The 70,632-nt window shown below is 44.2% G+C and overlaps 4 protein-coding genes across 7 annotated transcripts; 2 read left to right on the top strand and 2 right to left on the bottom strand.

Moving 5' to 3' along the window:
- Positions 1-3,498: 3,498 nt before the first annotated feature.
- RAPSN (receptor associated protein of the synapse) lies at positions 3,499-13,380 on the top strand. The gene is made up of 8 exons (XM_030949190.1): positions 3,499-4,006; positions 6,634-6,972; positions 8,197-8,355; positions 8,704-8,802; positions 8,899-9,021; positions 11,583-11,636; positions 12,209-12,408; positions 13,175-13,380. Exons 1-8 carry the CDS (start codon positions 3,791-3,793, stop codon positions 13,245-13,247), a joined length of 1,263 nt encoding a protein of 420 aa, XP_030805050.1. The 5' UTR covers positions 3,499-3,790; the 3' UTR covers positions 13,248-13,380.
- A 185-nt stretch (positions 13,381-13,565) lies between these two features.
- On the top strand, positions 13,566-21,111 carry PSMC3 (proteasome 26S subunit, ATPase 3). Its single transcript, XM_030949189.1, has 12 exons — positions 13,566-13,787; positions 13,887-13,967; positions 16,655-16,780; positions 17,530-17,634; positions 17,729-17,791; positions 18,249-18,386; positions 18,514-18,657; positions 18,882-19,030; positions 19,529-19,625; positions 19,774-19,919; positions 20,087-20,168; positions 20,289-21,111. Exons 1-12 carry the CDS (start codon positions 13,761-13,763, stop codon positions 20,397-20,399), a joined length of 1,269 nt encoding a protein of 422 aa, XP_030805049.1. The 5' UTR covers positions 13,566-13,760; the 3' UTR covers positions 20,400-21,111.
- LOC115904093 (transmembrane protein 178B-like) lies at positions 20,951-32,468 on the bottom strand. Its single transcript, XM_030949191.1, is given in 5 exon segments — positions 20,951-22,602; positions 23,759-23,896; positions 25,179-25,292; positions 32,078-32,196; positions 32,198-32,468. Coding segments are annotated over 5 exon segments (879 nt in total). The 5' UTR covers positions 32,461-32,468; the 3' UTR covers positions 20,951-22,357.
- Positions 32,469-34,835: 2,367 nt separating this feature from the next.
- SLC39A13 (solute carrier family 39 member 13) lies at positions 34,836-55,266 on the bottom strand. 4 transcript variants are annotated; one of them, XM_030950166.1, is made up of 10 exons: positions 55,198-55,266; positions 49,047-49,346; positions 48,495-48,608; positions 46,757-46,875; positions 45,356-45,499; positions 40,147-40,236; positions 39,558-39,608; positions 39,190-39,322; positions 38,974-39,073; positions 34,836-37,511 (listed from the first exon to the last, which is right to left on the bottom strand). In XM_030950166.1, the coding sequence occupies exons 2-10, from the start codon at positions 49,312-49,314 to the stop codon at positions 37,436-37,438; spliced, it is 1,095 nt and encodes a 364-aa protein (XP_030806026.1). In that variant the 5' UTR covers positions 49,315-49,346; positions 55,198-55,266; the 3' UTR covers positions 34,836-37,435. The 4 variants fall into 4 exon arrangements, with proteins under 4 accessions (XP_030806026.1, XP_030806027.1, XP_030806028.1 ...); XM_030950167.1 differs by lacking the exon at positions 55,198-55,266 and adding an exon at positions 54,066-54,720; XM_030950168.1 differs by lacking the exon at positions 55,198-55,266 and adding an exon at positions 50,525-50,614.
- Between the last annotated feature and the right edge of the window lie 15,366 nt (positions 55,267-70,632).

The raw sequence follows: 70,632 nt of genomic DNA on the forward strand, positions 1-70,632 counted from the left end.
AGTATTTGGCATAGCCAAAGCATTTCGAAACCTGCCACAAGTTTGACATGATTATTGCCTCTCTCAGAAGGAAAGTACCACAATGGCCATGATTTTGCTGCATTTCTGAAAGCTCCTAAAATTCCCTGATGTTATTCCTTCCTTCTGTCTTGCATCTTGGAGACTTGCAATCGTTTTTAGAACAGCCATGTTTCTCCTTCATGTCCTTTTCCTGTGTAATCTGGCATACTCTGTTTCACCCCATCACTTCCTACATGATTGTAAATCTGAGAGCACTTGCAAAGCATCAGGATTCAGCGCTGCATTCCTTGCCCTGAGCACACCAATTGGGGCATGAGGCACAGAGCCACCTGTTGCAGACTGCCCTGGCATCCCTGCAGTTAATTTGCAGCTGTTGAGGAGAGAGGCTGCAGGGGTTTCAGTTTAGATAGAACTTGAGGCCAAGGATGGAGAGAAACAATTGAATCAGAAAAAGGGTTTGTTTAGGTTAAATGGAAGATTCCAGCTTGTGCAGAAAGTTCACTCACCTTGTCTTACACAATCAAAGCTTTGCCAGCTACATCTTACAGAACTGACATCAGATCTCTCTTGGGTCAGAGGGGCTTTTTATTTTTTTTAAGGTTTTTTCTTCCATTTAAAAGGCCACCACCAATCTGTACACAATCAAACTGCACCCAAGAGCCAGTATAATAATCTCTGAAAATAATCAGCATTTTCACATTGTTGTTACATTTATCAGCATTTGTAGGAAATACATGAAGTTGTAGATGAAATCCTGGTGCTGAATGTTCTAGGAGAAACCTTTTTCCTCTCACATCCACCTCCACCTTTCACTATTTGTTTTGACTCCAGTCTTCCTGATTTTACCTGCCACATTCTGCTCTCTTCATGCAGCCAGGAGTCACTGGGGGCATTATGGAGAGCAGAGGGGAGGAGGAGAAGCAGGTCAGTGTGGTCACTGAAGAAATGTGTGCATGAGCCACTGCATGTATGACAGGTAAGATTCCCTAACTGGATGTTACCAAGCACCATTCAGGCTCATTTATTTGCACTTCCTGAGGAGAAACTGTGGATCATTGACTGTAGAAGCTGTACCTGAATCTTCAATGAATTACAGCTATCTTGAGTCACAGACAGATGCCATTGCTTTTTTTGAAGTAGCACAGGCAGGCAATGCTGATCTTTTATCCCTCCTTATTTAGGCAGCTGCAGCTGGGCTCAGAGTGGTATGTTCCATATCAGAACATGTTCCTGGTTTTTTGAAAATGACCTGTTTGAACTTGATGGATTTAGCCCTTACTTTACTAGGGTATTGCAACAGGTGAGTTGCAAATTGATTCCTAAGAAACTAAGCACTGTTTCATAGTGCTCAAAAGCAAGGAGCTAAAGTGAGGTTAACAAAATGCAGGGCAGATCATCTCCCTGTTAGATGGGTTTTGTCAGGCTGCAAGGCACCCTCTTCATTTTGGCTGTGCTGTGTGGGGAAGGGAACAGTGCTTCGCTGACGTGGTCCAAAAGAATATCAGGATGAGTTTGTGTTACAGGGAGCTCACCTGTGGAAGGTTAATTTTGCAAAATAGTCTGATCTACCAAGAATGATAAAATTTTTGCTTTCCCCATTCCTGAGTCCTGGCTTGATTCGTAGCTTGTTACATAGCAGGCTTGTTACATAGCAGGCTCCAGTGGCTGCTTTCCTGGCCGCTTCTCCAAGTCTAGAAATCTGAATGGCCTCACCATTGTCATTTTCTTCCATGGGGACTGATCTTCTGCATCTTGTTTCCATTCCACCACCTACATCTAAGAGACAAAAGAATTACTGCAAGGAGGAGAGATTTTTTTAATATTCTGAATCGGACTTTTATGCAAGTCCTAAAATCTATAAAGTACCTAGCTAATAATTTCAACAGTGCTGCTGAAGTGATTTTTGCACATTAACCAGCAGTGCCTCACCATTAGTTTTCTTCAGGTTCTGTAGATTTTTCCATAATTTCTACTTCCAGAGTTTGAGACTACATATAATCTATGCTGAAATATCATCTAGCACATTACATCTCTGAAAAACAAAACTAAGTTAAATAATGCAAATATCATACTTTATATGAGCTCCCAAAAGAGAATCAGTCTTATTGTAGCAAAACCCTTCTACAATTTAAAACATTTTTCTTTTTGAAATATTTTTCTGAGGGAATTTTGGATAAAGGACAGATGTAACCCCTTAAGATCATGAGTGCTATGATGTAAAGCCTCTGGGTAGACTATTGTTCTTTATTTTGTGTCCTGCTTTCTTTAAGGATATTACCTCAGGAAGGCTCCCTTAGGTTTTTGTTGACAGACCAAGATAGTCTGATTGGTACCTTTGAGTTGATTCTGTGGGTATTTACCTTTGCTTGGGGAAGAATTGCAACAAAATTCACCAAGAATCAGGGAGGCAGCTGGAGACATGACTGGTTTTGCAGGCAGGTCTGTTAAAATTTCAAATTGCTTCTCTTTGCTCAGTAAAAGGATCACAAAACTGGTTCCTGGAACTTCTGCATCTGAAAAACATTCAATATCCCTGTAGCATTCTCCACCTGCCCCCCTCCTCCCAGGTTTGGTGTATCTTCTTAAGAAGGACTGAATAAATCTCTGGACCACCAAGGCTGCAGCACATTGGTGAGAGTATTAAATGTGACTCCTAGAGGAACCAGTCTGATTTTTTCAACAGAGTGTGGGAGACATAAAGCTATCTTTTAATGGGGCTAACACCTCTCCTGCAACCAAAAAGTGCAGACGCCTGTTCTTCTGTGTCTTTATTGTTATTCATCATAAAAGATCATCAAGTTCTGGATGCAGAACTTAAGCAGTGCTGTTGACAACTTCTGTTGGAAACTTTTGGAGGACTGCCACACTCATCTGATGACAGGGAGCAACATTCAGTCAAGAACAAAGGTTTTCAGCATGGTTAGCTCCTTGTCCCTAAAATTAGGAAGTCAGAGGTGTATTTGCAGCAAATCTGTGACAGAGCTGACCTATGTCCATAAAAACAGTCCATGATGCCAACTGAGGTCCTCAAAAGGGAGGCTAATTTCGTACCTAGCAAAGTATCAAGTCCATTGTTGCAAGTGTAACGCTGCAGCTGCACGTGTGTACACACTGAAGTTGCCTTGTTCACACTGACTTTTAAGACATATATTTTTCCTAAAGCTATTATTCTGACTCTGCTTCCTCCCAAGCTAGCCCACCACCACCAGTGCTTGTCTAAGGAGATGGCCAGAGAGGAAGGAGACAGCCGAGGCATCCCGAGGCTGTGACTGCAGCCAATTGTCTCTCCCTGGGGTATTTATAAGCTGCATACCGGCGGGCAGGGGTGGGCAGTTGGCACCGTGACCTTGGGAGCTGGGGAGCCTGACTAGAATTCCTGGGAGCCATGTGAGCTGGACTGGCAGGAGCAGCTGCAGCCAATGGGAAGGAGACCAGCACTGGCTGTTCAGATTGAGTTTCACTCCTGTGGCTTGAGATTTTTCTCTTTCTCTCCCTGTTGTGCTTTTGCTCTTTGTTTATGGGATTGGACAGACGAATGCACTGATGGAGCCCTAGCAAGCAAGATGTTTGCCTAGTGGATTTGGGATTCTGTCTTCAGTGCTGAGTAACCACTTCTTGCCATTGCCTACCACAGCTCCAGCCCCCTGACATGGCTGGGCTCTCACGGCTCTGGGGCCTCTGAGCACAAAACCCGCCCTCTTCTAGTGGGGCATTTTACGTTGTGCTCTCTTGTAAGCACATCCTTTTTGCTATCCTTAGAGGTTAGTGTATGAGGCTTTTTAATCCATGGGAGATGGGTCAGGACCAGACAAAGCAACAGATAGAGAAAGGACTCCATCTTTACCAGTCTAATCAGACCGAAAAGGCCCTGCGAGTCTGGATGAGGGTTTTGGAGAAGTCTGCGGATCCTGCTGGCAGGTTTCGGGTTTTGGGTTGCCTCATCACTGCTCATGCAGAGATGGGCAGATACAAAGACATGCTGAAGGTAAGGTGAACTGGAGATGAATGCATGCCATTGTGTCGCAGCCGCGATGGAACGTGGCTGGAGATCAGAACCTGAAGTGGGGGGTGTTCTGTGTGTAACAGAAAATACCAGCCATTGAGTGCATGTTCTGGGCTGCTGTGATCACTGTGCTCACCAAGAGCTCCAGACCACAAGATACACAGAATATGATTTTTCACTGGGTCTGGTTCATCAGGATTCCTGGGTCATTTAAGTTCTCTGGTTTTTCATGGGAAGCTGTCTTGATTACTTCCCACATACAGGCACACCATGTTATCAGGCTTCAGGAGCAGGTATGAGAACAGAGCCTTTGTCCACTACAAGCTGTTTACCTTCTGTATGTCAGCATAAAAGGAAAACTCTAAGTAGATTCTGTAGAATAAGTATCGCTCTTGTGGAGACATGTCTGTTATCTTGTTCAGCTTCTGGCTGATATCTAAAATAGATCTTATACTGGGGTTTTCTAATTGCAATTATTTGTTTGCCAGGGGGCTGAACAAGAGGGAAAAGAAGATGCTGCTTTGGTGAGGTAATTGAGACATCCCAGATGTCTCACAATTGAGGTCAGAGAGCAGCTTCCAGTTGTCAGGACAGTATAGAAGAAAGGATATGGGGCTTGATGGAAGAGTGGTAAAAAGCAGCTGAAGTTACATTGCAAGCACATGAGGATAAAGAGTTTAATTAAATGAACAAAAAGAAGCTGGTATGTGGATCTGAGAAGTAAGAGGATGTGTATAGGGAGCAGCAGGCAGCATTTGGGAGAGCAACTCAAGAATCTGTAAGACAAGGCAAGAGAGTGTTGTAATAGTCTTAAGAAGCTATCCCAGCCTGAAATAGGGTCTTACTAAAGGGCTTTGGTATCTTCATCCTGATGTTTTGGGTTGCCTCTTACTAGACTGGCCATTATTCAGCATTTAGAACAAAATGTGAAAGGGGTGTCTACATCTCATTGAAAAGTTTTTGGTAGCTCTGTTTGGAATTGGAGCGAGGAGAGGGGAACACCTCACTGATAAAGCCATGCGCATGTCAAAGCCCTATATTGAAACCAAATACTTAAGATGAAGAAGAAAGGAGAGATATTAATACACCTGGAAAACATTTGAAGACAAACAATTTTGTTAAGTGGTATGAAATTAGGTGCTGGCAAAAACAACAGACTGACTGGGGAAGAAAGAAGAAAAAAAGGGTAAGGTGTACCTACCTGAAGGAAATACTGAAGACTTCATGGGGAAAAAAAAAGGCAAAGGAGTGAGCTTTGTATACCCAAACATAATTCCTTGCCTAAGAAGAGAACAGAAAGTGGGATCAGAGTAGGTAAATTTTAGTTCTTCACAGTATTAGGAAGGAAAAATGGCTTCAGTCAAACTGAAGATTTTACAGAACTGGTCAAAGGATAGAGAAAGGAGAACTTTAGCAATAAGCCATTGAGAGAGGAAATATCAGGATGATGAGTCAAAATGAGTCAAAATTAAAGGCATGAAATAAAAAGTAATTTAAGAAGGGCTGTGATGCTCAACCTCTTCTGGAGAGGAAAAATTACTTTGCACCAAGAGAAGAGGCTGTGGCAATCAGGAAATACTGAAGAACTTGTGCAAAATTAAGGGAACGTGGAGAAGTATGAGCTAGTGTGCATCACTGAGTCCACATAGGAGCTTTCCTAAACTGTAATGGAAACTGAGAAGATGATTACAAACCCAACATACACAGTTTATGGTTGGTGATGTTTGGGGGTTTTGTTTGGGGTTTTTTGTGGTTTGGTTTTATTTTGTTGTTTGGGGGGGGGGGTGTTTTTTTGTTATTGTTGTTGGGGTTTTTTGGTTTGGTTTGGGGTTTTTTATTGTTGTTTTGTTTTTGTTTCCAAAGAATGTAAAATGTTCTAGTAGCCTAAATTATTATGTGTAGCCACGATATAAAAAAGAAGTAATTGATTTCTTTGGAATTTGCCATCCATAATCCTGATAATGTCTAAAGAAAATTGCTAACTATTTACCTTTGGTACTGATACTAATTCAAGCCAGCTTGAATGCTTGTGCTTGCTTCATCACAGAACATAAAGAGTTACTGCTTAGAAGAGTTTGCAGCCAGAAAGAGACTTCATTTAAGAGAACAGTATACAACAAATCCTCGAGGTTATAGAACCAAGACTGTCAAGATCAAGACTGCAATTTATTAGCAGAAAATTCCTTAAAGAAGTAGCTCACTTTTTTCTATTAATAGACTATTTTAATACCTTAGGAATTCCAGAGAAAGTGGGATACATTACAATGAGTGGAAGAAAACAGAATTGCATTGTGTCAGATGTTTCCTGCTTCACCAGCTTCCCTTTAGGGCCATTTAACAGCTGTTTTCCCCTTACAACCAGCCTAGCTCATCTTCCCTGCCCAGAGACTGTGTGAAGAAAGGGAGAGGTTTCTTCTGAGTCTTCATAGGCCTTTTAAACCACCAGATAACTGCTCAGTGCATACAATGCTTCTCCATATGCTGATGGCCTTGTCTGCCCTGCTCAGAGATGAGACTCTTTCTCCAGTACAGGGTGCTACTCTGTGGGTGCTTGAGCTGTATTTAAATAAACTACACACTTTTGTAAACACTATCTTCTCTACTTAAAGTTTGCAGTGGTCCAGATTGACACAGCACGGGAGCTGGAAGACCCAGATTTCCTTACAGAGAGCTACCTAAACCTGGCTCGCAGCAATGAGAAACTCTGTGAATTCCAGAAAACAATCTCTTACTGCAAGACATGCCTCAACATGCAGGGTACCACTGTGAGCATGCAGCTGAACGGCCAGGTGAGCCTCAGCATGGGCAATGCCTTCTTGGGCCTCAGCATTTTCCAGAAGGCTTTGGAGTGCTTTGAGAAAGCTTTACGCTACGCACACAACAACGATGACAAGATGCTGGAATGTCGAGTCTGCTGCAGCCTCGGGAACTTCTACACCCAGATAAAGGTACAGTAATCTAAGGGACAGGAGGGTGATTGCCCCACAGATTCAGGGAAGCACTGGAAATCACATGAATTTCAGCCTTTGTCTTTCCTATAGGAAGTGAAGTACTGAGAGAGCACTGTAAGCCAAAATCCCTTTGTAAAATCCAAATGGAGTACTCTCCTCCACAGTAAGGATGGGAGGATTAGTGTCATGTTTACACAGCACGGCAGAAGCAGCTGTGAATATGTGTGTTGAAAAGATCAAACTTAGCTTCAAAGAAGATCACATCAGAGACACAGGGCTGGCAGCCAAAAGTCATGGAGTCACTATTTCTACCACTATTGTAGGCAAATAGCTGCCAGCAAGCTGTAGGTAATACCAGGCAGGGACTGAGCACAGGGGTGATTTGCCAGTTCTAACTTCTAGTACAAACAGCAAAAAATAGGTTTTTCTCACAAAGTCCTAATTTCTTCATTCATAGAAGATCATCACATGAAGTGTGGTGACCAAAAATAAAGAAAATAACATTGTGCTGAACACTTTTCAGGTGTTAAATAAGAAGGGAGAAAGGAAATTTGAGAATCTGTGGTTTCCTTTCTGCATTGTGGAGAATAAAAAAAAAATGAGGACTTTTCCCACTTCTTCGGTCTTATATAACTTACTTGAAAATGGTTTTAGATATTAAGATAAGTTTTACATAATTATTGTAAAATAAGATTTATTTCTAACATGCTTTTAATGCAAAAAAATGTTTAAAATGTATTATTACTTTTTGTGAATTTGATGAGGCCAGGAGTCTTAGTTCCTCTTTCCTGCAATGATGGATAATGAGCTTCTTGGAGATCCAAACTCACCGTTTAGAGAAAATGAAGGCTACATGTGGATGTTACAAGTAGAGATGATGTAAGAGCAGAGAAAGTTTTCAGCCTTTGCTTATAGAGGAGGGTAAATGGTTCCTGCAGAATAAAGTTATGGCATACTACATAAAATTCATTTGCTGGGTCATTGCCCCAGTGTCTTGAACCCAGAGAATAATAAGGATTCAGTATATGGCAATTCCATCTTTCACAATTTGATATCCACCGAAATACTGCACGTGGAAGAGGAGCAGCATGACTTTAAAGATGTGCAGAATTCTGTTAACTGTTGCAGTGTTAGTAAATGAAAAATAGCTGGTCTTTTTCCTTTTCTCCTTTTTGCTTTATTTTTGCTGTGACTGCTGTCTGTGTTCTTGTTGCCTTACAGGACTATGAGAAAGCCCTCTTTTTCCCATGTAAAGCTGCTGAGCTGGTGAATGACTACGGGAAGGGCTGGAGCCTGAAGTACCGTGCCATGAGCCAGTACCACATGGCCGTGGCCTATCGGAAGCTGGGGCGCCTGGCAGACGCCATGGATTGCTGTGAGGTACGGGGCAGGGGCACAGCTGGGGGGCTCTGCCAGGGCATCCTGCCATGCCCCTGCAGTGAGAGATACCCTGCCATTCACACTTGGCTGTAGATCTTCCTGCTGCCTTCCAGTCTTCCTGCTGCCTTCCAGTCTTCCAGAGCTGTAGTTTCTGTAGCCCAGAGGGCTTCAAAATTTGGGTCTACAAATGGTCCTTGGTTAGGAACATGTGAAAAATATTTTCCTTGCCTTAAAAGATGGTGCCATTTCTTCAGAGCTGAGCTTTTAGTGGCTGGAGTCCAAAGTCCCAGCCTTGCTGTTTTGAACCAGGAACAGGCTGTTCTACTGACCAGAGGCAATTTCTTGCAGGAGTCCATGAAGATTGCCCTGCAGCATGGTGACCGGCCGCTGCAAGCACTGTGTCTGCTCTGCTTTGCAGATATCCATCGCAGTCGCAGGGACGTGCAGGTACAGCTCCTTCCTGCCAGGAAGGATGGGAGGAATAGCAAGAGGGCATGAAAAGAGTTCATAGCAAAACATGTGCTTTCCTCCCTGTGTCTGCAGACAGCCTTTCCTCGGTATGATTCTTCCATGAGCATCATGACAGAGATTGGGAACCGCTTGGGCCTGGTGCAGGTGCTGCTAGGAGTGACTAAGTGCTGGATGATCCAAAAGGAGCTGGACAAGGTCAGTTGCAAACTTGTTTCTACAGAGGTTTGTAGGACAAGACTAGAGCACAGTCTTGTACTGCACAGTTCAGAAGAGGGTGCAGTTCAGAAGAGACCTGTACCCCCTTGGTTCTACCAGCAGGGTCTGTTGCTTATAGAGTTATATTTCTTTGAATGGTCTCTCTCAGCCAGGGATTTGTTACTAATGGTAGGAACATGCATTCTGAGTCAGACTGCTAAGTTACAGAATTGCCTCATTAGTCAATCCTGATGACTTTTAAGCTCTATGCTGAGAAACCAGCAATGGAGGAAGGATGCCTTATGCTCTGAAATACATTCCCGGCCTACTTTTTAGTTCTGTGACTAAGCTCATTAATGTGCTAATGATGTTTAGACAGCTCTACAGCTCCACCATGTGCTTTGCAGGCAAATGTGACATAAAATTCTTGGAGAAACTGACAGTCTGTAAACTCTGATGTGAAACAGAAGAATGAGAGCAGGAATTTATTTGGGGATAGACAACCAGTCAAGATAGAACAAGGGCGTGAAGCTACTTATACTAAAAAGGCATAGACAGTGTGTATGTGTGTTAAAGTCCAGACTGCACTAGATGCAGCACATTACATGGCAGGAACATTACTCAGCCACAGAATTAAATGCTCAAAGGTTAGCCCTGGACTAGCTCTGAACAACTGTGCACAGTGCCACATCAAGATGCTGGTTGGGTCTAAATATGATGAAATTTCGCTCTTATCACTCATATTGAGACATCAAGAATTTTAGCTCAAATGAAGCAACCCAGACATCAGTATGTCCAGCTAGACAGGTTCAGGGTGCTGTCAGCATCAGAGTGCCTCCATCAGGGCATCAGTTGGGTGAGACACACGGTGCAATCTCAGTAAGTAAACACAGTGTTTGTTAGCAATGGGAGGACAAACTGTGGACTTGAAAAGCTAGCTCAGTATCAAAAGAACGGGACAGGACACAGCAGGTAGGCCTCTGCAGGAGACAATATTCAGAGCACTCATCAAACTCTTCCATTCACTGATTCTATCTCGAGCCACTGTCTGATATCAAGCAGCTCTCACTTGTGAGAACATGATGCGGGCTTTGCACAGAATTCTAATCTCACCAAATCCCACAGAAGAAGAAAGTGGAGGAATCTTGTATTCTGTTCCAGGCAATTGAGGGAAATCTGCCCTGAGGCAGGGACCTTATGTCTGTTGACCAAATGTGACTTCCTTAGATGTCACATCCCTGATTATTCACCCAAGCCTGGTCTTCAACATGGCAGGCCCAGTTTCCATTTCTCATGCTACTCATCCCTGTATCAGTTACTTAATAAAGCAACTTGCTAACTTTCCACTTGCAGATTACCTGGTTTTGCTCAATCTTCTTCCGTCTTCCCAGTCTCTTTGGCCTGTTAGTCCATTTCATTTGCATATAATGTAATCAGTGCTATTCCAGATCCTCCCAAGCTGCTCACAGCTTGCTTGCCCTCATTCTTGTACAGTCCAAGACAAACTGTCCCCTAGACTTTTCAACATCCTTTCCCTTGCTCCACACATTTCACTGTGATTCTTGTTCACAATCATTAATTTCAGGAGTTTTCAGTACACACTCAGTCTTCCTAAGCACAGTTCTCAGTTATGTTCTCCCTGCTGGCCTTTAGTTCCTGCTTCCCTCTCCTACATTTCCTTATCCTAGGCTGTTGCTGCCACCACAAGTCTAATGCCATCTCCTCTGCATTCACAGCACATTTTTGCATTTCATCTAGTCCTCTCCTGCTACAACAGCCGTAATGCCAAATTATAGGGTAGAAATTTTATAATGTTCCTCCTGAAAACTACTGCATCACAAGGGAGACCTCTTCTTCCCCTTGGACAAATAGGAAGCAGATCTCAATTGCTCTGGAAAAGAGAGACTAATTATCAGAACAGCAAGGAACACTGTGACATCTAGGTGAAAGTAGGGAGTCATTTGGTATGACAGCTGCTACATTAAACATTTCCTTCAGATTTTAAAAATGGATAGCAGAACACTCCTACATGACACCATGTGTAAGTAAGGCAAGGTGGATATATGAACAGCAAGGAAAAAATGGATAAGTGTGGTACATTGGTGCTGGTGATCCCTTTCCTCACCCCTGGTACAAGTGAAATTGAAGTTGCCCAACAATTATTAAGCCTGCAAGCTAGGATGGGGACAAGGCTTGCTTTGCCATCCCAGCCCCAAATGAGCATGTGCAACTGAGTTTAAATAAGTCTGTATTCTCTCTGCTTGGGGACCAGCCTCTGCCAACACTGACACAGTGTCTGTGACAGAAATGTAGCTCTTGTATTACTTGTGGTCCTTCAGAAACCAGCCTTTTCTTACAGATTAACTTTGGTAGGGGAGGGAAATCTGCCCTCCCAAGAAAAAGCTTTTTTGATTCTCCAGTGTTACAGGGATACTTGTTAATCCAAATTTTACTCTGTACTTCTTTACCTCTTTTTTTAAATAATTCTCATAGGACATTCATAAAAGCCTGGTTTTCATATATTTGGCTGAGAACTAACAACCAGTGCTCTCAATTCACAGGCTCTGGAAAGCATTGAAAAGGCACAGGAGCTGGCAGAAGGACTAGGGAACAAGGTAGGATCCTTTTCATCATTCTTCATAGTCTTGTGTCAGGCAATATAAGATGTCAAACATTGAAGGCTTGTCGTTGCTCATTAGCATTCCTATTAACCAGTGAGTGTTTGAGATTTGCTTTGTCAAAAAGTCTTTGGTTGTGGGCAGTTGCACAGATAATCATCAGTATGCAAGTCTGAAAAATGAGTGAGGAGTCACAATGGGATAGGCAAAGGAGAATGAGAAGCGGTGAAAATGGGGTGTGAAACAGACAGAGAACTAGAGGATTAGAAGTCTCTTCTTGAAAAACATTTTTGCCCTGAGCAGCAGCTGAACTGTGTGCTGGCTGGAGGCAAAGGAAAGTGATGTATGTCAGGGGTAGCTCAGGGAAACCATGAGTGGAAGAGCTGCTGAGTGTCTCAAACCTGGTGTTACCTTTTGTGACACAAAAAAGAAGGGTTAATGACAGGAATTGCTGAGGCCCACTGATGTTTCTCCAGCTGGCTGTTGGGGCTGTGGTGTTCCCACTCCTGTTTCTGGTCTGTGCTCACCCTGTTGTCCACTTGTCTTATGTTTCTGTCCTTCACCTGCAGCTCGGCCTGCTGAAGCTCCACTGCCTGTGTGAAAGGATCTATCGCACAAGGGAGCAGCAGCAAGAATTACGTGACCATGTAGTGAAGTTCCATGAATGTGTGGAGGAAATGGAGCTGTACTGTGGCATGTGTGGAGAGTCCATTGGGGAGAAAAACAACCAGCTCCAGGCACTACCTTGCTCCCATTTCTTCCATTTGAAGTAATCAGCTGGAAGCACTAAAATTATTATCATTACATTAGTCATAGAAAAGAGCTGCTTAAGCCCACAGCAGTCCTATGCACACTGTTCCCCAGGTCTTTGTCTTGATCCTGCCTTGCAGGATCCCATTGCAGCACTAAGAGTCTCACAGCCTTGGAGGCTGAGATTTAGCCATCATATCCATCACACTCCCACTTGTCCTCTAAATAATTATTTACTGATGTCCTCACTTTGTAGGTGGTCAGCCCAGTTCACAAATTCTTATTTGACTCCTCCTGGGTAATCAGTTCTTCACTCCCAGGGGCAGTTTGGCTTTTTCCCACATCCCCTCACTTTCTCCCTTGGCTAGTGGCAAACAGAGGTGAAGTTGCTCAGACTCTTATCATGCTACTGCCATGAAAGAGTTAGCTGCACCATCATTTTATTGTAGAAAAAAACATGAGTGTTACAAAACACTCTGAAAACTAATCGGGAAACTAAGAATTTAATAACAAAGTTTCACATTGACCCCATGATTAGCATCAAACTACTGGGCAGTGAGAGATGTCCGATGAGCTCTGTGGACATGTCTCCAGCAGTACAGAACAGACTTTTGTACAGGAATTTGCCCAAGTGCCTCCCTGGAAGGGATGGGAAGGAGATGCAGTCCCTGCCGGTGGCGGGAGGGCCACGGGGAACAGCTCTGAGGTGTACGATAGCCATGGAGCCGCCCTGGGGGAGCCTCCGGCCGCGGAGACCCCCCCGACCCGACCTCCTCCCGTTGCAGGTGCCTCCAGACCAACGGGACTCGCGGCTGCCCCAACTGCCGCCGCTTGTCGGTGAAGCCCGGCTACGTCTGACCGCCCGGTCCGGCCGGGACTGGCGGAGCCGCTCCCGGGCCCCCTCGGGCTGTGCCTGGCGGGGCCCTCCTCGGCCTCCCTTGCCCGGGGCCGCCTCGCAGCTCGGCCCCACTCCCCCTCCCTTCCCCTCGCTGCCGTGTAAGGGCACTGGCTGTAATAAAGGCTTTCTCCGGGACACCGCCCCGTCTGCCTCCAGCTCCGGGCCCCGCCCGCGCCCCGCCCCGCCCCGTGATGGCGCCGCCGCCATCACTCAGCAGGTTTGGGAGCGGCACGTGACCCGCCGGCCGCTCCCCGCCCCGCCAGCAGATTCGGCACGGCCGCTGGCGGCGGGGGCCGCGATCGGGGCGGCGGCGGCGGCCGCGCTGGGGGAGGGGAGGGGAGGGTGCGCGGAACCCCTGGGCCGCACGTCCCGCCCGTGGCGCTGCCCCCGCCCCGCGCCGCCGGGAACCGCAGTGCGGAATCTGCCGCGCCGAACCCGCCGCGCCGTGCGCGCTCCCGCGGGCCGGCGGAAAGATGGCGTCGGTGTGGGATGAGTCGGAGGTGAGGGGCCAGGGCCAGGGCCAGGGCCGGGCCGGGGGCGGCGGGGCCGGGGCGAGCCGCGGGCCGGGCTGACGGTAACGCTGCCTTGTGCCCCCGCAGGACGGTGTCGGCGAGGAGGTGCTGAAGATGTCCACGGAGGAGATCGTGCAGCGCACCCGCCTCCTCGACAGCGAGATCAAGGTAGCGGCGGGGGCCGCGCCGGGCCGGGGAGCGGAGCCGGGCCGGGCCGCCCTCCCGGGAGCTCTGTGCTGCTTTTGTTCGGGGCGGGCGGGTTAGCACAGCCACGGGGACAGCAAAAAATTAAACACGGTTAATTGAATCGAGAACGGCAGATTGAGGAATACTGAACCGCGAAGGTAGGGAAGAATCACTGGAAGAGCATCGACCCGAGGAAGCTGAGGGGGCGGCTGTTCGACGCAGCCATGGATGCTTTCGCTAAAGTTACACAGGCCCTCCCTGCCTTGTAGGCAGAGGGGAAGGGGAAGTCTGTTCTGTGGCTTGAGTCGGGTAGGATCTTTGAGTAATTTAAGTTGGAAGGGACTTGAGCAGACCTCCAGGCCAAACTCCTAATCAAAGCAGGGTCAGCCATAACTCAGGCTACTCAGGGCTTGATCCGGTTGGATCTTGAAAGCCTTTAAAGACACATATTGCACTGCTTCGCAGGGTGTTCATTGCTGCTGCTTGACAGACCTCGTGAGGATAAAGATTTGCTTTGCTACAGTCTGAGCCGCACCTGTTTCAGCCTTTGTTATTTCATCTGTCCATTGTGTATTCCTGTGAAGTGTCTGGTTCAGTCTCTGATACCTCCTTCCCCAGCTGTTCTGTTCTCCAGCTGAACAAACCCACCTCCCTCAGGGGGGCCCATGCTCCAGCCCCCAGCCATCTTGGTGGCCCTATGCTGAATTCAGTCCAGTTTATCAATGTCTTTGCTGTATGGGGGGGACACCAAAACTGGACTGAGTGCTCTAGGTAGGATCTAAAAGTATGGAATAGAGGGGACTCAACACTTCTCTCCATCTACTGCCTGCAGTCCTGATAGTACAGCCCAGGATGCCGTTTGCCACCCTTGCTGTCAGGGCACATTGCTGGCTCCTGTTCAGTTTGTTGTCTTATGGAGACCCCCAGGTCCATTCCTCAGCCAGACAGTCACCAGCATGTGTCACTGCAAGGGTCACTTCCCTTCCTGCTGCGAGGCTTTACATATGTCCTCGTTTTTTGTAAGGTTTCTGTGTGGCAGCTCTGCCTTTGAACACCAAGACTATGCCCCCCCAATTTGGTGTCATCTGCAAACACGAGGAGAAAACATTCCATCCTCTTGCTTGTTCATTCATGGAGATGTTAAGCAGATAGACCTGTCTTGTGATAGACATGTTTTGCATAAAAGAGCACTTACAAATTTAGAATGTTTGCTGCCCAGTGTTAGCAGTATTGAAATAAAATATTTCATAAGTTCTATAAAGTAACTTCATCCTATACTGCTTCAGGCTCCACAAGTAATTCTAACTTACTAATGTACTTTATTATTCTTTAAAGACAGTAAAGGTAAATCTGTGTCTTATTTTTAAACTGCAGAATACAGTAAGGAGTAGAAGTAGCCTTCTTCATTTCATAGTAAGAGCATTATAATTGCAAAATGTTTGTAAGAACCCTTCCTTCAGGCAGTTCTCCTTTAATGTTTTCTTGGCTGTTTTATTAAATCAAATTTATTAAGTTTTTTGCATTTTTATTTAACAGATTCTGTATTGGCTCCTGTTACAGTTCTGGCCTGTGAATGTGTTACAGCACAGTATTATGCTTAGGCATAAAGACTTTTAAAAAGATGGTTTCTTAGTGAAGAGTGGATTTCCCCATTGAACAGAATCACACATACCAGTTCAGGTGTGAGCAGTTCTCCTGAGATCTCTTGGTGCTCCAGTCACTTCACTGGGGATCACAAATTGTGTGTTGGCACACTGTGTGACTAACCAGGAAAAGGAGGAAAAGGCCTGCCAGTGTCAGCCAGACAGCACTGCAGACATCTGTGCTGGGAGTAAATGTACTCACTGTTGGATGGGGAGTACAGAACATTTTTTGTTAGAGTTTTTTTTTTCCCTTACAGTTAATACAATCATAGAATAGTTTGGGTTGGAAGGGATTTTTAAAGGCCAACTCCTGCTGTGAGCAGGGACATCTTTAACTAGACCAGGTTACTCAGAGCCCTGTCCAACCTGGTCTTGAATGTTTCCAGGGATGGGGCAACCACCATATTTCTAGGCAACCTGTTGCAGTGTTTTACTATCCTTACTGTAAAAAAATCTTATATCTAGTGTAAATTTACCCTCTTGTCTTGTTGTAACAGGTCTTACTAAAAAGTCTGTGCCTATCTTTCTTACAAGACAGCTTTAAATGCAGAAAGGCCACCATGAGGTCTTCCTGGAGCCCTCTCTTCTCCAGGCTGAATCATAGAATGCTTTGTGTTGCAAAGGACCTTAAAGATCATCTAGTTCCAACCACCTTCCAAAACACAACTGAAATAGGTGTGTGTATGTAGTTACTTTTGTATCTGTATTTATTAAAAGATCACATCCAAACCAAACCACAGTTGCCATATCTGGGCCATATTGATTAGGCTGAGGCTACCAGGTAACACTGGGAAGAAATTCTTTGGGGTTATTGATTAGTTAGAGACCAGAATGGACTGTATAGCCTTTATTCCTAACAAATTTTGGCTAATTTGCTGGCCTTGCTTTTTTTTATATATTACATTTCCCTTTATTCTTCAGGCTTAGATTTCTGTAATGGTTTGCTTTTGGAACAATCTATTAATTTTATCTTGCCTCAGTTTTCTGACACTATTCCTTTTTCTTTCTTCTGTGTACCAACTGCAGATCATGAAGAGTGAGGTACTGAGAGTGACCCACGAGCTCCAGGCCATGAAAGACAAGATCAAAGAAAACAGTGAAAAGATCAAAGTGAACAAAACCCTGCCATACCTTGTCTCCAATGTTATTGAGGTGAGGGTGGTGGGCTTTTACATAGTGATATGAGAAGTGTGTGCAATTTATAGTGTCAGGGAGAAAGGCAGGGAGCTCATCAGGGATTCAAGACCTGGAGTATTCTCAGACTACCAATGCTGCCAGAGCCAGGACTTTCAGGGTTTTCTGTTGGTTTTATTTGTGACCTGGAAGTGCATGTCTATTGCCCACTTGTTCTCTGGGTCATTCTTTTGGCTTTGGGTACTGTTCATCGGTACTTAACAACCATCAGAGGGTGGCACAGCCCTTCTGAGTGTAAACTTGAGCATCTGAAATTGGACACATGCCCTCTGTAACTTGTGAAACAGCAAATGAAAGGCCATGGCTCTGTTACTTTATCACATTCCTTTTGTAGTTCAGTAATTCTGATGATAGGAAAAAGAATGCTCATAGTTTGCTATTAAAAATGAGATTGCTTTGTACTACTGTTTAAAAACTTAATGAGCTTAAGCCTTAATGTGAGCTGCTGTATGGGAGAAGGAATCGGTGCCATTAGCTACTACTTTGTTCTGAATTTTGTAACATCTTTCTATGCACTATTTCGTGCTGCTTCATAAGGAAAGGAAGAAATCAATTTTTACAGGAGGGCTTTAATGCTTTCAGGATTCTACTGCTGATGAATGATGGAGTTTTATTTCTTCTAATGCATGTATGTTAGAAGCATTAATCCTGGGATCATCCTGCTAGCCTGGTTACATTGTTTTGAACTCTTTCACCCTGGTTTTCAGCTGCTGGATGTTGACCCAAATGACCAGGAGGAGGATGGAGCAAACATTGACCTGGATTCCCAGAGAAAGGGCAAGTGTGCTGTGATCAAGACCTCTACACGTCAGGTAAGATCCATGTCCCCAGCCAGGTGCGAGGAGTGATACAGAGGATCTTCTCCTGGTACATCTGGTTTTGCTCACTTTGATTTCTTTTTTACAGACATATTTCCTGCCTGTTATTGGGTTAGTTGATGCTGAGAAGTTGAAGCCTGGAGATCTAGTGGTGAGCGATTCTGTTGTGATAGTTGGATATGATGGTGGCCAGAAAATTGCGTATGTCTTGCCTTTAAGAAAGAAGACAAATCTGTCCAGATTTCCCCAAGACCATTTCTCTACTAAAATTTTCATAGATAGGTATTATGGGCTCAGTTACTACGGTTTGTAGTAAAGAAAAGCAGTTTGGGGTGTGTGTCTTTTATACATACAATTAGGTGCTGAAAGTTTAGAGACCACTTAGTAAGTTTTTTAAACCCTGTCTTTTTATTGTAAATAAACTGGACCACTCGTTTAAAATGTGACTGTGGCATTGTCCACTCTGCCAAGCTGGGGTAATTTGATGAATGCCTGTGTCAAGGCTGGTTATTCCTGCATCCTTGAGGTCTAGTAAATTGGCTTTGATTGCATGTTTATTAAGTGCTATCTGAGGGAACCTGTTAAAAGCAAAGGACTTGTGTTTACAGGGGGTGAACAAAGACTCTTACTTGATCCTGGAGACTCTGCCTACTGAGTATGATTCACGGGTGAAGGCCATGGAGGTGGATGAGAGGCCCACTGAGCAGTACAGTGACATCGGGGGGCTGGATAAACAAATCCAAGAGGTGATACTTTATGTATAGTTTCTGCTGTGACTGTGGACAGCATCTTTTAACTTCCAACTCAAAAGCAGACAGTGTGGATCTGTGGAGAAGAATGGGTTTATGTATTAATATTTTTCTTTTGTTGTAGCTCGTGGAGGCCATTGTCCTGCCAATGAATCATAAGGAGAAATTTGAAAATTTGGGTATACAGCCACCCAAAGGAGTCCTTATGTATGGGCCTCCAGGAACAGGGAAGACACTTCTAGCTCGAGCATGTGCTGCCCAGACCAAGGTAAAAGGAACCTGTGAAAGTGTGTGCAGCTGTAGAATAGTACCTGACAAAGAGTAAGAACACCTCCAGGGGAAGAGGGTCATACACACAAATTGGTGTTACAAAGGCTGGGATTTTCCTGTCTATTTGCTTCCTTGCTTGTTTTTATTAATGGCTTCTTATAGTACTCAGAAGTGACCCTATTGTGAAATGAGGCCTAGGATTGATTCTCTTTCACCTCCCAGGCCACGTTCCTGAAGCTGGCAGGTCCACAACTTGTGCAGATGTTCATTGGCGATGGAGCAAAGCTGGTACGCGATGCTTTTGCTCTCGCGAAGGAAAAAGCTCCTTCCATCATCTTTATTGATGAACTGGATGCCATTGGCACTAAAAGGTGAGCTGTAGTCCATGTTGTAAAGTTCTTGGGAGCTGCCTAGCAGCCTCCTTTGCCTGTGTATGTAAGCAGAGCCTTTTAAAGCAGGGCTTACTCAGAAAGAGAGTGTGAACAAAGTCACAGATGGATAGCAGTTGCCACAATCCTTGGGCTCAGGAGCAAAGTTTGTCAGACTTGGGATCTGTCTGATAGTCTCCTGCTGTATAAAACTATTTTCTGATCACTGCAGCAGGTTCCTGGAGATGTTCACCCTCATTTACTACGTAGGCCTGGACAACATAAGCCCCAATCAGCTTTAAGGACTAAATAAGTCTTAGGTGCTGCTGACAGTTATTCTAGTTGCAGTCCTCATCATGGTAGAACTGTAGTTTCAAGGAAAAATTTGGAACACCTCAGCCAAGGAGCATGAACTACAGTAATTCTGTGTTTTGATGTAATTAAAAACATAGGGACAGGGTGGTCAGGTTCATACTGATGGTTTTACTCATTTCCCCTCAGGTTTGATAGTGAGAAGGCCGGTGACCGGGAGGTGCAGAGGACCATGCTGGAGCTGCTTAATCAACTCGATGGTTTCCAGCCCAACACACAAGTCAAGGTTGGGAGCTAGCAGGGAGTGCTGCTGAGGTCCAGGGCATTCTAGCAGGGGATGGAAAACAATGTCCAGGGAAGAAGCTTGGTGAATCTTTGGGGAGAAGAGGCCTGTCTTCCAGGTGCCTCACACTGATGATCCTACTTCTACTTAGGTGATCGCTGCAACCAACCGGGTTGATATCTTGGACCCAGCTTTGCTCCGCTCTGGACGATTAGATCGGAAGATTGAGTTCCCAATGCCTAATGAAGAGGCCAGAGCCAGAATTATGCAGATTCATTCACGCAAAATGAATGTCAGGTATGGCCTTCTGGGGCTCTTTTTGTCACTTATGATGGTACCTCAGGGCTGAGAAGTGGTTGGCAGTCACTTGCTGGGACCTCACTGTGGGGCTGAGGAAACTCCCTATGTTGCTTTTTCTATTTGGTACATGTTCTCAGACTTTTTTTCCCATTTGCTCATTTTAGCCCTGACGTGAACTATGAGGAACTGGCTCGCTGCACAGATGATTTCAATGGAGCCCAGTGCAAGGCTGTGTGTGTCGAAGCGGTAAGTATTCCTCCATAGGAATAGCACTGATGGGAGGGAATGTGAAAGCTAGAATGGAGCAGCTGTTTGGAACTGCTGTGGTGCACACATTCTCTCTCTAAATACTGTCTCATTGGCCAGGGGATGATTGCCCTCCGCCGTGGAGCTACAGAGCTCACCCACGAGGACTACATGGAAGGAATCCTGGAGGTTCAAGCAAAGAAAAAAGCCAATCTGCAGTACTATGCCTGATCCCTGCCCAGTCAAGGTTGTGGCCTTGGCAGAGGACATGAATAGACTGGACTGTAACACTTATTTTCTGTCTGGAAAAAATAAAAGCATTTTTTCCCTTTAAAAACAAATCTGTGATGTGTTGGGGCTGTCGCCCTTGCTCGGTGGTTCTACATCTGTGTGAAGGCAGGCTAAAAGCCTCCTGTGCACTGTGCCCACCATGCTGCCTTTGGACCCTCCTCCAACTAGCACTGGATTAAACACTGCTCTGATACTTCCTCATGAGGACCAGGAGACCATACTGCAGTAAGTGTTCTGTGACATTGATGACCTGCAGCTCAGACAGCATCCCGGTTCTTGCCTGCGCAGCCAGTGAACAGCCTGCAGCATGGTTAGAGTTTGAAACTTTTGAACACTCACTTTGCAAGGGTGAACATAATTCACACATGAATGATGTTTTAACTTTGTCACGTGAACTTAACTCTTGAAGCTTTAACACTGTTGCTGGTATGTGTGTGTGAGCTCTCTGGGGAATCAGTCAGGTCATTAGTCATGAAGAATTCGAGGTTTCATCCATCAAGCAAGTCTTTCAGTACTTTTAATGCCAGTTGAGAATTACAACTTCCATTTAAAAATTACACTTTTCATAAATACACTGACTTTAGCATTAAGTATCTTACATGCCACTGTATTGTATTTTAAATACAATGTAAACATCTCCAAATGCTGGCCATCTCATCTTTACCTGTGCAGTTTTTGGACGCTTGGGAGAGGGGCGGGGATGTAAGAAGGAGAAAAATAATAGATGGATGAAAGAAAAATGCACTCCAAAGTACTTTGGCTGATGTTCCTGAGTTAGCCCTAGTACTTGTGCTGGTACCAAGGTCCTTGGTGCTCATTTTGGAGAGGGATCTTGTTCCAGCAGAACACGCGTGTTCTTAACACACTGCGCTCAGGGCATTTGGCAGTGGAAGGGGCAGAAGCCACACGTTCCTGAGGAAAATACACTGTGGTTCCTTTGGACACTAAATGTTAGATGGGGCTGTACATCTGCTATTTTAGCAGTACTGTTATTTGAGCTGAGGGAGAATTACTCATCTCCTTTCACAGAGCAGGAGTTGCACCCAGAAGTTAGTTCAGAAGTGAAAGTTGATCCTGGCAGCTCAAACTATGACACATTCTGAAAAATGTACCTCTGGTGGAATAGTTAAAATCTGCATGTTGCATACATCTCCCCATTAAAACAAGGGTATGTTAGTTAGGCAGATGAGTAACCTTCACTGTGTAAGAAGCTGAGAAGACCTTTCCTCTGCTTTCCCAGAATCTGTAAGAGTTTTCTTGGAGTCTTGCTGCTCAGTTACAGCTATCTCCTTTTGGAAACAGTTTGAGTAGTGAGTAAATAGCTGAATCCACAGCATGGAATAGCACAGGTTTCTGATTTAAATAAATTAATACTAAGAATGGGCTAATTCTTTGGCCTAAACCTCAGCTTAGATCAAGGTTCTTTTGGGAAAGGATGGCCTGAGCCAACACTAGACATGCCTGTTGCAAAAGTGTTCAAGCCAACTTCACTTAGCTCCTTGCCCTAAATTGGGTCTGAATTACACAGACCTGCAGCAATAGAGTTGGTGCGTAAACATCCCTTACAACTGGACAATAACAGGACCATGGAGGTACAGTTCAAAAAACAGCACAAAAAAAGACACAATCTTGGACTTAATCCCTTGTAAACAGAAGAAAAACAAATTGAAAGAACTGTCCCCCTTAAACCATCAATGATCAAGTTGCCAATAATTCAGACCTGGAGTTACTTGCAATGTCCGTGTCTGCGACTGGAGGCTGTAGCAGCGTCCCATGGGCTGGCATTCTGACAGCTCTGGCACTGCTCTCCACACGCTGACATGCCACCTCTTCCTGGTGTTAACCCACAGCTCTGCCCAGGCTGCGCTTTCCAGAGTCTCTCCTTGCTCTCTCTGGGGTCACACGGCCCCATTTTCTTGTCTGGGTTTTTGTACGGATTCCCGGGAGGTGTTGAGTGATGGGGCCAAAGTGCAGAGGAACCCAGCCAGCAGGGTGAGGCCCAGGCCCCCCCAGGCACAGAACATGGACCAGCCATAGCCATGACTGATGTCCTCTGGCAGCCCATAGACATAGCGAGGATAGCGGGATAGCTCAAAATTGATCCCAGCTACGCATGTGCAGAGTGAGATGATACAGCAAGTACCTGCAGGAGAAAAGCAAGAGGGTTCTACACTGCCCTCAGACAGGTTAATTATGCTCTGGTTTTTCCCTCAGTATTTTCAAAGTCATGCATTTTCAAAATCAAGAATTACCCTTGGGGTTTTTTCTGCAGTCATACTGGCCACTCTCCTTATAAGGCAGAAAAAAAAAAAAAAAAAAAAGGGAAAATATGTAGGACTACAGGATACCTTGCTTTACAAATAGACAGTACTGCCTCTAGCACCTTTCATTGCAATTTTGAACTCAGTCATAGTTCATCATGCATTGATTCTCTTGAGACTATTTCCAGTGTCTAATGTCATCAGGTTCCAGACAGTACTTGGTATGAAAGGTAATTAGCTCACTAAATCCCAGGGCTGCAAAGTGCAGCACTTTTTGGTTTCCACTAGGAGCACCCACATTTCTGCCAGCTGTACCCTAGGCCCACAAAGCATGCCCAGATTTTTGTCATCTGCTACACATTCACTGAACACCTGTATAGAGGAGAAAAAGCCTAAGAAGACACAAGGCTCTCCAATATGTTTAATATACACTACTACACTAGACTCCAGGTCTATACTGCCCATTTTCAAGTTGAAAAATCAAAGTTCAGAAAAACCTTTGGTCATACAGAGAGGCTGCTCCCACCTAGGACAAACAGATGTAACGCCCCTGGCAAGCACTGAGCTCACATCCTTATCACTGGGCCAATGTCCTCCCAGGCTTGGCTGGTTTGGACTTCATCATTACATGAAGATCTAAGCATCTCTGAGTACCAGAAAGGTGCTCCACATTAAGTTATGTTTGTTTGTTATGATTCCTAGGGAAAACTGGGCTGAGCTGTCTGACAGGAGCCACAGGCTGCACACTTGGAGCAAGCCAGAGGACTGTGCTATTTGTGCACATGGTCCCTGTGGCTACACACCAGCCCTCTAGAGCAGAAGGCTCATACACACACATTAGGGTCTACTAAGAAACATGCAGCATCCACGCAAGCACAGGTTCTGCCCAGTGCTGGAAGTAGTAACTGCACTGTGCTGACATTTTGCTGCACTAAGTAACTGCTTCATGTAGTTGTGGAGGGCTGATGTTACTTTTATTTTTACAAGGCAGCAATACTGAATGTGGTGACTTGAGGAGCAGAAGCAAAAGGCTCTCACCTCCCATTAGGAAGAGCAGCCCAGCCACGTACTGCATGAGCTCCTGCTGTTTGCAGCAGCCCAGCACACCAATGATCCACCCAAACAGGATAATGGAGACTGCCATGCCAATGAAGCCAGCTGTCATCCTCCGCAGATCTGAAGGAAAAGGAGAAAAGGAAGACAAAAGACATGAAGATGGCAGTACCTAGAGAAAACAGCCAGTGCAGAGGCCAGATGTGGATTTACTGGTTCTAAAGTTTATATTTTTTATATTTCAACGATGGACTTCTCCTCCCATAGCTTCTTTGAGGTAGTTTGCCCATTACACTGAAACTAAAGGAATCCATCTAAAATGGCTCCATTGTGCTGCACACTGTGTAACTGGAGAGCATTTCTGTCCAAAGTACCAGCCAAATACTCCCCAGCATGAGACAGAAGGGGAGAAGGGTACATTACAAACTCATGTTAGTACTGCAAGGTCTTTTATTTTTCTTTTTTCTTTTTTTTTTTTTTTTTTTTTTTTTTTTTTTTTTTTTTTTTTTGCTGTGATATCTTTCTTTGGGATAGAGTTTGTTGGGGGAGAAAATTTTCTGCTGAAATGCTGAAAATAGAAGCAAGAGGGGACACTGGAGAGGACTAAAGGATTAGTGCATGGGAGGCACACAGTGTGAACTGAAAAGAGGAATAGTGGGAGGACAGAAGCAGACAGCAGATCAATACAGTATTATGGGAACAACTCCAGTAACAAGCTCTAAAAAAAAGCTTGGGTACCAGTGTCATGAACAGCATTTTGCTTTCCATAGTAAAATTGCCGTCCTTGTCTCCTCCTAGTTCAGTCTCCAGCTGAACTAGGATTTCCTTGGCACTGACTCTCACATGACAGGGGCTATGTTGAATTATGTAAGCAATAGAATAAAAAAACAGAGAGAAGCGGGAGCAAAAAAAACCTGATTAAATCATGCTCAGTCACAGGCTACAGGTCAGTTATCCGTGTGGGAAGGACTTGGGCGTAAGGCAGCTTGTGGGCCAGGTTCTGGTGCAAAGACAAACTGAGATGTTCCCTAAAAGAACTGGTCACCAGGGGGTTGAATCAGGTCACTGGTGTGCACACAGAAAATTGCACCAGGATCTATACAGTGATGCAGCACCTTTGCTGTAAGCCAGCTAGGAACTGTCTGTGCTCAGATCCAGAATACGATGACACCTTGCAAATCACTACATATATCTGTATTCCTGAATTCCCAGCTTTAAGCCCCTCCAAATCCCATGTCCCCTTCCAATCATACAGTTGGCTGCTTGCACTTCCTCACTAATCAATCTATATCTATGGTTAGAGCCCAGTGCCATGCTTAGATGAGGTGATCCCGAGAACTCAGCTGGCACTGCATTAAGGCATTCAGTGATGCAAACATTCCTGAGCCTGCTCAGGGCCACTTACGGAGCGCGTGCCACTCATCCTGCCGGATGGTGTTGGTGATGTTGATGGGCAAGTTGCGAGGCAGAGAGCTGGAGGTGTAGTGGTACTTCACAGCAGTGCAGCGCTGAATAACTCCTGTGAAGAGACATCAGTGTGAAACAGCAGGAAACCCCCCTGGCCTTGCACGTGCTGCTGGGTTGGCAAGTCCAGCAGAGCTCGCACAGGGGAAGCCTTCGTTCAGTAACAGGGCAAATGTAGCCAAAAAAGAGCTGTTTATTTCAAAGGCTTTGGGATTAGGAGGGGAGAGAACCTACAAAGAAACACCAGCTAAGCCGGAGCCAGGTGTCTCTCCAAGAAGCAACAACTGAAGTTAAACAGTAATGACAGTCAGGAAAAACATGTCTAAAAGCTTTCTATAGGAATTGCTATGATCTTTTTTGGGACGTCTAAGGAGACAAGAATGTGGCCAAGCACCAACAGGACCCCTTCATCTCTAAGAAGACAGAATTGTAACACTTTGAAAATTTTGAATGAATGCTGGAAAGTGAACTGCATAGGAGAATCTTTTGAATTCACTCCAATAATCATTGGCTCTTTGCTTTATTTTCAGGAAACAGTAGTATCCAGGTAGAATACTATGTTTCCATAATAGCTTAAAGAAATTGTATCCCAGATGTAAATGTGAACTTACAAGCATGCTCTTCTTGAAAGGGATTTTTAATTTAGAAACTGGGGGAGAATAAACATGGATGGTGGAGGAAGAGAGCAACCAGAAAGATAAAAGAGCTAAATAGTAGAAAAAGTTCCTCTTAAATAGTGGCTACAGGGCCATTACCACTATTTGAATGTTAGAGCAGAAGAACCATTCAAAACGATCAACTGGCCAGTGAGCTAATTAAGCTGGTGAACAATCACTAGCAGAGAGCTGCAGATTCAGTGATCAGCTTTGCAAAAGACACTAGAAAACCCAGGAGAAGAATTGAGCTTTCTGTGGCTCCCATAGCAATGAGAAGCTTGATTTTGTTCTCTAACAATATTCACTGGGACTGTACTGACCTGGTTTCTGCAAGGACCTGCAAAGAGGAAGCCCCCATTTCACAAGATCAGAAGCTGCATATGAGAGGCCCAGGCAATTCCAGCCATCAGGCCAGGGAGGGAAAGGTGATCTGAATTTCCTCCCATTTCAAGTGGGCTCCGATTCTCAGCTGTGCTTCCCACCACCCCTTCCCTTGCTGTGGCTCCCTGCTGTTTCCCCAGCAGCACAGAGCACTTCCAGCTGCACACAATACACAGAGGTGCTGCCCTTCACCTGCAGCCAGTGGCCCTGTCCTGCTGAGCAGTGCTCCCTTCCTGCAGCTACCTCAGGACAGGACTGTGGATCCACCTGAGCCAATGATCAGCAAGACAACCCAGTGTCAGAGGGTGCCAGTTCATTTGCAAAGGCTGCAGACATCTGAGTTAAGAACTTAGGCCATATACAACACATCACAGTATCTAACCAAATTTCACCTGTGACTGCTGGCTGAACTCAATTTCAATATTGACAAGATTTGCATGTGTTGTTGAGAAATATGTAAATAGAACAAACTAATGGCATCAGATTTCAGATTATAATGCACTGCATTCATTAAAAGTATTATTTATGCATTTACATTTCCTGATCATAAAAGTAGTACATATGAAGCAGCATTTTAAATAAGAACAAGGATTACTATTTTTATAGCTCATTAAATAAAAAGCAAAGACCAGAGACATACATCCCTCATGATCAAAGCTATGGACTTCTCAGCTAAGACATCACTAAGAAAAATATTGGCTCTTTATTATTCCAAGAGTTTAACATGTAAACTAAAACTAAAACCTCTCCACCTTCCCATACAAAACTGGTTATTTAGAAATTTTTGGATATCAATTAATTCTGCCTCTGGTTTAAAAACTGTACTTCTAATCCTTTCTTCCCCAGAATTCAAAGTGCTGATTTTATATAGTTAGCATATAACAATTCTATTAAAACAGCAAATTTGCAGAAAAAAAAAAAGCTCAGGAGTGCACAGATTGCAGGGCTTTAGCTCAGTGCTGACCTCTAATCCATAGGCTTGGTAACAGCCTTTGATTACACCAGGACAAGCCATCTTTCCAACAAGATTCCATTTTCCCTAGAGCACAGGCTGGACCCACTCTAATGTGAACCACTGTAGGCAAAACAAGGGAGGCCTCTCTCTGCAGATCTTCTAGAAAAGTTGAAATAAGCAGGCAAGAGAGTAAGGGACTTGGAGAAGCAGTGAGTGTGATCTCAGCTGGATACCTAAGCCACTTTCTCCCAGGAAATTTTAACACACACCCAGGCACCCTTCAGAACCTCAATTTTGCATTTGCCATCACTAGTCTGTATTTCCCATTTTCTGAGTGAATCTCTAAGTCTCACTTGCAGAGATGCCATGCACTCAAATATGGCCAGGTACTCCACAGGACTGCATTTAAAGTCATATAACACCTTGTTCTCTAAGTACTCAAGAAAAAAAAGTAAAAATCAAAATCAGGATTGCAGTCTAAAGTTATTGTTAAGTAAAAGGTGTTTCAAAAGTACTCCAGTAAGTCCTTGGACCTGAGCCTTACATACCTGAAATTGCAGTCTATAAAATAGGGACAGCATCCTGCCCTCCATTTCAGAAACCTGCTAGCACAGTGATTTCCTTTTTGTTTACAACACACTCAGACAAGTACCATAAGAAAGCCTGCCAAAATTAAAACTCTTGCCTTCAGGCAAGGGCTTGAATAGAACAGAGTCATGTGGTGAACAATAAGTGTGTGTTGTCTGTTTTGGCACAGGAGTACATTAGGAATACAGGACAGAAGGAGGCAGGTGCTTCCTTCTCCTCCAGGTCATTAGTTAACCATAAAGCACACATCCAAGAAAAAGGTTAGAAGGACAGCCTGATGCCAGCATTTCTAAGGGCTTTAACAGAACACTGTGAGAGTCACACTGCATGTACAATTTTCTTGATTAAAAAATAAACATGAACGGCATCCAGCAGTGTCACACTGACACTTTTCATGGCCCAGCTGCATTCATGTGCCTTCTCACAGCCAACATTGTTTCTAACACCTTGTCCTCAACATGTTTTTTTTTACCCCTCAGGATTGCAACTGCAGACAGGTTCCCCTTGGAACTCACACAGCCCTTGGAAAAGTATATGTGAGTGTCTCTGGATGAGTCCTTTCTCCTGACTGAAGACGAAGGATGGGAAAGGTCAGAGGATGCTTGCTAGACTAGCCAGATACCCAGGCAGAGCACAGGCCCCTTGTTCCTAAGCTGCCAGAAACACGGAAACACCAACACTGCTGTGATACATTCAATCTGTAATCCTGGGTTTAGCACACCCTGATTTTCAGTTTAGTTTTTGTCTCCAACGTTGAGACATGCAGGTTTTCTTTAAACAATGTGCCAGAGGTTTATGAAGCAATGGAGGGGGTCATTTTCAATTCTGCTGTGTGGCCCAGTATCAGAGCAGTTTGACTCTCACACAGCTGGGAGAGACCCCCTACCGCCCACGAGCAGTCATGGCCAGTTAGCAACTAAATACAATGTGAGGCCTGGCCCTCCCCTCCTTCATGCCCCAGGACCAATTGGCCATTGAAGCTTCCTGGCATATTCCTACCATTTCTGCCCAGGATTGTAAGGAGCACCACAGCCATGCATTCACTCTGGCCACACTGTCACCCAAGGGCAACCAGATCAAATGAATCAACCTTCCTTTAAAATACCACAAGAACTCTTACAGATCCCACTGACAGAACATACTTACCAAGGACCATGACCAAACAGATCAAGTTTATTAAACATGTCGCTCTAATAGATCCTCTACAGACCTCACAGGCAATCCCGTAACTCTTCCCACTTCTCATTAGTCAGAAAGAATGGGAAGTACAGACACCAGGACTGAGCAGTTTTCTCTCAAGGGCCTCACTATGGCCCCAAACTGGTGCGTTCCTCTGCTTAAGCATCCAGTGGCTCTCCTCACTTTATCAGCTACATTGTGGTACCAAGAAGTCTTTTCAGTATATGTGAGATGTACCAGTCCCATCCCAGAGACTTTTCAGAGCAAGCCTGAAAAGCAATAAAACCCCTGGTTTATCAACAGTGATGAACCTTTTATTTTTTAATTCCTTCAGTTTAGGGATGTCAAAGCACCCATTGTTCAATGAGCCCACCAAGCCATCCAAAGCAGCCTGTTAGAATGGATCTTTCCCAATTCATCATCTTCTACTGTCACCATTTTGTAAGCAACACTGTTTTACTCTACTCATAGGTAGAGAAGACCCCTAAACAAGATATAATGAACGCTTGCAGGACCTCACTACTTAAGAACAGTCCATGCAGATGGTTTTTGTAGCATCAGTTATTGAATGTGGAATCCACATAGCACAGGCTCTACAAGATGACGTGTAGTGCTCCTGTTCTTACACTCAGAGAACCTCCCATATGTGCACAGAGATCCTCTGTTTCCCCACCAAATGGTTCAGTTCTTTGCCTTCTATCTCTTACTTCTTGCTAATCTCCATTTTCCCCATGTGGTTTTTTACATCATTCCTTCTTTTGTCTTTTAATTGTATTTTTAAAATGAAACTGTATTTTTTTCACAGTTCCAAAATAGTAATTTTGCACTATAAGAAAAATCTCACATATCATTCCCATCTTACATTTAAACATTTCCCACCTCTCAGTTTTGCACTGCATTTTCTGACTAGTTTTTTCCTTTTAAATATATGAAGTGAATATATTTTGCTTTTTTAAATATCCCAGATATATAAATGGATGCTTGTATATGCATTATTAGCTACAATGCTCAAGTATGCAAGTTTCCATGAAACTGCTTTGTATTAATAGCAGTAGATTAGATGGACTAGAAATCTATGGAATTATCTATATGAGTATGCGTATTTATGGACTTAAGTAATTTATTCAGAATTCAGGACAGATGCAGAAAGGAATCTTATTCCAGAGAGACTAGAAAAAAATGGAGACTCTAAACCCAAACCAAAATTACCACAGAACTGTGGGAAAAAATTTACTCCTCTTTCACTAAAAGATCATAAAAATATCTAGATTAAGGAATACTAAGAATAAAGAAAGGCATCACACATCACCAAAGAGCTAGCTGAAAACTTAATGCAAATTGAGGAGGAATAGGACTTTCAGCAGTGCACAGGAGCAATCTTCAGGTCACACCAGGGGAAAAAATACCAGCTTTTCCTTTTCAGAAGCACCAGATCTGGTATCATGCTACAGAGAACAGCTCAGATGCAGCCACACCTGACCATCAGTCAGAAAAGGCTGCTTAATCACAGTTGTCAGAGAAAATACAGACTCAGTGGGAACGAGGAAAGTCTGCTAGTAAAGCAGGTCAGGAGAAGGGATACGAGAGCCATATCTATTTAAAGATCTGATTCTACAAGAACTATTATTAATAATTTCCCTCTGTAAGATGACATATAAATCTTTACAGTAGCAACTGCAGACCTAATAGGCAAAGAATATCGGGGGGGGCAATGGTTTTTGTAGGGAAAGGCAAGGTCTTTTATTAGAACAGCTGGGGGAAAAAGGAAACAGAGCAGACAGAAAACATTTTAGATTTAGAGTCCTTCCAGTTTTACCCATCAAACACTGAGGAAGACCATTCACCACCGTGTAATGGCCTGCATATAGAGTGCAGACTCTAGCCTCTCTATGTGACTTGTTGTGGTGTTGGGAAAATACCTCAGAAAGAGAAGTATTGAGGACCAAACTAGTATTCTTCCCACCTGTTCCCCCATCTTAGCTAATCTCAGCGGGAGCTAAAAGCATTTTGCTTGGTGTGAAGCAGAAAAATAGATAAATATTTTACATGACAGCCTCAATTAACAGAAAGAAATTAATGAGTTCCCTTTTAGTGAAAGGAGTTCATAGTGGAAATAAAAATGAAATGACATAAAATGGATCCTAGGAGAATAAATAGAGAAAGAAGCTAAGCACACAGCACTAGAGTTTCAAGAAGTAAGAGTCACTGCTGTGCATTGGAAAGAAGGGACAAAGACGAGCTGAGATTCACAGTGCCAGTCTATCCAGCCTCTGCTGTGCAGGACTGGCGTCACAGTTGGAAGCCAAGCTGAAGAACTGCTCTCGCTTTCTTAAGATAGCATTTCCATTTTGTGTCTCAATGGAAGCACTTTTCCCAACTCCTACTCTCTCTGTGCTAATATGTACCTGCTGGAACACTAAATCCTGTTATTTATCATTAACCATACATAACCCATTGACTTCATGGGTCAGCCCACTACGTTATTTGCACCACCAAATGCAGGACTTTTATTTATACCTCATGGCCTGCTTGGCTTTGTACCATGTGCCACAATAGCAGAAGATCCATAGCTTTCTCTCCTTTCACCCTGGAGGCCCTGAGTGACATCTGCCACCATGAAAGCCTGGCAATCTACTGCAGCGATGAGAACTCCCTCATGCTAGAATGGGAACAACAGGTCGCTTTCACCTTGCTGCAAAAATCACAGTGCTATCAGCAACACCGCGTGTTTCTCAGCACTCAATTAGAAGGAAGTGTCGGGGTTAGGAGGACGCCCACCGAGAGTCAGGCCCTGCACTGGGCCCCCGAAGGGGCTCTCTGAGGACGCGGTCCCACCCAGCACTGCAGCATTTCTAGCAGGGAGGGAGGCGCACAGGACCCGGGATGGGGTCAGGGCCGCGCTCGCCGCTTCCCGCACGCCAGGGACACCGGGAGCCACGGCTCCGCCGGGCTCCATCCGCGCCCGCCCGCCGGCCCGGTCTCGCCCTGGCAGCGGCAGCCGCCGCCCCGCCCGCAGCCCCGGCGGCACCGCGCTCAGCACCACGGACAGCGGCGAGGCCGCCGCCGCCCCCGCCCCCGCACCTTTCCGGATGAGCTCCTCACTGTCCGGCTCGTAGCCCGCGCGGTGGCAGCGCCTCCAGAGACCCGACACGGTGGAGTTGAAGCGGCGGCCGCAGTGCGAGTCCAGCGCGGCGGAAGCGGCGGCGGCCGGGGGCGGGGGCCGGGGGGCGCCCGGGCAGGAGCGCCCGCGGGGGTCGGGCGCGGAGCGGCAGGTGCGAGCTGGGCGCCGACATGGAGCCGGGCGGGTCGCTGCGCTTGTGGCCGAAGCCGCGGCAGCGCTCGCGGTGCCGCCGCGCGTCTGTCTCGTACCAGGAGTCGGTGCCGATGGCCACGGCCAGGAGGGCGAGGGCAGCGGCGGCCAGGAGCAGCCCGGTGCCGCTCAGAGCCTGAGCCGCGGCCGCCATCTTACCGCGCCGGGGGCGGCAGGGGCGGGCGCTTTCCTGCAGCCCGGCTGGGGCCACCGCCCGCGGCACCGCCCCCGGAAGGGACGGGTCTGCGCCCCCCGCGCCGCGGCGCCGCGCCGGGCTCGGGCCCGCGCCGCGGCTTCCCCGGCACGGCCTCACGGGGGTCCCGGCACCGCCCCCGCCGCGGCGCCCGGCTCCTGCTCCGCGGACCGCGGGCCCCTCCCTCGGCGGAGCCCATGTCCCGGGCGGTGCGGGGGTGGCCGCGGGCAGCTGCCGGGGGATGGATGACCGGAGGAAGGGGTGAACGGACACTCCGAGCCTTTCCGCGGCCTCCGCTGGCCTGGCAGTCGCCCGTCCCGCTGGCTTGCGCCGGTCAGAAGGACAGAGATCAGCCCTTCTGACCGGGGCTGCGGGAGCCAGCAGTTTTTCAAATCTACACGAAATGCAAACACCATCCGCAACATCATTTGTTGGCTTTTGGATTATTACTTCTCCTCCACCCTTCATTATCAGTTAATGAAAAATAAGGCCAGAAAAATGTCCATCTATTTTATGCAGTGAGAAGCAGATTAAATCCAAGCCATTAGTTAAACGCAGCATTTATAGGGCACAAAATCCCTTCTGATCCCGCTTGTTGTATAGGGTTTGTTCCTCCAGCTGCAGCTCTACCAGTCAGTCCCCAAAGCCAGTTGTTAGGGCATCATCTCATCAATTGTGGCCTTCAGATAAAATGATCTAGTGATATGCTATGCCTAAACTACTAATTTTAAGTCCAATTTTGAAATCCTTAGCTTTGGGGGTTTTTTGTTAGAAGTAGTTTTAATTGTTCCCAGGAGCAAATGCTCAACTGTAGGAGATTCTGATCCTTTCTCCCCGCCACCACCTTCCCTTTGACACTTCTTGGTCTCTCGGCCACACTGAGCACAACCTAAACACCCTCCCCAGCCCTTCTCCCAGCACCACTGCCCAGCACAGAGTACTGCTTATCTCCCCTGAGCACTCTGCCTGGTGGAAACATGCAGCAGCCACAGCTAAAGCTTGTTCTAACCACATTTCTGCGTGATCCTCTTCTGCAGTTTGCACTGGACAGATGGGATTACCATCCATGCAGCAGCTGCACACTGCTGCCTTCAAGGCAGACAAATTGAAAGGGCTGCTGTCAAAAGAATTTTCTTACACTTACCAGCTAAATTAAGTCTTCCACAGCAAGAATGAAAAATAATTTTCAAATACAATCACTGCTCTAAGCTAACATGGAAAAATCCTTCAATTGTAATAGCTCTTTCCTGGAAAGATCCAAATACTCACATTTCCTAAGTCTGCAATCCTATTATGTCACCTTACTCTCCATGTGAGCTCCTCTGGATAGAGTTTCAAAAGACAGGGGCTTCAGCAACACCATCATCTTAGAAAGTTCCCATGAATTAAATAAATTCTAATTGTTCTCCTTTCTGTGCTACTACAAATTGCATCAGAGCCATCCTTCCCAGAGCCTGTGAAACAGATAGCTAATTAATTCATGATAATTTTGATTACTTTTGAGAAGGAAAAAGGGATGAGGGAGAAAGGCTCATAGCACAGTCATAAGGGCAGGAGTTCCAGCACAGCCCAAGAGTACAGTGTAGTAAATCCAGGGACAGAGATTCCAAAATGTAGATTACTGGCAAAATCCACAGACTGTGACATCATGCCCTTGATCACCTACCTACTTTCATCTTCTTCCAGCTCTTGGGTTGTGGCTTTCCTTCTCTTTACAGAAGACTTTGGGTAAGAAGATATATAAATGCACCATTTATAGCTGAAAATCTTCCAAATGAAGGGTGGGATAAGACATTTTCTGAACCCATGTTTTTGAAGGACAGAGAACTTCCTCTTAGTCCTTTCAGGGCTATTGGAACACACAACCTTTCATGATGGTACCTTTGTCTGACATGGCAAGTATCCAGCTTAGTGTTAACTGAAACCAGACAGGCCTTGAGGTTTTTTGACTTTAAAAAATAATTGATCACAGTCAGGTATGATTACAAAACTCTCTGAACAGTAAAGTTACCATGCAAGTTTTCCCCTGAAAGTATTTGGTGATGATTTTCAGGGAACCCAGAGCAGCACTCAAGAATTATAATTCTACCACAGTGCTCCTGGACAACAGTTCCACGGCAGCAAAGAGAAGAAACTGGAAAAGAACTTTTACTTTCAGCTGTGTAAGTCTGGGGAAAGTCTGACATCAACTCAGAGTCCAAACTGCTCTAGACTAACCCAGAGATATGTCTGTGTAATTCAAATGAAATTTAAATTTAATTTTAAAATCAAAGGAAAGTAGGAACTTATAAAAAAGCCTAAACCAACACAATAAAATAATCCAACAATACAAACCAACATGGTAAATCATTTATTTCATCTCTATTGTCTCCATGCAGAGCAGACCAATACAGATGAAGGGGGAAAATGCATAAGAGCAGCTGAAAAAATAGAGCTAGAAAATACAAATCTCTCTGCATTTCCAAAAGTGACAAATGTGGTGGAGTGATGCTCCATTTCCTCCCAAGGCTCTCAACCCTCAGCCCCAAGGCTGACGCAGTAGAAATCTACTGAACCCCTCCCTCCCACAACCCCATGCTACCTCCTACCAGGGTATCTTCCCAAGAACCACAGACTATCCATGCCTGTGACAGCAGCCAAGAAAAACAGCTCAGAAATTCTTTGTTCAGTGTCATCCACTTCACATTCCTGAACGCTGAGTATAGAATCCTGACTGTGGTTTTCAGTCTTGGCAAGGCTCAGTGCTGATGCAACAACGCCAACTCATGGGCACTCACCTGGCAATGCCTCAACTTAAATGCCAGCCTTATTTTGGGAAAGACATCTTGAGGAACAGCAGGCACAACTTTCTGTGCAAGCCTGCTTCCTCCAGAGCCCTGTTACAGGGTCTGCTTAGCTGCAGTCCCCGGGCAGAAGGAACCCTCAAAGGTAGAACCAGAGTGTTGGCAAACTCCCCCAGTCCCTGAAGGATAACTGGATTAATCATCCTTCCAGGAAAGCAGGAAATAGATGCTACCTTCAGACCTCATGACAATTGAATGATGGAGAGAGTAGCTGGCACAGGAAGGCAACTTTGTAAAGAGGAATAAACAATTGCACTAAGCCTCCCTCCTTGTTGCAGTGAAACTAGTTACTAATGTAAGTCCAGGGAAAGGAAAGCTGAAAAAAATTCAGACAGCAGTTCCTGGGCAGACAAAACTGCAAGAATGAGCTCTCCAGCACTCACTGAAAAGTAGGACAGGAGCTGTCATAAAAAAGAACTGTGTCAACAGTTCAGGAATCTCTTAGGGAAGTAGTGCCTCTGCTGTGGGCAGTATACCTGCCTTGCTGCTCTGACCTTAATCGCCCTCACAAGTCCTCTTGGTAAGGCCCTGGGCAGAGTGCAGAGCTGTACTGCTTCACAAAAGGTGTTTTAAGACTGATCCAAGTTGGTGCAAATCACACTGTGGCACCTGTTCTGTGTTCAGTGACTCTGTTAGTTCAATTAGACCTGTTTTTAAACAAATTTAAGCAAAGCTGAGTTCTACAGAAGGGATGATCTAGTAATTGTACACATCTCTGTGGCGTTAAAACATCCCTGTGGAATTATGGCCTGGTGAGCCCTATGAGCTGTGATGGAGGAAAGCACTAGAAATTTTATTTGTTTTTATTGGTCTCAAATTGCCAAAGATTTTATCCCAGGCATCACATAACAGAAAACTCCTCTTAAAGCATACTTATTGTCACCTTTTCAAATCTCTTTCTCACCTTACTTAAAAATATTTTCACCAGCAGTTTCAACCTTCCCATCTAAAAGCTGTCAGTATTATTTCTTATTCATTCATCCTCAACAGATGAACTCCACTGTGAGGTAAGAACTCCAGAAATAGGCGGCCATCTACAGCATGCTCCTAAAGAGTCTACACTGAACAGAGGAAAAGCTAACCAGGAGTTATCAGTTGCTGACCAGGCTGTAGTGTTCAAGCACCTTTGCCATGACAGTCTAGGGGGACTGCAGCCTGCTGGGCAGGTCTAACATGCTACACCTCAAGAAAGCTCTGAAACACGGTGTGGGGCAGATGGTGCATGAATCAGGTCTCATGAGCAGGTTCAGGAGCATGTTCAACTAATGGTTATGAGGAGAGGGAGCTCAGTCACAAGAGCTACATGGCTTTCCCTTCAGACATGAGCTGGTAGTTGACAACTGAAGAAACATTTACTGATCATTTATCAGATAAACAGTTGGGCTGTGCTGGCTACTGGAGTGGTTAGGGCTGAGGCAAGTAATCTCCAAGCTGAGTCATTTAATTGTAGTGACCTACCCTAAAGTGCCTCAAGCTTTTGGCTCAATTTCAATGTAAACAAAATAGACCAAAAGAGCTGGACTGTTGAGGCCAATACTACCTTTAGGAACAAGTGGTGTCAATGAACAGCTGGAGATCAAGTTGGAAAGGGTCTCTTCCCCTCTATCTCATAGCACCATCAACTTCTCATGGGTAGGGGGTTCTGGCTAAAGCTTTGTCATGCCTGTTCTGCCTCCAGCCCTTAAAGTGGTAGGAAAAACCCTTTATCTTCATCAGCTACAGGAATCACTTCTGCTGTTTTCACGCAAGAGCCTGGGAGGTGCAGTTCCATCAGAATGAACCAAATGAAACATCATTCACTCATAGTCGAGCAGTTGTTCAGTTCGTTTCTGCCCAGTGTATCTTTTGCTCCATAAAAACCAACCAAACAAAAAAAGAACAGAAGCCCTCATGTGTGGATTTTAGCAGAACAGGGATAGGAGAGCCAGGGAATGAAGTCTTGCACAGCCAGACCTCTCTGTCACCCACTTCTCATACTAGCAGCCAGATCTGCGCGCACACATGTGGGAAGTAACATTAGTGTTCCTTATTGCTTTGTAAAGCTCAGAGTCACTGTGGTGGCTCTGGGAGGCATCATGAGGTCTGCGCAGAGGTCACTCGGTTGTGAGCGCAAGTAGCACCATGACTGTAATGCCCGTACACAGGAGCAGAATTTGCTGCAGGGAATTCCTGGGAAAGAAACAGCAAAATTAGAAGGAGCCATAAACCAATCCCCATAGGCAGCTGCACAAAGCTCTCCAATGATTTTTTGTTTGCCTTTTCAAATTTACCACGTGGAGAACACAGCAGCTGTATGAAGTCACTAACACTTCTCACTGTATGAGAAGACCTTCCCAGTACCCCCAGCAAAGGAGTTGTCTATAAACTGGCATGGACTTGCTCCATTCAGCTGCAAGCCCAACTCCAGGCTTCCAAATCAATTCAAGCTGATTCAGTCATGCAGCTATTCAGATACATATTCATGGCCTTTCACTCACGAGGAAACTAGCACTTATACAGCATGTGCACAGACACTTTAGGGACCTCATCCAGCTAACAACTACAGTTACAGAAAAAAAAAAGCCAACAAATTTGGCCATTCTTTTAGCACTGTCTCGGGTTTATGTTGGATTGAAGTGACTGTGTACCTCCCACTTCTGCATATTCTGCCAACAACCTCTGCCAACACAAGAGGTTACCAACCCAAATTAACATTTCTCCACAAAGTTCCTACCTCCTCAGAAAGAACTGTGGAGCTGATTTTTTGAGCACTGTTTCAGTCGTAATTAACTAGGCGAACCAAGGCATCTTATTTAAACTACTAAAGTTACTTGTCTTATTACAACTAAAATAGGAGGGAACATTCAGGAGCAGCTCTAGCAGCAGATCTGAGAGGGCCTTTACTCTGGAACAGCTGGATTGGACCTGCTACAGCCTTGATTAGACTGCAAGAAACAAAAATAATAATACACGAGGGATACCCAAATACATTGGAATATATATACCAGTACAGAAGAGAGATGTCTGAGGTGGAATACAATGACAGACTATGAAATGCTGAGTGATAAAGAAAAGCAAACTATTATTTTTCTACTCACACAACAACACAGTGATACCTAATAAAAAAATCAATACACAAGAGTGTAAAAACCAAATAATAAGAAGCATCACTTAACAGTACAGTCAAACTCTGCAAACTGCTACCAAAAGGAGGTTGCAGAGGTATGAATTAATGGATAGGGTCAGAGAGAGAAGCACGGAAGGATAGACTCACATGTGGTTATGAGACATATACACCTCTGTGGGGCCCTGGTTCAGACAGTCCCTACACCAGTATGTACTGGAAGATGAAAACACAGACTGGGCAGTGGTGTCCTTACTGGACATGTTTCCCAGGAATTTGCTCTAGCTGGCCCTGCTGCATGCTGTGCCAGCACAATCTCTGGGACTCACCCAGGTGAAAGCTCTCATTTACAGAGGGTCTTTTTAGTCCCACAAATGCAATAGATAGCAAGCAGTCTATTTTGATTACAGCCTTATCCACAGGATTTGGAAAGCTGGCACTCACACACTTCCAGAAGAGGCACAGGGAAGGGAGATATCCCTGCCCCCTGGCAGCATGAATTGCTGCAGAACAGGAGGGAGCACTTACCAAGGATTCTTCTCCTCCAGGAGATCAGGCACAACATTTACCAAGGCAATGTACAGAAATCCTCCAGAAGTGAAAGGGAGGATCCAGGCTACTGTTTCTCCTGCACAAATACAGAAAGCTTCAGCTATTACTGAGACAGAGCCATGGGACACAACACAGAAGGATGAAAAGCACTGCCTCCTCTCCCATTTCTACAGAGGTCCCAGGGAACCTTACCTGCTCCTTTTGGTGACTGAGCACATATTGCAAAGCAGGCTCCTAGAATTCCTCCCAGAGCTGTGGAAAGCTGCATCTTGGCTGCACTCCAGCGGTCAAAGCCAGCCCGAAGAAGGATTGCAAAGTCTCCAACCTAAGAAAACCAAGAGCTGACAGTTAATGAACTTGAATACTAAATTCCCAGTTACAAAGGTCATTCACAACAAGGCCAGTGCTTTAAGACTGTTCCTGGTTTTCAACGTTGTCAGTCTCCCCAGAGGGAGCAGCCTTCAAGAAGACAAGAAGATGTTAACCAGACCTGACCTCCTCTTAGTAGATGAAGCACATTGTAATCCCCCTCACAATGGCAGGATACAAAGCCCTCTCACCTCGTGTGGGATTTCATGCAGGAGAATGGCCATTGTGGTTAAGAACCCAACCTGCAGCAGAGAGAAAGAGATTAGGAAACAATTCCAGTATTCTTGGATGAATCTCCTCAGGTCCCATACAGTTATAGGGATCCAGCTGGAGCAGCAGATACCACATCAGTGCAGGGCTGACTGGGAGTTTATAATTCTCACAGTCATGGTGGTCCAGCGCAGGGTAATGGACCACCATAGTCCATCATCAGTGTTGAAGACAAAAGCAAAAATGCAATAAACATCTCTGCCTTGTCTATGTCCCAGTTTCTGAGGTGACCATCCTCATCGTGTTATTTCTGGACTGTCTTTTGAGCAGATGAGGGTGGATGAGCTAATCCATCCCCTAATGCCAGTACAAATGACTAATGTGTCCCCAGTTCAAAGAAGCTCTGCATCAGAGGATCAGGATAGGGTTGGGCTTTACTGTAGCCTGCTTTTTCTCAGAAAATTCTAGCAAATAGGAAAGAACTTGCATTTTTTGGCTGTTTTACATGTTGTATCATACTTGAGACAAGACCTCTCCATTTCAATACACAGCTGGGGACAGAAACTTTACCTTTCTGCTAACCAGGAAGCTGGCTGCTACTGCCAGGCCGTGTGTGAAGTTATCAATGGTGTTGGCCAGCAGATTGAGGTATCCACTAATCTGCAAAGAGAAGGAAGAGCCCTTGATAAAGAGAGAGATGTAAGAAGACAAAAAACAGCTTAGACATGGGTGATGCAGTCACAATCAGATGGAAAAGGACAGAGCACAATGCTTCTGCTGAAAATCTTGAACTATGTCACTGCTTGAGTAAAAACTAAATGTAATTTTTGGTTTTAGAGTAAAAATAACTTTTAGGGCAGGCAAGTATTGTCTGAGATTAGAATAATTACTGTATGCAAATGATGAAAAGCTCTAGAAACAGAAAAAGAAAGGAAAAAGAAGAAAGCCAAAATGCAAGAATATATTTAATTCTAAGTTGAACCAATTTTAGGTAACACTGACTAATTTACACAGGTGACTGGCTTCAAATATGACTTGATCTTGTTTTCAAGTCATGTACTTTAATATCCAACTGTTAAATATCTCCTCTTCAAAAGCTGGCAGAACAATGCAACAGAACAAATGCTGCTGAAATGGCTTTCTATAACTAAATAAATCTTCAAACATTGTACCAAAAAAGTTCGTGCTTGTGGGTTTGCTTTCCCTTAACAAAGAATCAAAAGAGAAGATAGTGATGACAGTCACCAAAAAACCACCCACTAGAAGGCTGGATAGCATGTATCAGCATTTGCATATAAACACATTTCTTAAAATTATAAGCATAAAGCAGCTGTCTTCCTCACAAGTCCATCTCCAAGTTAAAATTACCTATCATTCTAACTAGGGTCATCTCCTGACAAAATCTGAGTATTTGATCTAAAGTAATTTACAAGGGTATACCACCCCAGCTCTCTAGCTCACAGGTTTTTGGGGTTTTTTCCATCATATTTAACAAAAACTATTGCATGTTGGTCCTGAGATACTGCACTTCACTATATGGGACTTCTGTTTAAATTATTATCAAACCTGGAGTTAGCCCATGTATCAGGCCATCTCTGGACTGCAAGAACTCCAGATACAGGGCAGTATCCAGTGAGTGAAGACACTGTCTGGAAACTGTGAAACTCTAACTTCACCACAGCATCAGATGCCAAAGTTCAGCCAGACAACCACAAGTGCTGATGGACTTCATTAGCTCTTTTTGGTCTTGTGCTCTTCCCTGTTTCTTGGGGCATCTTGCTGTCATTTGTATGCCACAACTCAGGAGCTTTCTGTCAAATCTCTCTCTCCAAAGCACCACCTCTCTGCAGGGCATTTTTACTGCACCATCTTGGGGCACTGTTATAGCCTCTAAATTTTTTTAAGTGCACTCATGATTAAATGCAAAAACTAAGAATTAAGCAAAGCCCACCCCATTTTTAAGTAATAAGCTAAGTAACATCTCCACAATGAATGGAAGAAAGATCCCTGCATGTTTTTATAAGAAAGGAAACCCAAATAAATGCATGCAGGCAGACACAAAAATGGAACAGTTTTACTTCTCATTCTTCATACTCTCATTCCTAGACAGCCAAATATGACTAAAATTCTCCTTTTCATGTTTTTTTTTTACGTGATGGCGTTTTCCTCACAGGATAATAATAATTATTCACAGAAGTTTTACACAAAAATGCTTTCCCATATCACTGTATAGAGGAAAAAATAGGCTTCATGATTAAAACATTACGACTTTTTGTTGTCAGTGGCTTGGGCAAAAGCTGTCACTGAAAGAAGCAAAGCTCTGGAGTGCTCAGAAATAAATTGGGTTGATTTGACAGTTATGAGCCTCTGACATTTACATTCTGCAAATCCCTAATAGGATGTTCTCGTTGCTCATAAAGAGCACAGCCAGATGAAGTGTTTATATTCATGCTTCAGAATTAATGTCACTGTGTAATAAAACATACTTCCACAAATCAACCAGGACCCCATGTATCACAGGGAGAAAGAAAGAATAAGCAAGGCAAAAGTAGTGTACACAATGTTTTTACCTGTTGAGGGAGTAAAGCTGCAACGAGGGACAGAACTGATCTATGTCTGCATGCAAAGGAAACCTCCCATCTGCCATTTTCCAGCTAGGACAAATTCTAGCAGCAGCTAAAAAGCAGAAGTTCTAATATATATATGTGGACAACAGTCAACTCACTACAACTTACTAATAATCAAGTCCTGAAGGGTAACTTTGTTAATTTAAATAGTATTTTTCCCTTTTTGTTTGCTGAAAAACAGGGGTTTCTGAGTGAACAGAATTTTGTCATGCTATGAATTTCACCCCTTCCTTCATGAGTACCTGTTCTGCTCACTCCCAGCACCACCAGTTTCCTGCACATGCCCTGCCCAGCACACATGGTGTGGCAGCCCTATGCCCAGCTGCAGCCATGGCACCCCAGTTCCAGCTGCAGCTTTCAACAGGGCATCCCTTTGCCTTCCCCCTCTACTGTCACACTGATTTTTATGGAACTTGCAGAAGTCTGATCACCCTCAAGATTCCTGACCTCTCCTGAACACAAGGAAAATTAATTATGGGTTCAAAAGTTATTGAAAATGAAGGGCAGAACAGATGGACAGACAGATGGAATGACTGCTTATGTTGTTGCCTAAGGAAACAGGCTAACAACGCAGGAGTATCTTGGTAGGTTTGATAACTTCCACCCTACCAGGAAGACTATTAAAATATTCAGATTAAAAGATCAGAAGGTAAAAAGTTAAAACTACACCCATTAAGTCTTAAGTTTGTAATTCATGCATATCAACAACCATCTGTAAAATTGAACAGATGTGTCAGGATTTTAAAGCTAGTAGGTTGCCTAAACCTTCCATATAACACAACTGAAATAACTTAATTTGTGCACAAATTTCATTGTTTCTTAGGCTATCATGTACTCTGTAGAGAGCAGCTTAAACCACAGCTCGCAGCTCACAAATGACAAAAAAAATCTGCTGTCTCTAAGGCAAGTTGGTCCACTGGCAAGCTACCCTCAATTAGAGAGTTGTCTCTAAGTTCTAGACCACTACTGTTTGCTATAGCTGTAACTATTCAAATTTAGTCATTCCTCTACGGGTATTTGTATACTCTAAGTCACCCTTGATCTGCCATGACTACAGAGCTAAACTAAAGAAAGCCACTTATCATGTACTGCAAACTTAAAATATTATTTCATCTCTTTCTGGGCTCCTTTACAAATTATTAGTAGTATTTTGGATATTTGGAACAGCACTACTAGAAAAAGCCAGATAGCTGTTTCACTACTGACATACAGAAAGAGGAACTCTCACCTCTCCTCTTACATATTATTTCCTACTCACCCATCCTTCTGGCTGTAGCACCATGAGGGAAGAATGTGTTCAGAAAATTTCCTACTGTAATCCTCATGTGTTTTTCCAATGCATTGACTAATTAGAAACTATCCCTATCTTGTATATATGATCTGAGGTCCTTCTTAATCTATTCCTTATAATTGCATGTATCAAAACCTGTTAAAAATTCAGCACTTTTTTTCTGATGAAGTTACTCAGTTTAGCTGCTATCGCTGACTTCATGCAGTCACAATGTGCCATTTATGTAGCGCAGTACCTGCAAATGTGAAGATATACTATTTTTATAAATAATAACTTGGAAAAATAATAACCCAAACAGATTTGAGGGGGGCTGCATTAAACCAGCTCCTTTTAATAACATCGAATAACAGATTTTTAATACAGCTAGTATTAGCAAAGTTGATTAGAATGGGGGAGAAAGTTGTGTTTTATATACATTTGTCATGACCTTTATTAAACAACTTTATGCCTGAATAAGAGGCAGGAAAAATGTCTGGTTGATAAGAATGTATTTATCTTAAATAAAATCGTATCAATTAGCATTAATTACATTATTATTTTTTATATTAGGACCACGCCCTGAGCAATTGTATCACCTATCTGTGTTTCATTTCTACTTGAAATCAGTAGTCTATAGTTCCTTATATAAACCCTTCCAAAATTAGGGCACAATGTTTCATAACCCAGTAATACTGGTGTCTTCACTACTACCACCTCTAGAAACAACCACGTGGCACCTTACAGTGCTATGTACAAATTACATGAATGTGACAGATGTCAAAAATACTCAGTGATCTCAGCATAACTTTCATGTTCTGTAGCAAGAGCTATAAAGTTACAGCAAAACAAATTTAAAATAGAAAGACTGAAGAGCCTCTGCCTGACCACATATCCAGATTTGAACTAGTTCATGAAGAACACTTTCTGTCCATAGTTACTCTCATACAATCTTGCACCTTTTTATGGGCTTTCAAACTCAAATTGCAGGTCCTCCTTCACCAAAGCGGTTGTTTACTCTCTCTCTTGTAATGCTCACCCAAAAAAGGGTTTTCCACAGTACAGAGATAGTAACATGGAACAGGAAGCAAAGCCAATGTAGAGGTTATCCACTTCCCCATGGTGCAGGACTCTTCCTCCCCCTCCAGTGCTATGAGCCTGCTGATCTCCCTTATCCCAGCACTACAGGCTGCCTGTCTGCATGCCAAGCTGATTCAAGAAGTTAAGGTAGGAGAGAAATAGACCAGGGGGTGGGAGGTGGGTGTGTGGGTGTAGACAAGCAAATTCTTTGCCTGTTTAGCTCCTTGAATAGGTTCACTGTGAGGTCAGATGAGATCCAGTGCAAAGGAAGCAATGGGAAATACAGGTTTGGAGACAGAAGTGGACAAGAAGTCCTTTTTGGCAGCAGGTAAACTGATAATCTGAGAAATGGAACTTTTAAATTCTACACTGGTTAGCTTCAACACACTTCTAAAGGTGTCAAAACACTTCCAAAAGGCGCCTTAAAAGGAAAAGTGCAACTCAGAATCGGTACAATTCAAGCAGTAGAGAACACAGAAATCATGGTGCAAAAAATTAAGCAAATAAAGACATATTAACTATAAAATATAGAGTAATAAAACATGAAATTCTGTATTTTGGTACCAGAATTCAGCCGAAATGCACATCATCACACTTGTGCCTTTAAAATATTGATTTTTCCTCTTCCACATAAGCTGCAGTGCAGATTTTCTCCAAGTCGGCAATTTCTTCCCTGCTGTGACCAGCACACACTTTGACAGAGTAAAATTAAGCACAACTCAAATGCTGAGTTCCCCACTCAAGCACAGTCTTTCCACAGACAATTCCTGACTAAGAAATGAAGGTGAGTTTCTGTGCCTCTTACCTTGATTCTGTTGTTTTTTGGACCAGACTGGAGGGAGGAGCCATTACACTGAGCTCGTGCTCTTTGGGATTGAGAGGACCCCTTTGGCAGGGGGCAACCACTTCCATTGGGAATCTTTCCAGACAGTGCTTTGGAATCACAGTCCTAAATTAGGGGAAACAAACTTGTCACTGATTTTTTTTAAGTGATGAATGAGCATGAATCAGGATCAGAAATCCAGCCTTCACCCTTAATCCTTCTGTCCTTACAATGTGACTCAGCAGGTTTGACACCCCAGTTTAATAACAACTGCCATAAATGAGACAGATTCAGAGACCATTGTGACATCTGCCCTGAAAGACAACAAGAGCTAACACCTCTCAATCCTCAAGAGAAATATAAAGGGGAGGAATTGGAGTCACAGTCCCTTGGCATGAGTCAAGTTCCACTCGAAGGATAAGAGACTGAGCCTGCGCCTCCTGATAGCAGCTGCTGCCCAGAGAAATACAACTGCACCTGGGCAGGAGATGGGGAAAAGAGTCTTGCTCTCCCCAGTGCATCAGAACAACTAAGTCTACAGAATTATTCTATAGCTGGGATCATCACCTTCCAAACAACAAAATATTTATCTAGGATTTCAGCCTCTCTCTAAATGAGAAGATGAAGTTCCTCTCGGGCATTGAAGTCTCACATTGAGTCAAAGTTTACACTTAATTGCTCTTATGTAGTGCCTGACCTACAGGTTCACCTCTCAAAAGTCGTGGCACAGCAAGGACTGAATAGTCTAAAGGAGCTGCAACTAGGAGTTGTGCAGATCTCTGAAGACTAGGTGTTCTCCTCTGTCCTGGAATTATCCTCTGCTACCTCATCTACATTTCCCCTTTGCAGCTGGGTGATTCCTTTGAATTTAGGATTACCTGGCCAGTCACAAATTCCTTCTACCACAAAAAGTCACCCAAACAAACACCGGGTCCAGGACATAACCAAGAAGAAACATCTTCAAGAGGGCTGGCCTTTGTCCTCACTGAGGACCCAGAAAGAGAATGAGTCACAATGGGTCCATGGAACATACATCAGCAAACTGTCACCCCTCAAAGCCTACTCGAGCAAAAGTCTGATTTGCAGAGTGCTCCAGCTCCCAGCCCCCACAGAACAGGAGCTCTCTTTTACACTTACCACATAAAGAACAAAACCCAACCAGAAGTGAGAAATCTCAGTTAAAAACCACAAAACAAAAGCCTGAAGATGAAATCTACTCCTACAGACCAGTAGCAAAGAAGTGGCAAAAAACTCCCAAAGGGCAATGACAATTTACTCACAGCTACAGGATAATTTCCTGACACTGTCAGATAGGGCAGATGAGGTATTTAGTACAGAGCTTCAAATATAAGAGTACTCCCCTGCCTCAAGCTGCTAACTTACCACACCAGGATACTCCTCCTCTTTCTCTAGGAAGATCTTCTCTAGCACCAGGAAGGTCAGGAAACCAATGATCACCCAGAGACCCAGAAGCTTCTGCTGCTGAAAGCTCTGCCCTTCTCCTGAAGGACAAAAGAGAAATCTTCATGTCTCTATTAAATACATAGCTTTTCACGCATTTCCAAGACAAAAAAATAAATGACAGTGGAAGAACTCCCTGTGAGGTAGGAGGAGTAAACACATCTCAAAACAGATTAGTTTAACTTGTCCATTCTTGATCTAACAGATCTCACAATCTCGAGACCCTCAGAGTGAGAGCTACCATCCCTTTTTCCACATCAGCTCAACCCAGAATATTTCCTGACAACACTGGGAATTTCCCTGAGCTCCAGAGGCAAGTGAATATTACATCAACAAAAATCCAGCAGCTGTACCTACTGAGCAGCAAGCCCTGACATGAATTCTGCCATTAGTGGAGTTAGAAACTCACCTTCCCCTTTCTGCCACACCTCAGCAAGTTATTAAGCCCAAAGCTACAAACTTTCTTTTCAATTACAGCCAAGCTTGTGAGATAATAATCCATTCAGCCTCACTGCCAGAAACAGAAACTGCATTACAATGGAAGAACAGAACGACTCTGTACCAGGATTTACATGGGTCAAGCAAACCTTTACACTTCAGGACAGTCTGGCAGAAGCAAACAAGCTTGAGCAGGAAGACAGAGTAATTTGGGAACCACTGTAGAAAGGGTGAAAAAAAGTACAGGAAGTTTTGCTGACAGTGCTATTGCTAGGATGAAGAAGAGGACTAAAGGCCTGGCAGATTTGAAACCCCAGGACATAGGTGCAAGAAAGTCTGGGAAACCCAGGGCATCATCTTCCCTCTCTCGCATTTTCAGCAGGAAAATGACTTCTTGGTATCTCAACAGGTGGGATGCAGCAGCACTTGCCTTCTATGATATCAATTTGCTGAAGCAGACATTATAGGTTTCAGCAACCCTGACTATTTGAGGGATGAAGGAGCTACACTGATACCAAAAGGTCTATACCAACTCAGTGTTTAGTTTGCTGGCAAACACAAGTTTCTGTCACCTCCATTTCCTTCTTCTTCCCCTGCCCCACCCTCCAATCTTAATTGCGGCTCTATAGACAATGTTCCATGATTTCTCATAGAGCAAAGACTGCAACACATGAGCTCCCATAAATCAAAGCATCCAACAGAGGGTCCAAGAAAGAGGTTCTAGGAGTAACACTGTTATAGGGACAGATTTGTAAAAAAGGTGCACCTGATCCCCAACTAAGATGGTGAACATGTTCGTGTACCAGACTACATACACAACCATAACCTCCCATCAGCTTAAAGAAGCATTCCCTTTCCTTACAGAAGGTACAAAGGAAAATCAACAGAAATTTACAGGAGTCCAAGGCATGGTAGGAAAAGTCAATAAACAAGAAAACCATTCCAAGTTACTAAACATAAAGAAACCATGGCAAATTGAGGAAGCCTCTAATTTCAGAGTCTTTGGAGGACTGCTGAATACAAAGATGAAGTATTACACGTGTGGTTTTTTTATTCTCACATCCTTCCCTAGGCATTTGCTTTTATATATTACTTGAAAAAGGATACCAGCTGAGACCAGTTTTTGGGCCGACCCAGACTGGCTGGTCTTGGGCTTTCAAGGCAGAGCAGACTCAAAACAGGCCCAGCACAAGCTGCTTCCAGGCACATAAGGCTCTCATACCTGTTGTTGCACTGCATGTGTAGGCCCAGGCTTCAGGAAGCAGGTGAAGAAACACATTTCCCAGCAGTCCACCAATTGCAAAACTCAACAACTGCTTCAAACGCTGTGACCCAGCTAAAAAAAGAAAAAGAAGAAACAAAAAGAAAAAAACTGATCACTACTCAGCTAGGAACCAAGACATCTCCAGCCGAGATTTTGCACAAAGAAACCCAAACTGGAAGCATCTGCAAAGCAAGCTTTCAAAAGAGAGAGCACAAACCAAATGGAGTGCAAGAAAAAGCCCTGACGGCACTTGGCTGGGACAGCAGTGTGTGGGTCCTGAACCAAGCAGGGTGAAAAACAGTACTCTTTGTACAAGCTCCATCCAGGGCATACATTTGTCAAAGGACTCCCTTTCAAATTCACAGGTTCACTAAATTCATTAAAGGACGGAAAACAGACTTTTTATTTTAAAGAACAACATTTCTGTGACCAGGTCCTGTTCACCACTGTGCTGCTGTCACATCCCAGGACATTTGGCTTCAGAAAGGCCAATGCAGCTGGCAGATTCACCTTCGGAGCACAGCGCAGCTCCCGTCTCAAGGGGGATCACCAGCAAGGGGAAGACCCCGCTCAGCCCCACCATGAAGGAACCAATGAGGGAACAGATCCAAGCATCCAGCCGCTCGCTGCTGAACAGGTGTCCCCAAGAGTCTGCCTCCTTGTCACACACAGAACCAGAACTGGCAGCAACATGACTCCTCTGGAGCTGCTGAGCTTCACAGGCGGCGATCAGCAGCAAGGAGAACGTCCCATCAAACAGGAGTTTTTGTTTTGTCATTGCTAAGTGGTCTCAGCCGGGCTGGCCAATCTCTGAAAAGATGAGGGGAATGAAGACATGAAAACATGTTCAACCCTCTGTTCCACCATCCCAGAGGAAAAGCCTTGGCCACACCACACCCTCCCTTCAGTATCTTAGCACAGGTATGAACACCCATGAGGAACACCTGAAACTCTTCTTGATTTCAACACAGCACTAAAGGGCAGAGAGGCTGTTTATCAATGGGGCATGAAACTGAGACATCTGGGGAAAGCATCAGGCTTTCACTATTTCCCTTCAGATGGGCTGGACAAGGACTCCAAGTACCCTTGTTCTTGCCCTTCAGTATCCCAAGGCTTCAGCAAAAGGTATTGACCAGAGATGCTACCAGGTAAGTCTTCTCTTTGGCATGGAACAAATTAGGATGCAAGACGGGCAACATAACAGAGGTCTGTAAACTCATGAGTGGTGAAAAGATGGGGAACAGGGTAGATTATTCACCATCTCATCAGACACAAGTGCTGACACCCATCCACATGGAGCCACTGAGGGTCAGCTTCAAAATAAACACATATGGCCCTTCACCAGCAGGTAACTTGTGTGATAGCGCTTCTCCAAAAATGATGAAAAATTTTACATGCACTCATCTAAAGACAGGACAAGTACTAGAAAGACAAATCTATTTATTGTTAAGGGTTAAACAGCTCACATTAGACTCAAAAATTCCCTGATATGAGAGGAGTGGGAGAATGGAAGTGTACTTGAAAAATACCATATCTACTTGTCCTGTTTTTATCCTTTTGTAGAAGGATACTGGATTAGATGGTCTCTTAGTCAAAATCAGCACAGCTGTTAGTAAGAGCTCTGCAGTCACAAGAAAACTGAAGAAGAGGGCATGTTAGAAGAGAAAAATAAAGATAATTACAGTCATCGACAAAGAGGGAAAGAAAGCAAATGATGTAAAGGCTGAAGTACAAATGTTCCTTCAATCTCCAGAAGAAAAAGTGAAATGTGACAAGCAAAAATAATTTGGAAATGGGAGGAAAGGGTGGGTTAGAAAAAGACAGACCTAAAAAATGTTCACAAAACAGCTTGAGAGGTAATTACAGCATTCACCCAAAAGCATGTAAGAAACCAGTCTAATCTCTGAAGCATCAGTGACCATCTTTGAAAATTTACAGGAGTATGGGAAGGCTACAAGAAGGCTGGAGAAGCATCATGCCTCACCTACCTTTATAAAAGCAAAAAAAAAGGTGGGAGAAGCTACACACCAGTAACTTCAATCCTCTGAAGGACTCTTGATCAAATTAAATGATCAGTTGGTAGTTACCTATAAGATAAGAAATTGATAAAGATATCAAAGCATTAAGTAACAGCCAGATAGAAAGGGACCTGAAACTCTCAAGATGAAATTCAGGATGCTGGAGCCAATCTAAGGCTGTGGATGAAAAGGGCAGTGTTGCCCCTTGTCCCCCCCTCCTTCCCCAAGCATCACCTCTCCACACTCACACCAGACTCCACCAGTGAGCAGCATCAGAACAAGCGAGCACGAAGAACTGCTTTTTTAAACTCATGGCCCTTTGCCAATTTCAGTCCCTGAACAAAAACACTGCAGGAGGAAGGCCAAGCTGCAATCAAAAGCAAGCAAAAAGAAATTAAGGGACAGGGTCTCACAACTTCTCTGAAGGAGAACACCGATCTCCAAGCACAGTGACCATCAGGAGCAGGGATGCAAGAAGGAATCAGTGAAGACACAGACTTGGCTAGTTGAGCAAGGACCACTAAAGCTATCACTTTTCTCTTACAACAAAAAAACTAAAATCCCTCAACACAGCAAGTTCAAACCAGCTCAGGATTTTGGGGCATCTTATTGCAGTGTTTTGATCTGGCTGCAGGAACCCCACACTTACCTACAACCTACTATCAAATTTCAGTAAGGATCAGTAAAAAACAGTACACTAAGGGCAGGGGAAGCAGGTGTGAAATCGAATGCAAATGACAGAACAGTAATTACAACATGCCACAAAGAAAAAGCACACACTGATTGAGAAATTAATTCCAAGCCAGCAGGCTTATGTTGCTACAAAAAGGGTAAAAGTCATCCCGGGACATAGTAGGAGTTACACTGTGGGTGTCACACAGGTGAGTGAGTCTTTAGCCAACAGACCACATCCAGGCCCGCATATTCTTCCTCATAAAACACATGCAAAAGTCTGAGACACTGCAGTGAAAAGAAACAAAAACTAGAGGGTAGAGAGCATGACCTGGAAAAACAACCAAAGAAAGGACCTGGGTGTGTTTAGTCTTAAAAAGATAACACCAAAGGAACAGAACAGCCTGCATACATTAAGAGTCACAAGAAAGGGGGAAAAGTACTCAACTATTCTTCCACATCAGTCCAAATGGTAAACAAGATTAGCCTGAAGATGAAGAAACAAATATACATAGTGCCAAACTGGGGATATACTGAAACTGGTTATCTAGGATGCAGACTTTCCAGCACAATTTTTTGTTGGGTTCTTTTTTGTTTGTTTTTTGGGGTTTTTTTGGCTTTTTTATTTTAATTTTGAGAAAAAGAAACAGCTGATGCAGATACTATTTCATTGCAAAGATTAGATCCCTTCTTTGAAGTCCTTCAGGCCTCCACCCCTTCCAACCCTGCAGTGGGCCTGATGGATGTCCTCATCTTTTATGATTGGATTAGACCTATAAAATGACTGAGAACTTTGTGAGGAATACACCAAAAATAAATCAGAATTTATAAAACTATACATGCCCATGAAGAAGCAACACATACACACAGCTCAACAATGATGGGAAGCAGCACAAATCTCTTCTGTAACATTGTCACAGCTTTTGAGAATCAATCTGGAAAAGTAAACACTGCAATTGATTCAACAGGTCGATTTCTTGCATTTCATTCTCCACACTCACGACCCACAAAAGCTCCAAGGGACACCTGAAAGGGTCTCAGAGACTGAGATGCAGTAGCACACAGGACAAAGGTCATGTCCAGGACTCTGAAAAAGGTTTGCATACTTCGCTTCATGCCATTCTTCCAGCCACAAAGGGGATCAGGTTTCTCAAAAAGCGGATGGTGGTGGAAAACAAATGGGTATAAAGTGTAGAAAACTGATGCCCCTAACTCACATTAGTGTTGGTTCAACTTTCTGTGGTCCACAGGTCTTTATTCTGCTGTTACTCACATGAGGAAAAAGCAGAACATTTCTTTATTCCTGTACAGCCAGACCATCATTACATCATGCCTCAGGAACAACCCTATACTATATCTCACACAATAAATTCCTTATATTTATAAAACATCTATGAGAAACTCAGTGTATTGTTCAGGACACATCTGAACTGCTCTTTGTGTCCAGCTAATTCTTTAGAGCATATTCCCAGCATTTCCTTATTCCTAACACATCGTAACTATTTGCTAAAAAAAAAAAAGCAGCACTTTTTATCTCTACAGCCCCTTTGCTTCTCCATCTCATTAGAACATTAGCAAAGTCTCTAAATTCAAACATCCAAACCTGCTACCCCTATGGCAAGCATTTAAGAGGAAGAAAATAAGCAGTGAAGATGTAGTCATAGGAAAAATACTGCTCAAGAGGAAAATAATACCCTGTCAAAACAGTTGCAAAGGGTGGAGGAAGTCTGTATCTACCCTTAATTTTAGACAACAACATCTGTTTTAGGAACCCAGTCAGAGAATGTCTTGAGAAATTTCTAGAGACAGCACTGCAGGCTCTCAGAGACATCTATGGTCACAAGGCAGAGACATAAACAGGTTTAGAGATGTGTTTTCTCAAGTAGGGTTTATCACATACTTAAGAGCATGCAACTCTGGGAGAAAAAGAGCCAGCAGGTCATTTATGTATCAGGTTTGACAATTCTCTGTCTGGGATCACAGCTCCCAGCTGCGCCTGATTCACAGCCTGGTGACCATGACCACCGGCAGCACCCTCCAGAGCACCACACGTCTGAGCATTCAGGACTCAGGTCTGCTCAGCTCCTCCTGCACCACCCTCAGGACTGGAATAACCATTAGGTTTTCCCAGCCCAGAAAGAACAAGCGAATGAGAATTTGCTATTTACATGCTCCTGAGCAGGGGCAGAGGAAGCTGCACACCAAGCCCGGAGATCCATGAGGCTCCCAGGGCCTCCCCTACCTCACAATGCCCACTGAACTTCTCTGGAGCAGGCAGTGACTGAGAAAACATGTACAAAATTAAAATGCCAAGGCAAAAACCTACTGGAAAAGAGAAAATAAAACATTGACATGATGACCATGCTTCTATCTATTACTCTCTTCCTCAACATTCTGCCTTCTCAGACCACATAATTTCTTCTCTCAGCGCAGTTGCTCATTGCCACATAATAACATTTCAGATGTTGTTGAAAGGAAAAAAAATTAAAAGAAAATGCTTTTTTTATACCAGTGTTTTCCCTGGAAGCCAGTTGCCTGGCATTACAGTTGCAAAAGAGTACTGCATGGAATGGAAAAGTTTTTTTTCCAGGGAGGAAGCAAAATTTTCAGCCAAAAAAACTCTGCATGAGCCACCTCCCTCCATTAGCCCCGTGGAGAGTTTTGAATTCCTCCTGGAAACCCTGACCTCGGCAGAAGCACAAAAGGTCTCCAGTACTCCCTGAGCACTCCCTTCTCTCTGAATCACTGCCCATCTCTAAGGAATGCACTGCCCTGGTGGGACCCTTCCCTTTTGCCCCATCCCGCTCATAAAAAAACACTCTGCACAGACTAGACTCACATTTCTGCAAATGACAGCGTGCACAGCTAAAAGCTGGGGATGCACAGGATTACAAACAATGGGTCGCAGACCAGAAGAGATTACAGATCCGGGGCAAACCTGCGAGACGGCAAGGAAGACATTTAAAACCGACTGAACACTAACGGAGTTTGGGAGACTGCGACTCCTTCCCCATTCTGCATCCTTTCATCCCTAGGATGAGAGGGAAGTTTGAGGACCAGGCAATGGCCTTCATTCCCCCTGGGCTAGCTGGGACGTCTCTCCTCCCAGCCCGCTCTCCGTGCAGCCCGAAGCACAGGCCGGGCAGACCGGCCCACTCCCGCTCCCGCTGCCCTCGCCCAGCCCGGGCCGGGCTCCGGCCCCGCTCTCACCGCAGGCGATCGACGCGGCGGGCCCGCTCGTGTCGCCGTCTGTCACATCGCGGCGGACGGGACACACAGCGTGAGTTTTCCATTAGAGAAACGCTGAGCGACGCAAAGCGAGACATGCTTGCCGCGGGACGAAATAGTAATGAGCGCTGTTCCCGCACCTTTCTGGAGCGGCACACTGGCTGCCGCCCGGGGTCCCCGTGCCAGTGGGGCCGCGCAGACCCGGCCCCCCCGCTCCGCGCGTCCCGCGGGGCAGCCCCCGCGCCGAGACCTTCCCGCGGCATCGTCTGCCGGAGGAGGGACTTCCAAAACTTTCTCGGCTGCGTCCCGCAGGGACTGCGCTCGCAGCCCCGGGCACGTCCGCAGCGACAGCCGCCCGGCGCCGCTCCCCCGGCGAGCTGCGGCAAAGGCGGGTGCGAGGGGGGACGCGGCCCCGGGAGCCCGGGGCAGCCGCGGCCCCGGAGCGGGCGGCGCGCAGCCCACGGTCCCCGCCGGGCCGGGGCACCTCTGCCGGCAGCAGCGGCCCCGCCAGGCGCTCCCCCGCCACGTCTTTCCCAAAGTTGTCCCTCGCTCGGCCGGGCCGGACCCCTCCAGAGCCGGGCTCGGTTGCGCTGCGTGTGGCGCTGCCCGTCCCCGCTCACCCCGTCCCGCCGGCCGAGGTTGAGCCGCGCTGCCGCACCCGGCCCCGCCGTCCCCCTCGCACCGCAGCAGCGGCCGGCCCTGGCCCGACCACCCCCCGCCCCCGGGCCGCCCGCCGCAGTTACCGTGCGCCACCGCCGCCGTGCCCCGGGCCGCCGCTGCCATCCAGCCGCGGCTCGGCGCGGGCCTGCCCCGCCCGGCGGCCCCTCGGCTCCGCCTCCCCCGGCCGGCCACGTCGGTCCCGGCCTCCTCGGCTCCAGCGCCGCCGCCCCGCCGGGCACCCGCTGCTGCCGCCGCCGCAGTGCTGCGCTTCCGGCCGCGCCGCTGTGTCCGGCCGGGCCGGGCCGGCGGGGCGGGAGCGGGGCTGCCCACGGGCACGGCCAAACAAAGTGCTGGGAACGGCCCCTCGCGGCGCGGTCACGGCGCGGTGTTTGTGCACATCGCCGACGTGGGCTGCGGGGACACGCGTGCTGTGCGAGACCCCGACTTCTGGAACGTGCTTGCTGAGATTTATTTTTTCTTTATTTTTTAATCTCCCTAAATGGATTATAAATTATTTGGGCTGCAGATGTCTAGAGACAAGCACAGTGTGAAACCGGGATTTGAGCAGAACTTCTGGAAGTTGTTAAAGCAGAAGAAGATGTGGCTGACGACTGAGCCTCGAAATGCTTTTGAAAGATACAATGACTTTTAAACAAATTTACTTCCTCCTCACAGGTTCATTGCAACCTTCACGATAAATTGTGAACCACCAGAGCTCCTTAAGCACTGGTGCCCTGTTAGTGGTGAAGGTTACCCACTGTTCTTGCAGAGATTTGCAGAAACTGCGTGTGCTTAGGAAACTGGGTCAGAAGAGAATAAAGATTTATCTTTATACAAGACAAGCTAGGTTGGACCTGTATTGTTTCCAATACAGACACTTTCCAGAATGTACTGATGTACCTTTAAGTTCCATCTCCTACCATTTTCCCTGAGACACAGAACTTGATTCTCGTTCCAGATTTCAGAATGAATCCTATTTCCCAAGAAGGCAGTGCTGATGTTGGTGCTTCTCGCTACGGTTTCACCCGATCTCATTACATCACACCAATGTCACGCCCTGGAGCAGGACTTAGGAATTAAGTCAGCCGCAGTCGCCTGCAATGGTTTAGCGGCTCTTCCTGCATTCGTGTAAGAGCAGCACAGTCCTACAGGCTGCTGCGCTGCAAATGCAGTTAGAGATAAGTTGTATCTTTCCTACTTACAAGCAGAACGTTTATATAGGAAGCCGAATTCTGAAAGCAAACTTTTAAGATAAAGTATTCTGCATTTTGCTCTCAAATTGTACAATTTATAGGTTTTGAGTTTCACAGCTGCCTTCCTACTGCTATCCTCAGCCTTCCTGAGCCTTGCTCCAGTGACACAGTTCCCTGTTCTGATGGATCATAGCTGTTATTATCACAGTTACAACAGGCAACCGCTCAGGTAAACCAAACCACACAGAGAATTTCAACTACTGCAAGCAGTAGGGGTACGACAGTCTCAGTGAAATGAGTGGGAGTTTGCTTTTGACTCCAATGATGTGGGAATTCACTCCAAGGCTCTCCGTTTTTATGACATCCTGCTGTAAGTCAGCACAGGAAGTATTCTGGATTAAATGTTCGCTCTGTACCTCATGTCATCAGGTGTCAGCAGCTGTGCATCAAATGGAGCTTTTACACTGTTGGTGGATGTGCAGTGAAATTTTCAGTGATAGTCTAGAGATCCAAACAAAAAAGTCAGGGATCTGGGACCTTCTCCTGACTCCCCCAAGCCACAGAATTACTTATATAATTTATCTGAAAATGACTTTTAAGTTTCTGTATTCTCTACTGAATTATTTCCCCAGCTGAGGGTAAAAGAACCAGATCACTTTTAAAGGTAGACTAGCAAAATAGTCACTAGATATTCAGTTCTCTTTGACTGTAACTGATGCTCTTGCCTCCCTAATGTCCTTACCTGAGTGTCTCCAATGCTTACCTTTATTTACAACCTCTGTAATCTTCTTGTATCATTCTCACAGGAGCGGGACAATGATGGAACTGAGGGACCTTTCCAGAAGAGAGTTAAAAACAAAAAAAGTAAACCCATTACGGTTCAGTGGCACCATGAAGGCAGAGACATGGAGTACACCTCATGCACAGCCCCGAAAGGCTGCTATGCTGTGCATCCACGAAAGGCAAGAGATAGCAGTGGAGCACGGGACGTACATTGATTACTGAAAAATTAAATTACTCAAAAGTATTAGTCAATTAATGACAAATGCTACATACACAATGGTATTACTATAATAATAATAATAATAATAATATTATTATTATTATTATTACTACTACTATTATTATCTTTTAAAGTCCTACATTAATTGATAAAGGGGTATATTATTAGCTGCGCCATCCATATGAAAAATCCGTTTACAGTATTTCGGCTAGAAAAAAAAAAAAAAAAAAAGCTTGATAAATATAGGAGGAAGCGCGGCGAATCAGTGTATCTCGCTGTCCGGGCCGGTTCCGGGGTGCCGGCCGCAGCCCCAGGCTCGGGAGCGTACCGAGCCCCGCGGCTGCAGTGGCGCGGGCGCCCCGCGCGGCGGCGCTGCCCGCCCGCCCAACGGCGCTGCCCGCCCGCCCAACGGCGCTGCCCGCCCGCCCAACGGCGCTGCCCGCCCGCCCAACGGCGCTGCCCGCCCGCCCAACGGCGCCGCCGGGCCTGGAGCGGCCTCGGGGGGAGCCGGGAAACCCGCCCGCAGGGAAGCGGGTGTGGCCCGGTGGGTGGGAGCCCGTCTATGGGACACGAGCAGCTACAGCTGTGTGGGGCACCTGAAAGCCTCGCGGAGCTCGAGGCACCTGACCGGCGCCGCGGTTGGCCCTGGGCGCGGCACCGGCCCCGGCAGTGCCCGGCGGGCGCGGGGAGCGGGCCGGTACCGCCGGTGGCCTGTACCCACGAACGCGCCGCGTTGTGCTGGCAGGACACGAACAGCCCGAGCTGAGGGATGGCGTCACCTTCCCCCGGTCACTCCGGCGCCATGGGAGGCTTTCCTTCAGCCAGCCACAGCCTCGAGTATCTCAGAAAGCTTGGCAGGCTTCTGCTATGGATGAAGGACGGGGGCTCTGCAGAGGAGCCTGGCTCCCTGGCCACCGCAGGGGCGTCTGCGTCTTCCCCATAGACATTTTGACAGCTGAATTTCCACCAGAAAACTTGCTAATAAAGGGGTCAGAGTGGCTTAGTAAATTCATGCTTCCTTGCACCTAATAGCACTCTCTGTACTCTGTCCCCAGGGCCTTCTAAAACACACTTTTTCTTGTAGTACAGTAAGAAGCTCACTATTGTAAAAGGGTGGGGCCTGAGCACTGCCCTGAAACTGCACTTGCTACAGAGAAAAGGTACCAGAGCCCTAGCAAAATCTCTGGAGAGAACACATCAAAACATCTCTGGAAGGCCTGCATGTGGAGGACTTGATGTGAAGCACTGACAGAGGGCACAGGCAAGCTGAGAAACAGGGCCAGACCATGAATGTGGACCGGGCAAAAAGATTTTTAAATTTCCCAATAAAGGTGCTCAGACACTGGAAGAGATGTCCAAGGTTTCTGTGCTATCTCTTGGAGATTTTCAGCAGTTCAGCTGCCCCCGACCTTGAGCAACTTGATCTCCTTGTGAAGCTTCAAGCAGGAGACTGGCCAAAACAACCTCCTAGAGGTCCTTGTCAACCTATTGTTTTCTATGATCCTCTGATTCAGAAAAAAACAGTATCAAGGGGTAAGTGAATCCGAGGGAGCCCTCAAAGAATGTGAAAGGAGCTGTGAGGCCCCAGCAGAGGCTTTCTTGCCCACTGTTTGGTGGGGCCAAAGGCAATAACACTGTTGCCTGGAAGTCCTGCTCTGACTCATCCCTGGAGACATTTCTGCAAGGCACGCCAGAAAAGGAGAAGTGACTGCTGAGCCCTGAAGGGGGGTGGGGAGGGGAGCTGGCCCCATGGAAGCTCAGAACAGGGAATTTTAGTCTTACTCATCATATTATTTTTGTATTTGGGTTTTCAGATGTAAAGCTCAGTATTTCTGTCAGCATATTAACTCTGTGTGCACCTCAAGTTTGTCCACTTGCTGCAGTGACTCCTTTTATGCCTGATTCCATGCACAGACACACGACTTCCAGCTGGGAGCTCAGTCTGACTAGCACTTTACTGGTGTTGGTAAGGAATAATTGAACTGCCTGGTCAGTGCTGTTTAATCTGGGCAGAACTCAGTGTCATTCTGGAGGAAGAAGAAATAAAGATGGGCCTGGTCTGGGAAAGAGAAAGCCAGAGAGCAGGTTAGGGCAGATGAGTGAAAATTGGCAGATGAGAAAAATGTGGCAGATGACAAAACATGAAAAATAGACATTAATTTTCAAAAGTTAGAATGGAGATCCATGCTGATTTACCTCATCTTGACAAGTGTAAGCAAGAAATAGAAGGGAAATCTATGGAATCATGGAAAACAAACAGTGCTGGAAGATCCAGCAGAATCGAAACCTCTAGCAGAAGACCAGCATGTGTTTGTTCCTCACTAGAGTTTCAGACTTAAATAGCGAGGTCGCAATACCATCCTACCAAGCTGGGTATGTGTTTTGTGTTTGAAACAGAGTCATTTTTGTCTTAGCTCTAAATTTGGTTAATGCTGGGTTCTGACCATGAAAGAAGGTTTCCTTGTGTTTTTTGGTGCTCAGTAGTGAAAGACATGATTTCTATAACCTAGCACAGCTTCATGTCTCCAGGGTAGAGACCCAGCTCTGGTTCCTGCCCTTCAGCTGGCAGAGGACAGGCTGCAGTTGTGTATGCATGTTTCAGTATCAGTGCTGCAGGCATACACATACTTCATAAGCAACATTCACACTTCCAGGCTCTGCGCAGCGTGTGATCTACATCCCTCCCTAGTGAGGGCCATGTTCTGAATGCTGGTGCCAAGATTCACGCTCTCAGCTACTGCGAGTAGTGAGGCCTGTGCTGTCACTCAGAGTTACTGACTGTAAGTGGAGGAGCCATCACCTGGCAGAGCTCTAAGAGCAGTGGTTGTAAGGCTTGGTGTGAAGAGAAGGTTTAAATATCAGGCCTCTGTAATGGAGGGGTTGGTTGTAATGAAGGATCTCCAAAGTTACTGCTATGGTTCAGAACAATGCCTACCTCAAGCTTGCAGAGACAGAATTACATTTCCCAGCTTCTTAAATTCAAGAGAATCCATTATTAGCATTGACCACTCAAGTTTTAAGTGCAGTTATTGCAGCCTAGTCCAGTTTTCTTCTAATGAAGAAGTCACAACACTGTAGAGGTCAGGGGTTTACAGTCTTCTTCTAGACTCTTGATGAATTTACGCTGTCTCCATTTGGGTAAAACACAGAACTACTCAGGTTTGCAGGTTGGTATGAGTAGCTCTGTAAGAAGACCAAGGAGAACATCTCCTGCTGTGTTTCAGTCTGACATCCTGCATTATGAAATTAAGTTCTCAAAGACGGAAGAAAACTGTGAGATCAGGGTTTTTCCATTTCTGTTTGTCTAAGGTGACAGAAGTTGTATAAAGCTGGCACTAAAAAAAGTGCAATTGATAGCTAAGTTCATCTGAGGTACTCAAAGTAGGTGGGGGAAGCCCTTTTTTTTTTTTTTTTTTTTGGTTGACAAAGAAGCCCAGGACTGAAGTAATAGTGGGAGTGTCACAGGCAGGACTGAAACTTAGTGGCAGACATTATGGAGGAGGATTCAGAAGAAGAATAGCAAAGGGGATTGTCACTGAATCACAAGTAACATTCATAAGAACATGTTACCAGTAATCTGAGGAAACTTGATGTTTTGGTTAAACATAACAATCCACGTGCAACATTAAGATGAGCAATCCAGTATGCAGCAATGGCTTCCTTGTGCTAGGATCAAAGATAGAAATGTGCAAGCATATGTCAGTTTAGCAGAGAATCAACAGGTCTGATAGAAGAAGGAAACAAGCAGCTTGGGGCAAGAAAGACTGTGAGAGTCCAACACAAAGTAAGCCTTAGGAGGAGAAAATTGGCACGAAGGTGTAGCATCTCAAAGATAAGGTCTGTAAAACTGGTCTTAGTTAGAGGTATCAGGATAGAGGTGGTATCAGATACAATAGTGATAAAGATAGCTGAGGAGAGTTATGAGACACAGTACTGCCAGATCCCTTTTCAACCCACAACGTCATACTAGGTGTTTTGTATTTCATCTTTGTTTTGTGTTCTCAGAAGCCAAACCTCTTGGCATAGCAAGAAGTCCCATGGAATCTGAGTCTCTCTTTGTTTCAGAAGTTTTTAATTAGGCAGCTTGAAAAATTTTGAAACATGAAACTGACAAAATTGAAAAAAAAATGAACGCAAAAATAAGAACCCAAAATTAATATTTCAAGTATCTAAAAATGTTTTAACCAGCCATGACATTTTTAGGCTAATCCCATGTTTCTGAGCATCACAAATTTTGCACTATCAGAAATGGGCTATGCTCTGAACACTGTGTGTTTTTTCCCAGGTCAGGCATTTATTTACACCATGGAAATACATCTGCTGGTTGGCAGAGCCAGTGGCCCCACAAAGATCACAGATCCTGAGTTTGAAAGTTTATCTACCGCCCTCATTTCTTGCTAATACCACAGGCTTCTTCTCAGCAGTCTGGGGCTTTGCTCCCCTAATGCTAGGCTTGTCCTACACAGCTGCCCACCCCTGATAACACAGCTGAGGAGCCCAGAGGAAGTTGTACAAGATGCTTTTGTCGACACTCCTTCCCGCATAGACCATCTCCCGTCTCCTTTGTTACTGTAAATTGACATCAGAGCTGCTGAATCATGATAGGGGAGTCACAAAAATGTTATTTATGTTGTGGAAACAAGGCCCCCTCCCTCTCATTGTTTCCTGCCTGTGTCAAAATGGAGTCACTGATTTTTGTCCTAGCTCCTCCTGCACTGGCACTTGAGGTGAAGCACTCTGAGTTCTCCTCCTTTGGGTGGGATAAAATCCATGTACAGACACAACCAAGATTTGATTCTGGCCTGTGAAAAGATAGCCTTGCTGAGCAGACACTGTCTGGACAGCTCACCATGAAAAGCCATTTGGTGCCAGTTTCTAAGAGATTTGCTTACAAGGTCAGAGCCCCAAGGGAGTTTTTCAAATGAACCACTGTGCGTTTGAAAAGCTGACCTCCCACACAAAGGGCTTAGTTGGACTACAAAAATATTTTGTTAGGGTACTTAGTTGCAACAAGATTTATTCACAAGCCTGTAGATGGAGCTGAACTATGGTTTGCCTTTTTAGCCCTGTAACAGAGTTCCCAAGAACATGGTGTGGAGGAGAGAAAACGGTGCTGTGTCTGGAAAGAGGTGCATGGAACAGGATGTATTGATAGCTTTAGACATCATAGAAAGACACAAGAAGGACATAAAAAAAAAAAAGACAAGAAAGAGGCAGGAGGAGACACTGATGACCAGAGACAAGAAGTTACCAAAACATTAAAAATAGGCAGGGAACAAGAGTAAGTTATGTCAAAGGGGAAGCCTGAGAGGCCTGGCAAAACATAAGAAAAGGAAGAGATCATTAGTAAACTGTCCAAAAATTTCATGATGATCAAAATTTTCTGTGTATAAAGTCATAAGCATTTAAAAGTTTTATGTGCAGATAAATACTTTTCAAAGACATATTTTCATAGCTCAGTGAGATTTAACTTTCCACTTTAAAGTAATACACAGGCCCCACACAGAGTTGCCAAAGTATTTAAGAGAAACTTTCAGACTTTTACTATACAAAAAATGTACCAGGATGAAATACCTATTGATGTCTTGCAGAAATTCAATTTAAAACTACAACATCAGTTAGAAAAATCTAGGAAAATTCACAAATTAATGAATTTAATTCACAAATGAAAAGAAAGTTATAATTTCTTTCACCAGAATCCTATTCCTCTGCCGTTGTCTTCCAAATTATTTTCCAACCAACTAACAAACAGACAAAGTTGTACTCTAAAAGAAAATATGGAAAAGCAATAGAAATTTCAGTTCTTCATTTGCTGAGTCTTCCTCACTAACTATGACTCACCCTAAGATTATCAAAATGCATAAAGAATTCAAAATAACAAACTAGCCTGGAATTATGACATTATGTAGCCAACACAAATCACTGACTTTTAAGGCATTACAAAATTGTTATTGTTCCTATTATTGTAGAAGTAGGTGAGAACATTATCTGGCTGAAATTATACTTGTGCAAGAAAAAATATTGTAACTTAGTTGGAAATCAAATGCAAAATGTGAATGACAGAACCTATAAAAGAAATTATTGGAGAGAAAAGAAGATAAATCAAAAAATATGCTACTGAATGACATTTACTGTGTGACTTAGGTCATGTGAAAAAATTTTTTTTTCAACGGCAAATGAAATCATCTTTCTTGCTCAATTCGGCTGCCATTGTTTGGCTTATAACACACTAAAACAGGACAAAATTAAAAATACTTGCATAGTCATTACTAAGTGTCTAGTTAAAAACAGACCATAAAACTCTGCATAAACTTCCCTATCATGTGCTTTATGTATTTCATAGTTTCAAACATATCCATCCCAATTCTATTGAGAAAACATCCTCTTGTACCACTGTTATACAAATGTTTATAGAACTGTGCTGAAATATCACTGGCTGTTGAACTGCAATTCCTTTGCAATCGTTAGCTAAGTAAAGTTTACACCACTTTTGCCACTGCATTTCCATTAAATGTCAGGCAGATTCAAGACCAAGTGGGTGATTTATACTCCATACCTGATAAAGGGTAAACGGCAGCAAGGACAGAGGGATGAAGTCTTTCGTTGGACTTTTTTTTTCCTGGACTTGCACGGATTTTAAGGTCTCTAGCACAGTTTCGGCTGACTTTTCATTTTGGTAAGACCATTTATTGCTGGTATTGCTGCTTTTTTTTTTTTAATTGACAGATCTCAAAACATTTTTTTAGACACAGTGTTTTACTTCAAATAAGGCACTAAACATGTGCCTGGGTTGACCAAGAGGGAAAATAAAGGCATAGAGGGTGCAAGTGGCCAGATAATGAGTCAAGGAGTCAGAAAATTAACTCAATATCTTAGATTACAAACCAGACCCTAAACAGTGGAGCATGTTGTCCTGTGTCAGCATTTGCTATTTCACTTTCTTTCATGAAATCTGCCTTTCCAGGAATGTAATTCAGAGGTTACTGTTAGCTAAAGTGACATTTCTGCAAGTATTTGAAGACTGAAAGAGAGCACCAAAGTAGTAGGAGAGGTGGTCAGGGAAAGAGCACAGCGATGGCCACATCATCTGGCTTTAATACAAAGACAGGTAAAGACGAAACAGCAGATTAGTCACCTTTCATTTTGGGGAGGAGTTATTTATAGCTCTTTGTTTTCCACATGGTTTGCTGTGGGACTTCGACAGAAAACACATGGTTTCTATGTCTAACAATATGGAGAAGATGACAGACTGGGCTTAAGAGCCACTCGAGTCTTCAGACCTCTGATTTTGCCAGTGCATTTAGTTGTTTTCCAGCTGCAGCTCTTCACAAAACATCCACTGTGTATCTTTGGTAGTTTATAATAGGGCAAAATAAAAGGCTTTAAATTTGGATTGAATATTTTTCCCCTCTGAGTTGCCGTGTAATTTATCCAGTTACGCGTGCAACATTTACTTTGGATTTTTCTCTCAAAATTAATTTGAAATCAATCATATTATGAGCAGGAAATCAGATGGCCCAAGTACAGACTTGTCACAAAGTCTCTAAAATTTGAGCTTGTGTTTATCAACTGTTTAATACTCTCCATTCCTAAGGGACTGAGAGAATAAGCAGATGGTCTGCCAAGCAAAACTGTAGCATTTGAGGCTTGATGGGAGATGTGCATTTTGGCCAAGGGACACATACATGCTATTGATTTCCTCTAACAATTAAGACACACATCCATCACTCAATGAAAGGGCTGCAAACCAGCTGTTCCTAGACATCATATGCCTAACCTAGGATGGGTTTTGTCATGCAATTGAAACTGCTGTAGAACAACATAGGAACAGTCATTACCTGGATGACACTGAGCAAAATGGAAGCTTGACAGGTCATTCAAATACAAAGGATAGGCCTGTTTCTGTTGCAGGATGGAGGCAAGTTCAAATTAGAAAAGGTGGAGGCAGGGACTGATATCTGTAAAGGCCTTTTGCCTGAGAGTCTATTTAAGAAGAAGCCACCCACATGTGTCATGGAGGAGCTGCTTTTTCAAAGTCTGCTAAAAGGGGGCTGGCCCTGCTAACAGACAAGGAGATGGTCTCAATGCACTAATGGTTCTTTCCATCCAAATTTCCTGTGTGTGTCACAGCTGCTGATCTGTGCAGCTGTCTCTGGTGGTTTAGGTTTTTTTTTAAAAGCCTACCCCATCTCATCTTTATAGACAGTTTATCATTTTATGCTGTATCTCAGGGAAGTGAAGAGTAAGAAATACTATTCTGATTCCTGCAATATATTGATCATGAAAACTTTAATGGCCAAGTATCTGTCCTGTTGGTTGGTGATTAATAGTAAATACCAACACACTCTTACTCAGACAAAACTTTACCCATGGACTTTAGATTTTCCTTTGTTTTCTCTTTTTTCTCCAGGCTTATGGAGTCAGGGATTTATCCCTTGCCAAAGGCTTTAGAAGGTCCCACTCTGCTGAACTCCAATATGCACCTCTCTCCCCCCTATAGAGATGAGTTACAGAGAATGCATAAAAGGATAAAATAGCTTCCCTACTTATTTGTGGGGTTCAACAAATTTCAATTCATAAGTGGGGTGATGTGACTGTGTTGTAATGGAACTTTAGAGGGGCTGCTGCCCCAACATATATATATCTGGGTGCAATACAGATTGTCCCCTGGGACTGGGGGGACACTGGTTTTAGTCATGGGTGCCTTCCGGCAGACTGGAGCAGGTGCTATCACCCTCTGATTCCTTCAGCTTTCTCTCACCTCATTCAGTAGTTGTTAGTCAAATTCACTTCTCAACACCCAGAGGTAAAGACAACACCTTGGGACAAAACAAAAAACTACTGATGAAAAGCCCCCCTTGAGCTCTCCAAAGCTCATGTACTGTGGCAGGGAGTAGATTGACACTGGTTTGTTAGAGTATTGCTCCATGATAGTCCTTGTGCTGCCCACCCATCTTATATTCATGTCATCCTCCTTTTCCTGTTCCATTCTTTGGGCACATAGACCCCAGTTGCTGAGTGTTGCCTCAGTGTAAAATAACACGTGGTGCTTGTGGTGTGGGAAGGAAGCTGGCTGTGAGAGATAAAGGTCTGAGGTTAAGAGCAGACCGGCTGTTATGCTCCTGGGGCTTTGCTGCTCTTTGTATAACCTTAGTGTGGCTGAGTGATACAAATCAGCACTACCTTTTTTGATAAAATCCATCTACCAGAGGCAAGCAGCAGCCATGCCTCCACATCTTTTTGTAGTTTATTACAGTCCTGGTGTTCCAAAGGGTCTGGATGGGTCAAAGGTTAGTTTTCCACTATATTACTGGAAGACAGCGACCAAGTTTTGTTGGGGCTCACAGACTTAGGAAATAAACTGAAGGAAAAAAATGTATCAGGGAACTTGCAAGAAACTAAAGCCTTCAGGGAAATTCCAAGATTGCCAAAGTAAAGAATAGTCGCTGAGAATGTTTGTGCAAAACCACCATCTTCGTCCTTCCCACAAGGATTAGTACAACTCACTTTGAAAGAGAAAGAAAGAATCAAGAAAGCAAGAAACATTTCACCCAGCTGTCCCTCTCTGCAAAGCCCCACTGCTTTACTTCACCCAAAGCAGCAAGCAGAAATGCAAAATCATGTCATTTGTGATCAACAGAAACAAAGCTCAGTGTTTGCATGGGTGGGGGAGAGAGACAGTCAAGCTTATCACCAACTAGAAAAAATGCCAAATAAAAATGCTTTGGTTGCTCTTTAAAGCCTTTTTCTTTTTCATTATTTTCTCTCTTTGTGCAAACTTTAATTATTTTTGTTCACAGGAAATTCAAATCCTAAATGAAGCTTCATTGCACATAACAATAGAGATTGAGCCATAGTTTTGAAGACTAGAGAACAAAAGTAATAGTTCTGGAAGGTGATGAACCAAAATCCATCTTTAACTCTTCAGTGGAAAATAATAATTAAAATTAAGTCAGGAAGCATGGAAAAAACATAGAATATCTGATTTGATCTCTTCCAAGTGTTTCTTATCCTATCTTAAGAAAAATCTTCTACCTGATTTTCTGAAGTTCTATGCAGTAAAGAAAAATCTTACAGTCCTGAGTGCTACAGAATAAGCAAGGGTGGGTTTACCAGGCAGGTCTATGGCAGCTGTGGTCTCTTCTTTTGCAATGTCCAGAGCAGAACAGACATTGTCCTTAGACAACCTTGTCCAACCATTCTGTCATCTGATTCAGACTCAAGCTGTCTGCTCAAAGGGAAAAAGTAATGTGGGCATCTGCATAACTGAAACCTGAGGCAAGCAGAATGTTAAATAAGTCTAGAACTGCTAGAAATTTTCACAAAGAAGAGAAACAAAAATATTCTTTTTCTCTGAGGTCAGCTCTGTCCTGAACATCACTAGCTGTGTCACATAATCCTGACATAAGAAAGTTACTCCAGCTAAGAAAATTTGGTTGACCCAGCATGGAATTGGCATGTAGAAACCCTGTAATTGAAAACATAGGGTTTGAATATTTTGGATACTGATTTTGTCAAAGCTAATAAAGTACACCTGATACTACCAAATTCTTTGTGGATCATATTCAGCTCTGAAGATTATATTATTTATTGGTAAAATGTCGAGTAATCTAAATGTTCCAACAAGCACAGGTGAAATCAGTAGAGCTCAAGAACTGTGAAAATCAAGTCTGAAGTACGTAAGAGAAGAACAAAGTAGAAACTGTAAGTAGTGAAATTAAACAAAATTATGCTTTAATTGATGTGATAAAATATGCTTTGATTTAAGGTTGAATTGATAAATTGATGGACTAAAATATATGTTATGCTGAAGTGATGAAATTGTGTTTTGAGTTTTCAGCCTTCCTTTTGTTTTTCTCTTTCTCCATGTTCCAATTATTTTTTTGGTCTTTCAGTTTTGTCAATGAATACAAACAAGCAAACAATGGAATGACCAAATAAATCTGAAACATATTTCACAAAAGGAGATCTGAAGAGTTCTAGCTTAGCAAAATGAGGTAATGAGGAGTTAAAAGAAGTTGCTGACTGGTGAAAATGCAGTAAAGATACCAAAAAAGCAGAGTAAAAACCTTGCCAGTGAATTTAAGAGAACAAATGAAGGGATAGGATGAAGTGTGCAGGGTGATTTTTAAATAAAAACCCAGAAGGGTTTGAAGTAAGATATGTGTGTTAGCAGAGAGCTACTGGAGAAACGGTGCTTCCTCTTCCTCTCAGTGAGGTCCATAAATCCAAGCATTTATGGGCTTTACTTAAGGCCTCCATACTCTGGATAGCAACAGCTGAAAGGAAGACCAGAGGAGCCAGCTCAGAGACTGCCCAGGCAGAGCCATAGGCAGGAAGGATAGCAGCATCTTGCAACTTTAAAAAAGTTCTCTCTGAAAAAACAGTAACAAGTAATTGATTGAAATCCCATCAAATGTAACTAATGTAGCCTCCTGTAGGATAGATTTTGTTCTCCAAATCATTTATCATGTCCATATTTTAAAGACTGCTTTTCATATTCCAATCTGCACTCACATGATGCAGTTTAACACAATATATGTAACACAAATTTTTGTTCACAGAGGATGTCTTTCCTGGCATTTGACTTCCAAAGGGCGATGTCAAATCCTATAAAATCAATGCTTTCTCCAATGAGAGACATGGAAAAAGTCTGACAGCAGGAGTCTGACAGTTTGCAAAGCACTTAAAACTCACTAGTCCTGAACACTTTCTGGGTTTATTTGCATAAAATGCACCACTTTCCTTCTATTTTTTGCCTCACATATCAGATTATTTTCATACTGCATATTAGACCGCTAATAAGGCACAAATTTCAGAGAGCATGATCTAGTCTAATTAGCACACAGAGTTTAGGACTGAAACCTCCTGGTTTCCCATATCATCCTCATTAGCTTTATGTTTTAGTGCAATGACAATTAATAATAATGTGTGATTTTTCCACCCAGACTTAAATTTCTATCTGCAGAAGTTTGGACAGCTCATAAGGAAAAAATAAATCTCAATAAATGCTAAGCACAAAACAGTCTTGGACAAATCATCAGAACTTCAGAAAGAAGCTGAAAGCCAATAGTGAGTTGTAGTGAAAGTTGAATAAAATAAATGAGGATAAACTGGTGGAATAGTTTTTTTCTAAATGTTTGGTTTCCATGTGGAAATCCAGTATGTATTTTCACATAAAAGACATTATAAGAATCTCTTCCTTGCTCAGAATAGGCTAATTTTCATCTTTATATGGCTAGGAATTCCAGAATTCCAACCTTAAGGACATGCATAATATTCCCAAAGGTATACAATTCAATGCTGACCTCAAATTTTAGTGAGCCAGTGAGTTTTTGGTTTGGTTTGGTTTGGTTTTTTTTTAGTATGAATATACACTGATAAGACATATCTTGAAGTTTAAGTATATGCTGATTTGCTGTCCCCCCCCCAAACAAAATTGCAACACTCTCCATGCAAAATCCACAAGTGTTTGAAGCAGGACATTCTAATAGAAACAAACAGGATCAATCTTACATTTTGCTTAGCATGATACCTAAAGAACTGGTAACTATCATAATTTTCAGGAGAAAATACATGGCCAGCATGGCAGAATTCTGTCCAGTAATCTTCAAGATTTTAATAACATCTTTAGAAGTTTGAAAACAGCCAACAGACAGAATAACCAGCAGGAAGAGAGAGATTTAGATCAAAATGAGAAGAATATGGATATGCTAATTTTGGAAATATTCATGTTACTAATCTCTGAGCACATTTGAAATGAAAATTTATTTCATGGCAAGAAAAAACCCATGGTTGTGATCTTTAGAAAAATTCCAAAGTGTGTATTGTTAAGAAAGTTAATGCAATGAGGGGAGTTACAAGACAAACTGACGTTGCCTGCTGAATGACTGTGCAAAACAGAAGCAATCTGTATAGAATGAGTTCCTTCAGAAGGAAGTATAATGAAGTTTTTGTCTCAGATTGGGTGTTTTCAAAATGAACCTGTGCTGGAAGTGTTACAAATTCCATTCCAAAGCAATCTGGAGAAAAGAAATCTGGATGAAGTCTCTCCATAGTAAAGCAGGAGGTAAAACATTCAATTTAATTTCAGAAGAGCTGCATTTCCATTTGTTCTAGATTAAGTTCAATTGAACTGTGACAGAGAAAGAAGAGACTTGGGAGCTAGTGATGAAGAGAGAGAGCATTCACCCATTCTGAATAAGACACTTTTCTAAAATCCACATCTAGGCAAGCTCACTTGAAGATTCTACATAGAACTTTTGCTGCTTTATTAAAACCAAGCCACCTTCCTGGGGATATTTGTTTATTGTCCTGAAGAC

Source organism: Camarhynchus parvulus, chromosome 5 (assembly GCF_901933205.1).
Source record: "Camarhynchus parvulus chromosome 5, STF_HiC, whole genome shotgun sequence".
NCBI lineage: Eukaryota > Metazoa > Chordata > Aves > Passeriformes > Thraupidae > Camarhynchus > Camarhynchus parvulus.

Coding starts and splice junctions, on each gene's coding strand:
- SLC39A13 (XM_030950166.1), bottom strand. CDS start 49,314: ATGACAAAACAAAAACTCCTGTTTGATGGGACGTTCTCCTTGCTGCTG. Junction 48,609..49,046: donor AGCTGCGCTGTGCTCCGAAG/GTGAATCTGCCA, acceptor TTCTTTTTTTAG/CTGGGTCACAGCGTTTGAAG. Junction 39,609..40,146: donor GCTTCCTGGTTAGCAGAAAG/GTAAAGTTTCTG, acceptor TCTCTGCTGCAG/GTTGGGTTCTTAACCACAAT.
- PSMC3 (XM_030949189.1), top strand. CDS start 13,761: ATGGCGTCGGTGTGGGATGAGTCGGAG. Junction 16,781..17,529: donor TTGTCTCCAATGTTATTGAG/GTGAGGGTGGTG, acceptor CCTGGTTTTCAG/CTGCTGGATGTTGACCCAAA. Junction 17,792..18,248: donor TGAAGCCTGGAGATCTAGTG/GTGAGCGATTCT, acceptor TTGTGTTTACAG/GGGGTGAACAAAGACTCTTA.
- RAPSN (XM_030949190.1), top strand. CDS start 3,791: ATGAGGCTTTTTAATCCATGGGAGATGGGTCAGGACCAGACAAAGCAA. Junction 6,973..8,196: donor ACTTCTACACCCAGATAAAG/GTACAGTAATCT, acceptor GTTGCCTTACAG/GACTATGAGAAAGCCCTCTT. Junction 12,409..13,174: donor TCCCATTTCTTCCATTTGAA/GTAATCAGCTGG, acceptor CTCCCGTTGCAG/GTGCCTCCAGACCAACGGGA.